The sequence below is a fragment of the Lolium perenne genome, chromosome 3 (genome assembly GCF_019359855.2).
Source record: "Lolium perenne isolate Kyuss_39 chromosome 3, Kyuss_2.0, whole genome shotgun sequence".
In the NCBI taxonomy this organism is placed as follows: domain Eukaryota; kingdom Viridiplantae; phylum Streptophyta; class Magnoliopsida; order Poales; family Poaceae; genus Lolium; species Lolium perenne.
The window spans coordinates 175,840,272-175,912,360 of NC_067246.2; the positions used below are offsets into that span (position 1 = coordinate 175,840,272).

Here is a 72,089-nt window from a genome sequence, read left to right on the forward strand (position 1 = left end):
GCACATCAAGGATGGGAACTCCCCAGTTCTGGGGATTCCACCGCCGGAGGCGGCTACCGTGTCACGTCGACACGGTAGTTCCTGGACGCCGAGGAGGATGGCGATGTCCTCCTCCTCGGGATCCAGATCTGCCTCTCGGTCCAGCGGATCGGCCCCGCGCTACCCCGTCAAGCAGGAGCCGGCGACCCCGCGCTACCCCGTCAAGCAGGAGCCGGCGTCTTCGACGCCGACACGAGGGCGCAGCAGCGGGGCCCTCGCCATCCGCGACCAGCCGGCGCCGGCTTCTCCATCGTGTGGGCGAAAGAGGAAGACCGCGAAGAAGGAGGCCGCCGCCACCTCCGCCGCCAACCAGCTGGCCGAGGAGGAGGCAAAGCGCGCGGAGGACGCCGCGATGGAGGAGGCGATCGCCAGGTCGCTGCAGGACCTGGTGCCCGCCGACAACACCCTGCCCATCGACGCCGCGCTGGAGTGGTCCAGGCGGGACTGGGAACGCCAGGAGGCGAAGCAGCAATGGCGGCTGCTGGACCTAGCCGCCGCGCGGCGACTCGCCGCCTCGGCAAGGAACGTCGTGCCCAGGAACGCGCCGCTGATAAAACTGGAGGACAGCAGCGACGATGACTTGTACCGGCCGACGCCGCCACGCGCCGGCGACCCTGGCGAGGGTTCCAGCCGATGGCACGAGGCGCCGCCGCCTGAGGAGGCCTCGAAGTCCAGTGATGACGACGGCGGCGGTGACTACACGGCCTTCTACCGCCATTTGGGCATGTAGAAGGCCGCTTTTAGTTTAAGTTTTAGTTTGCCTAACACCGAACGTGCGGAGCCCAACGGCTGGGATGCTCTTAGCCTCGGCACCAGAGATGACATGGAACCTTCACCTTTCCACGACACGGATCAATCTTTTCAGTTAACGCTGTTAAGATTAAACAGACGCCTCTACGGAACCGATTTGAAGCAAACCGTCATTAGCAACTGTCATTAGTTTAGGCATGTGTTAATTATGTCCAAAGCGTCGTACGGACGCCTGTGTCCGTACGGACGCCTTCTCGTATGCCAAGAGGCATCTCTTTGTAACAGGCGCCTGTACAAGGCGTCCCAAACTCCTGTATAAATAGGGCTTTGCCCACAAGCAATAGATCACAAGTTTTACTCTCAATCTTTGAGTTCTAACACGTTATCAGCCACGCTAGATTCTACCAAGAGCAATCACCGGAGATATATCGCCGGAGAAGAAAGGAAAGAATAGAAGGTAAAAATGGCAAGAAACCTGCCCGCGATTGCATCCGCCTTCGTTCTTTTCCTCCAGATGGAGACTCGTCGCCGCCCCAGGTTTGTACGACGCCGGCAGACGGGATTCCATCGCCACGGCCGCGGGACTGGTTTCCGCCGCCACAGCCGCGGGACTGGTTTCCGCCGCCACATCCACGGCCGTGGCCTCCGCCACCGCTCCGGACTTGGTCGTCGTCGTCGCCCCTTCCACTGGAACCGCAGTCGTCATGGCGGTCGTCGCCACGGCAACCGCCGCCAGGCGCCTCGCACTGGACGCTGTGCCCAGGCAGTGAGCGCCCAAGGCACTCAAGCTGCCCAAGCGGCACCACCCAGCCCACCTGCTCCTCTGCAATCGGCGTTCCACATACCGCCGATGGAGTGGCTCCTCGGCGGTCCTGCTGCTCCGTTCCTTGGGGAAGAGGACGACTTCGGCGCTGCCCGCGCACCACCACTGTTCCCAGGGAACTTCCCTGGCGCGGTCTTCAACCCGCCGTCTCCAACACCGTCCATCGATCTCCCCGAGTACGACTTCTCGCCGGGGTACGGTCCCGAGCCGGACACATACCTGGACCTCCCGACGCCGACGCTGGCGCTAAGCGATGAAAACCTTGAGTACTTCATGCCGCCGGGATATGGCCCAGTCCCTGGACTGGAACCGCTGCCACAAGAAGAGGAGACCAGCGCTCCCGTCGCTGCCGCGCCGTTGGCCTTCGACCTCAACGTCGAGCCCGAGGACGAGGAGACCAGCGCTCCCGTCGCTGCCGCGCCGTTGGCCTTCGACCTCAACGTCGAGCCCGAGGACGAGGAGACCTGCGCTCCCGTCGCTGCTGCGCCATTCGCCTTGGACCTCAAAGCTGAAGTCGGGCCCAAGGACGAGGAGGCCGGCGCTCAGGCACCGCGGCCGGCTGGGCCAGCAACGCCGCCACCCGAAGCTCGCCGCCTCCTGCGCCGATTCGCCGTGGCCATGGCCTCCCGCCAGCCCGGCTTCCGTGCTGGGTCATGGAACCCCGCCTTGCTTGGTTTCTCCAACGAGCCAGAGCGCGGCGAGAGCTCCGCTGGACGCCGCCCGGCCGAGCATCGATGAGGCTTTTCCTCTGTATTGGTGGGGATTGGGGATGAGACATTGCTGGGTCGCTCCTGCTTGTTCTCTCCTTATCCGAACGATATTTCTAGACGGTCCTTTCTAGGCTGGTCCGGCTTATGGATACCAGACAATATATTTGGGTTTGTTTAATAGCTGTATGCATTAGCACTAGCAAAGTGATTGACTAACACTAGTACTAGTACTTCTCATGTTTTAGACTTTATGTAAATGTACCCAGTCAATGTGTATAGCGATGTTTAGACAAATATTGTGTCTACATATCATTATATGTTCAATTTATTGCATCTTGCAATTCCTATAACATATATGTATGGTACAATAATATTATTTTGCAAGTGAGATTAATTTTCTTGCAAAATTAACTATTAATGCATCATCGATTAAGTCCATATATGCTTAAATATAGCATCAAATTGACTTAAATCAAATAGAATTAATATGCAAAATTAAAGTGACTACCTCAAATTTATATATGGGATCATAAGGTAATGTGGTATCTACTGCGATAATAAGCAGATTATCCACAATTATTGTGAGGTCTACATTTTGTCAAAATTGACATTATGACTACCTTCAACGTGCTCTCCCATATATTTAAATCAAATCATAATATAAGGTACTAAGATCAAAGGCATCTACTGATTTTGGTCAGATTATGCTTCTTAGTACTGAGAGATGTACTCCATGAAAATGGTGATTATCTACAACGTGTTATGAAAGATAATTTGGGGTCCACACTAAAACTCAAGGATTCACTTGAGTTCAGCAATTTTGCAAATTTTATTACAACATAACCATGATGATTTTAATTTACATACAAGTAAATTTACAAATCACTGGTTCTCATTCATGTAGGACAAAATGACCGTCAAAGAATTTGAAGAGCTCGCGCTCGACGGAAATAATTATCCTACATGGGCTATGGATGTTAAAATTAGTCTTTCATCCCGTGGAATTGCAGCTGCACTCATACCACCTGAGGATCCCCTTCCGCAGGGAGTTGAACAATTAACTGAGCCACAAAAATATGGTGCTTTATACATTATAAGAAACCATATTCACCCAGATTTGAAATCTGAATATTTAACGGAGGAATCTCCAAGCAATATGTGGCAATCACTCAAAACTAGATATGAACAGCAGAGGGCAGTTATACTACCTGAAGCTAGTCATGAGTGGACCCAGTTAAGACTCCAGGATTTCAAATCTGTCGGAGCTTATAACCATGAGGTTCATAAGATTTGTTCGAAGTTACGGTTTTGCGAGAAGGAACCTTCAGAAGAGGAGAAGATAGAAAAGACTCTATCAACTATGCTCCCAGCTGATAGGATCCTACAGCAACAATATCGTGCAAGGAATTACCAAGTTTATTCTGAACTTATACATGTTCTCCTCCAGGCAGAAAAACATGATGAACTTCTTTTAAAGAATAGTCATCAACGCCCAGTTGGGGCTGCCCCTCTACCTGAGGTACATGCAAATTTTCAGAAAAACAATAAGTTCAATGGCTCTTTCAAATGTCGTAAGAAGAACTTTAAGGGTAATTACAACCGCAACCGCAACAACAAGAACAAGCCACATAATTCAGACAAGGGAAAGGGCATTGCAAAGAACAAGTTTGATAAAACTAATCTTTGCCAGAAATGTGGATGCTACAAGCATGTCACCAAAAAATGCCGCACCCCAAAACATCTGGTAAACCTCTACCTGCAATCCATGGGACGTAACAGACCTGCCCAAGGAGCAAGATATGAAGCACACTTCAATCTTCAGCCCGAAAACAACATGGAAGTTGGATGTTCGCGAGATGTTCAAAGAGCACCAAGCAACACCGAGGAATTACATGTACCACGGGACTCCACGGACAAGGAGAATATGATGATCGAATACGCCTCCAACGACGTGTTCGGAGACTTTGACTAGTCAATCAACTTCATTATATAGAATATTTGTTTACATCCATTTGATTGTTGTAATAAGAACATAGTATTATTGTTGTTGTTGTCACCCTATATTGTAAAGCACAATATAAATATTGTATCAGCACTTTGATATCAATAAAGTTGTATATATTCTATATATCCAATAAGTCTTTTCATTGATGAAAATTCTACATTTCAATATATAGATTTCTACGGGAGTCAATCCAAATGGAGGAGGAAATGTGCCTTGTGGATAGTGGTACCACAAACTCTATACTTAGGGAAATAAAGTATTTCCAAACTCTTACAAAGATGAATGGAGATATCTTAACAATCGCTGGACGCGATGCGGTAATTGTTGGCACAGGGCGCGCCATATTTACCCTCCCTATGGGTACACAAATTATAATTGAGGATGCTTTATTGTATCCCGATTCAACTCGTACCCTCATAGGATATAGAGATATCCGTAAAAATGGTTTTCACATTGAAACCCATGAAGACAACAAGGAGGAGTATCTCCTCTTTACCAAAGATAACGGATATGGCAAACAAATATTTGAGAAAATTCCCTCTTTATCATCAGGATTGTACTACACATACATAAAACACGTAGCACACGTTGCGTACAAGGTAATTTTTCAGAATGTCAATGCATTCCAAACTTGGCATGATCGCCTTGGTCATCCCGGTATCGGGGTGATGAGGAAAATTATCGGCAATTCCCATGGTCATGACTTAAATGAAGCCAAATTCCCACAATCTTCAGATTTTGTGTGCACTGCATGTGCTACCGGGAAACTCATTTTACGACCCTCTTATCTTAAAATTCAAGCAGAACCACTCCAATTCCTTGAACGAATTCAAGGTGATATTTGTGGTCCTATCCAACCATTATCTGGACCTTTTAGGTATTTCATGGTTCTAATTGATGCATCTACACGATGGTCTCATGTGTGTCTATTATCCACACGAAACCATGCATTTGCCAAAATAATGAGACAAATTATTAAATTACAAGCTCATTATCCTGAGAATCGAATTAAATCAATTCGAATGGACAACGCTGCTGAATTTTCCTCGCGTGCCTTCAATGATTATTGCATGGCACTAGGAATTGAGGTTCAACACTCGGTCCCATATGTCCACACACAAAATGGATTGGCTGAATCCCTAATTAAGAGAATTAAGCTCATTGCACGGCCATTATTAATGAATTACAAATTACCAACTTCATGTTGGGGTCACGCAGTTTTACACGCTGCTGACTTGATTCAATTGCGAATTAACCGCATATCACAGCACTTCCCCTCTGCAATTAGTACGTGGAAATCTACCAAATATTTCCCATCTGCGTAAATTCGGATGCGCCACATATGTGCCGATCTCACCACCGCAGCGTACATCCATGGGCCCACATAGGAAATTGGGGATCTATGTGGGGTACAAATCACCGTCAATAATCAAGTACCTTGAACCCCTCACAGGGGATTTATTCACAGCCCGTCACGCTGATTGCATCTTCAATGAGGACCATTTCCCGGCATTAGGGGGAGACATCAAGTACCAAAAAGAATGCCCGGAAATCGATTGGAATGCCCAAGGCATTTCCTCCTCTGATCCACGTACTCAAGAAACTGAACTTCAAGTTCGGAAAATAATTGATTTGCAACACATTGCAAATAACCTGCCAGATTCATTTACTGACTATAAAGGTGTTACAAAATCCTATAATCCTGCCAGAAATGCGCCCGAAAGAGTGGAGGTACCAACAAAAACCACTCAACTCCCTGTTCAAAGGAAGAGGGGGAGAAGTACGGCCACCGAACATGATTCAGCTTCTCGCAAGCAACAAAGGAAACAGAGGAAGAAACCCTCTGAACCAGTAAATGTAAATCAACCTAGCGTTGATAATCATCTAATGGGTAATGAACACCCGGTGGAAGAACGACCTCCACAACCCAGCTCGGTTGTGCACTCAATGACTGGGACATCGGAAAACCCCGACTCAATCGTATTGGGAAATCTCGACCGATCAACAAGGGTAAATGAAATTTCCACAAACTATATTGATTACGGAGAATCTTACAATCGTAAGTCTACAATTGTCGACATATATTTCTCAACTACAGCTTGCAAACAACCTTCTAAATGATCATGATCCAAAGACCATGGCAGAGTGTGAGAAACGCTCCGATCGGCCTAAATGGAAGGATGCAATCCAAGTTGAATTAGCCTCGCTCAATAAAAGAAAGGTATTCAGTGAAGCAATACCTACACCTCCCAGAGTTTTCCCTGTGGGATTCAAATGGGTTTTCGTCCGTAAGAGGAACGAGAACAATGAGGTGGTGAGATATAAAGCAAGGCTTGTAGCCCAAGGTTTCACGCAGAGACCAGGCATTGATTTCAATGAAACATATTCTCCAGTAATGAGTGGTATTACTTTCCGATATCTTATTTCAATGGCGGTACAAAATCGTCTATCTATGCGCTTGATGGACGTGGTGACCGCTTACCTTTACGGCTCACTTGATTCGGACATATACATGAAAGTTCCCGATGGAGTTCCACCCGAATCCGAATGCAAAACGCAACGTATATTGTGTAAAACTAAATAAGTCTTTGTACGGCTTAAAACAGTCGGGACGCATGTGGTACAACCGACTTAGTGAGTTCCTTTTGAAAAGGGGATACTCCAATAATGATGATTGTCCATGTGTTTTCATCAAAAAGTCCGAGACCGGATTTTGCATTATTTCGGTGTATGTCGATGACTTAAACATCATTGGTAACACACAAGATATTGATGAAGCACGCAATCACCTAAAGACGGAATTTGAAATGAAGGATTTGGGTAAAACCAAATTTTGCTTGGGATTACAACTCGAGCACCTTCCCTCAGGTATTTTGGTTCACCAAACCGCCTATATCCGTAAAAATATTGGAGAAATTCAATATGGACAAATCCTATCCATCCAAAACTCCCATGGTTGTTCGATCTCTAGACGTAGAGAAAGATCAATTTAGACCAAGGGATGAAGGAGAAGAGATATTGGGATCGAAGTCCCATATCTCAAAGGTCGTTGGAGCGCTCATGTATCTCGCAAATTGCACCAGGCCTGACATTGCATTTGCCGTAAATTTACTAGCTAGACATAGCGCAGCTCCCACCAAACGCCATTGGACGGGAGTCAAGAATATCTTTCGATATCTCCAAGGCACAAAGGATCTTGGCCTATTCTTTCAATTTCGTAAAAATCTGGACATTGAGATGATTGGGTATACCGATGTCGGCTACTTATCCGACCCCCATAATGCCAGATCACAAACCGGTTTTGTGTTCCTACATGGTGGGACAGCCATCTCATGGAAGTCTTCTAAACAGACCCTAGTGGCTACATCCACCAATCATTCTGAAATAATCGCATTATATGAAGCATCACGTGAATGTGTGTGGCTTCGCAGAATGATAAACCACATACAACAATCATGTGGTAAAGGTTCTATCGAATCTCCAACCATTATCTACGAAGATAATGCTGCTTGTGTTGCTCAGATGCAAACGGGTTACATAAAGAGCAATATCACTAAACATATTGCACCTAAATTGTTTTATCCTCATGAATTACAAAAGAGTGGGGATATAAACATCTTGCAAGTTAAATCATGCGACAATCTCGCTGACCTATTCACAAAGTCTCTACCAGCCTCAACATTTGAAAAATATGTTCGTGGAATTGGCATGCGACGACTTCGTGATTTGCAAGGATCAGGGGGAGTATCTCTCTGAATTATAACCCATTCAAACATCATATTACACTCTTTTTCCCTTTATGAGTTTACTCTCATGGTTCTCATCAAGGTTTTTAATGAGGTAATATCAACACAAGAATATATGTCATATATCCTATTTTCCCCACCGGGGTTTTTAATGGATGTATACAAAACATATTAATTGTCATCTAAACTTAACAGTGAGTTTTATCCTTTTAAGGTTTTCTCATATAAGTTATCAAAGAGACAATGATCATTATATGTTGTATCATTTTCTCCTTATTTTTCCCACCGGGTTTTAAAGGAGTTTTCACAACATATCAAATACTATTCTCCTCATATTTTTCCCACAGGGTTTTTGGGGGAGTTATTCAAGAAAACATATGCTTGTGATCAAGACCAATATTTTCAAGACTATACAAGGAATAAAGACATACGAGAAGCAGCTTTGTACAAGGGGGAGTGTTAAGATTAAACAGACGCCTCTACGGAACCGATTTGAAGCAAACCGTCATTAGCAACTGTCATTAGTTTAGGCATGTGTTAATTATGTCCAAAGCGTCGTACGGACGCCTGTGTCCGTACGGACGCCTTCTCGTATGCCAAGAGGCATCTCTTTGTAACAGGCGCCTGTACAAGGCGTCCCAAACTCCTGTATAAATAGGGCTTTGCCCACAAGCAATAGATCACAAGTTTTACTCTCAATCTTTGAGTTCTAACAAACGCCTTGTCTTTATATAGTACCTTTTTAAAAAACGCCTGTCTTTAGAAACGATTTTTTTTTTGTTCATGCCTTATCGGGCGGGCCGGGACGTGCACGGACCAATCAGATCGCGCGGACCACGTCACGCACCGAACAGAGCGGAGGGCATACATACCGGACCGGGGCCACGAAGGGCACGGGAGTAGGCATTCCGAACTCGGATTTACGGCACCTGGTTTCCAGACGGGAGCAGGGATCTGCGAGGGCGAATTCTTCAGGTACGCGCAAAATCCTCCTCCTCCGTATCTCATCGTTTCTCCGAGGGGACCCGTGCTGGATCGTGCGCCTTGTTTGTTCAGAGAGAACGGAGGCTCTGCTTCTGTTTTCCGTTAGATTGCCTAGGCTGAGTTCATGTCCTTGTCGTTTAGGATTCAGATCTGGTGCCGTCATGATTCGTTTTAGGATCATTCTTAGATGTTTGATCTGGTGGCCGCACGGTTCCGTTGCGGAATTCTGGCGGCGATTCGTCTTTGCGTGGATGATTGCGTGTGCGTCCGTAGATTCTAGGTTGGGTTGATCTGCTGGGAGAAATCTCTGTCGTGAACCTCGCGGCTCGTCTGTATAGGCTTAGGTCTTTACTGAATTGTCTTCTGATTGAATTCATCGTGCCCTTATGATCTGCCTGTGTAACATCTTATCTGTTAATCTGTGCGTGTAAGATTTTGTTCTGCACATTCGTCTTGGTGGTTTTTTTACCTACAGTTTCACTTAGGCAGCATAGCAGGACAGGGCCTGTTTGGCCATGCCCCTCAGCGCAATTTTTTTGATTGCAAGTTTGCCCGTGGCTGCCAGTTTAGCTCTGACAATGATGAACTGTTCTTTAACTTTTTTTTTACAACTTACTTCAGTATATATATATAGATTATAGAATCTGGATATGAGCGTTGGTAAGTAATATTGTATGGTGTGGCATAAGCAGAGCACTAATATTAGCTTTTGATGGTTTCGCAGTGGAATGCTTAACTGTGAAAACTCAACTTGCAATTCTACTTTTGGGACCCTGCCTTTTGGTTTCATGCCATTTGATCATCAGATCATTATGTATGTTTTGGTCTATGATACTAGTGCTACAAGCCTTCTTCTGATCTGAACTCCTACTTCCGTGCAGGGAGATAAAACAAGATGGTGGCCAATGGTGATGCACCCGCGAGAGGGAGCGCGGCAGCTGCTGCAAGCCTGCGCAGGCGTCGTCCCGCAGGTGGTGCAGGTGGTGCTGCTGGAGGTGGTGGTGGTGGCGCCAGTACGATGCTTCAGTTCTACACTGATGAGACTGCTGGGCGCAAGATGTCCCCGAACGCTGTTCTGATCATGAGCATTGGGTTTATTGCTGTCGTTGCTGTGCTGCATGTTTTCGGCAAGCTGTACCGCACCCCCAACTAGGTTCCATCTGCAAGCAAGAGTCCATGAACAGAGGAACCCCTAGAGTGGTCTAAATGCATAGCGAATGACTGTCAGCTCCTGAAAAGATTTTGTTATTATCATAGAATTTTATATACACCTTATAATGCTGAGATGTTATGGTTAATCCTTGCAAATATAGTTTGGTCAAGTGCTTGCGGTTGATCTACCTATTGTTAAGTCTCTGTAATTGTGCTGTGCTTATTTTCTGCTGTCCTTGTCTGCCTTGGCTTATTGCCTACTTGGCTTGTTTGTTCCTCGCTTACCTTTGCAGGAGTTGTACTTCGATGATACATGATGCTTCTGCATGTGTGTGCTTTGGCTTGTTTTGATCCTAGTTGGCATAGTGTTCACAGAGATTTATCGTTTCTTCGTTGTACCATTCATGGATATTGCATGCATTGTGATTTACCAGGTGTTCATTGATAAACTGGTGTAATGAATGTATGTGGACAGCTGATAGCTGAATGCCTAGTTTGACTGAGCTATGCATTGTATGTAAGGAATTCGATTTTGGGCTTATTGCCTACTTGGCTTGTTTGTTCCTCGCTTACCTTTCGCAGGAGTTGTACTTCGATGATGCATGTGGCGGAGAAAATGCTGCACGCATGCTTCTGTGTCTGTGCTTTGGCTTGTTTTGATCCTTGTTGGCATAGCGTTGAGTCCATTATGTAAATGAGTCTTCCAATCTACATCACAGAGATTTATCGTTTCTTTGTTGTACCATTCATATATTTTTGTGATTTACCAGGTGTTCATTGATAAACTGGTGTAATCAATGTATGTGGACAGCTGATAGCTTAATGCCTAGTTTGACTGCACTATGGATTGTCTTTAAGTAATGGAGAAGGAATTGGATTTTGGGCATCAGTGAACTTGTATCTGCTGCCGGGGTGTTAGGAAAACTGATAGCTGCTGGTTATTCGAATTCCTCCTCAAAAGATATATCTGTGACTGGCCGACTGCCAATACTGTAGAGAGTAGATTCTTGTGAGTGATTACACATACATGTCTTGGTAGCATATATGTACGCTGTAGTATTGAGCTCTTTTGGGATATTGAATAGAAGGTCAGTGCATCCCTGGGGGCGGATCATCAAGTGGGCAGAATCGTAATTTCTTATCTGTGAGGTAGTTGACGTCATGCAGACTTGGCACGAGTGTGATCTTTGCTGCTAGGAGTAGGCCATAAACGTCAGCTTGAATAGCAAAAGCAGCCTGCAGGGGATAAAGCTTAATCACGACTGCCAGTTGAGAATCATTGTTTGGTTTCTGTTGGCACCTGGGGGACGAAGATCATCTAGCAGGGTCTTTCCAGGGTCGAGGCCACACCAAAGTAGATTCTACCATATATATAACAAATGAGAGACTTTATTTTGGACTTTGTAGATATGATGTCATTGTTAAAAACTTTGTTGATATGATTACGCTGTAGAAAGTTATGTTCGTTGCTTACTTTCAAATCAGTAGTTTTTATTTGTTATGTTTGCCAGTCTACATTTATTCATTTTCTGACCTGTTTTTTTAAACCCTTCTTTTTGCAGTTGAATGAGGATAAGAGTCCTTTTCAGCATATAATTTTCAGTCAGGTGAGCTAAATTATGTTATCCTCGATCTGATTTTTATGTTTATCACACATGTTGGATGGACTAGTTCGATTCTATGCAAGTAGAAAGTCATGGATGTTATTGTGCTGCGAAGCCCACACTTCTTTTTCGTATCCAAAGTCCTTTGTATATCATGGCTATGCAGTACTGAGATATCACCTTTGTAGAGTTCATGGACATGAAAGATGATTATTTTCTCAAAATTTAAGAATCCAGCAGACATATTGTATCTTGTTGATGAACATTTTGTAGGCTGTTTTCTTGCTTCTTAGAATTTTGGAGTAACAAAGATGCAGTAAAAAAAAGGATTCGAACACTAACTTGCTTAGCTAGTAATGCATTTGAAAGATTATTATCAGTGGATAAGTTTGCTGACTTTAAGTAACGTTTTGGGGAAGGAGGCATATGATAGTTCAATACTAGTATAGGAGTGTACTTTTGGAGTATTTCAGTACTAGTATATGTTGTTCAGCAACTCTTTTATGTACGTTCATATTGATAAGCCTCGATCCCACTGCAGGCAAAGTGGTGTGTGTAGAAATGTGACGGAAGCTAAAGTTTTTCAGTGATCAGATCAACAAGGCAGGTGTTAGATCTTCTGTCCGGCCCGCACTACAACCTGAGATTGATTTGGAGGAGCTAGAGGTATATTCCTTGCACGCAGGAGCTTAACCGAAGACATATAGAGGAACTTGCTTTATGCAAGACTTGTGCGGAGAAGGAGACCATATTCCATGCACTTTTTGAGTGTACTAGGGCACGTATTTTTTTTTTGGCAAGAACTCAAGAAAGTTTTACATTGTGTATGGTTTGGTCCTTTATGATACTAGTGCTACAAAGCCTTCTGATCTAAACTCCTACTTCCATGCAGGGAGATAAAACAAGATTGTGGCCAATGGTGATGCACGGCAAGAGGGAGTGCAGCAGCTGCTGCAAGCTTGCACAGACATCGACCCGCCGGCTGTGCTACTGTTGCTGGAGGTGGTGGTGGCGCCACTACATGACTACAATGCTTTAGTTCTACACCGATAAGACTGCAGGGCGCCAGATGTCGTCATGTCAGCATTGGGTTTATTGCTGCTGTTGCCGTGCTGCATTTTTCAGCAAGCTGTACGACACCCCCAACTAGGTTCGATGTGCTAGCAGTCTATGAACAGAGGAACCCGTTAGTTTGATCTAAATGCATAGAAAATGACTGTCAAATCGTGATAAGATTTTGTTACCATCATAGAATTTTATACACCATATAATATTGAGATGTTTTAAGGTAAATCTTTGCAAGCCTAGTTTGGTCACTGCTTACCGTATCTGCCATTGCGCTGTGCACCGTTGTCCTCGTCTACCTTTGGCTTATTGCCTACTTGGCCAGTTTGTTTCTCGGCTTACATTAAAGCTAGGAACCAGAGTTCTTGTGAAATGTGCTTGATATTTATCTGGGAGAGAATTGGGTTACTGTCTGCCTTTGGCGATGCTCCCTTTTAGGACCAATTTCCACAATACCACAAGTAGCAGAATGCAGGCTACTGGAGTTCTCAAACTTTGTTCCCTGATCTTATTTTAGTGTGTGCTACCATTTCGACAGTATTGTCCTCTAATGAATAATAATCAGACCCTAACAAAGAGCATGTGATCCAACGTTTAAATTAAACTGGTGTCATGGTTCCAAACGTTCCTAAGAACAAAAGCTGTCTCCAGTTTCTCCAGTATGACCCTGAAAGAGTCTTTTTCAAGCTTACAAACTAATACTATGACTTGAAACCTGCTAGAATTCGAAGATTACGAAAGGATCTACTGTTCTTGGTTGTTCTGTACTTGTAATCTTTTGACTTTCACGGGCTTCAAAGAGGAATAGTTAGTCAGCAGAGCTCAAAGCCTTAATGTAAGTACTCCGTACGTACTTGGCTGGGTATCTTTATTGGGTATAATTCTCTTTGACCGGGAAATGGGTATACTTTCTGTTGGCTGTGTTCCTGCAGTTCACCTGAGCCCAGTTATTGAATGCGATCACAGACTAACACAATCATCGTCGTCTTGGCCAACTCGCCAGCCAGTGTCCTTCAAATATATCTGAGGTTTCTTAATTCTACTTCCAGTTCAGCCTTTGTCATTATCAAGAACTTATTGGATCAATTAAGTAAAGTGTGTCAAGTGTAAACCCTCATCTGGCTGATAAAAACAGCCAAGGGCCAACTCGCATCTTCCAAAAAATTTGAGTAAATTGCAAAGTAAATCCGAACACGCCATACTATGGAACGCAGATAAACTAACCAGCTAAGTATCACCAAAAGCAAACCATCACACTACTACTCCACTGAACAACTCAACGCAGTATCGGCATAGAACAAGCTGAACCCAAACAGGTGTGACCAATTTCAGATCGTGTCTACCAGGATCTAACTGCCGTCAGCAAAATGCACAATCAGAGTTTTGCATTGCACAGATACACCCGATCACACTTTTAAATAAATTTTCTCAACAATACTTCAGATCATGGCATGCATCAGAACAGGAAATTAGACAGAACCACGACATGCATCCATCAACTAGTAGTACCACAATTTCCAGGTGTCCCAGTGTATGTCCAGAACATCAACTAAATATAGTACAGTACTACTATCATATACTTAATTAGCTTCATGCCGAGCCTTACGACAAACATAACAGAGAAGCTACACACAGAAAAACACAAACGTAGCTACATACTGCAAGACCACATCTAGCCATCTAGGTAACACATGAGCGCTTGATACCATTAATTAATCTGAATATCTGATCATATGGAACAAGGAAGACAATGCATGGACATTGCCTACCAAATCTAGTACTTTATGCTAATAGTATCAATACTGAAATCACAATCCCACGAGTTAAACTAAAATTGGTACTTATCAGGATTTAGGAGTGGCAAATGTATGTTTCCTTTCATGATAATCCTGAAGAAACCACGGATCAATTGTGAGCATACATGGACACAATCAATAAAACTAACTCAGTGGAACTCTCTGTTCGACACGGGTTGATTTAACAGTAAAAGGAAATGGGTCTGGCAGCTAGCTCTGAATGAGATTGAATCATAGGAAATGACCAAGTGAGACAAAAGCACTCCATATATTTGCAAGACATTTAAACATATATTGAAGCGATGACTAGCCACATATCAGATCAAACTGCATCTGGATCCATTTCAATCAAGTATCACCAACAGCATTCCATCACTGGTGTACCAATGTACCATATACCGGCCATAAGAAGAAGAAACAGTACCAATTGTCTAATGGAATACAATCAACTGAATTCCCTGACGGATTCAATCCAAGCAATGAAACCAAACAGTTGTCGCCAAGTTCGACCGTGCGTTTCCGCAAAAAAAAGAAGTTCAGACCGTGCCGACAAGTAGCTAAACAGAAAAAAAAAATTAAGGATGATTATGCATGTACATTGCCTACCAAATCTAATACTTAAGAGTAACACATGAACACTTGATAGTTGATACCATTCATTAATCTGAGTATCTGATCATATGGAACAAGGATTCAAGGAAGACTATGCATGTACATTACCAACCGAACCTAGTACTTAATGCTAATGGTATCAATACTAAAAGCACAATTCCACCGAGTTAAACTAAAATTGATATTAGTCAGGACTCAGGAGTGGCAAATGCATGTCTCCTTTCATGATAATCCTGAAGAAATCACGAATCAAACGTTACTTATCATACATGGACACAATCAGGTTGATTTTCAGTAAAAGGAAACGGATCAGGGAGCTCCTGCATGGGTACATGGCCAATGCAAGTGAGACTAGGCAACATCACTCCATATGTTTGCAACAGAGATATCCATATATCAAAGCGAAGACTAGCCACATATATATCAGATCAAACTGCATCCATTTCAATCAAGTATCACCAACAGCATTCCATGACAGGTATACCAATGTACCATACCGGCCATAAGAAGAAGAAGAAACAGTACTAGTAATTGTCTAATGGAATACTACAAGAGCAACTGAGTGTATAGCATGAACCGGCACACGGATTCAACCCAAGCATTGAAACCAAACAGTTGTCGGCAAGTTCAGATCGTGCCAACGAGTAGCTAGGCGAGATGTATGTAGATCATCGAGTTACCGGCATGTCGATCGCGAGAGGGACGGCATGCAATTGCAGGTTGCGGCTTGGAACGTACGATCTCAGGCAACGGGCTCGCCGATCTTCGGGAGGCAGTGGGCGGCGATGTCGAAGCAGAGGTAGGCGTCGCGCGTGGCGTACATACAGTGCTCGTTCTCCAGCTGGTCGAGGCGGCCCCAGTCCAAGTCGGCCAGCTTCGCGGGCCACGGCGCGAGCCGCATGTCCTTGCCCAGCGCCTCCCGCGCCATGTACTCCATGCTGAGCACCTCGATCACCTTGGGGATCCACCTCCCCGGCTTGCTCTTCTCCTCGTACAGCTGCTGCTCCACCTCGGCATGCGCCCGCGCCCTCTTGGCCCCCTCGACGCTCATCCAGGAGTAGCTCCACTCAGGCGGCTTCGTCGGCTTCCCCGGCAGCACCTCGGGCTCCACGCCGGCCCCCTTCCCGTAGGCGTGCGCGAACAGATCCGTCAGCTCCCTTGGCCGCGCCACGTGCAGCCCCCACTCCTCCGCCAGCTTCTTCGCCACCTTCGCCGCGCCGACGCAGGCCACGACGACGCGCTTGTCGCCCAGGAACTCGCGGAGGCGCTTCATCCTGTTGTCGTCCCTGAAGGGGAGCAGGCCGCCGGTGTGGTTGAGGTAGCGGCACTCGGGCTGGTAGAGGAGCGCGTGGGACCCGCCTACGCAGAGCGCGATGCAGCGGATGGGGTTGCCGCGGTGCTGCGGGTGGCCTTTGCGGTTCCAGTACGACTCGCTGGGCGGGCGGCCGCGGAGCGCGACGAGGCCGACGACGAGGGGCGCGCGGAGGCGGTGGCCGCGGAGGAGGGAGGCGATCTCGCTCAGCCACGCGGCGGTGACGTAGTCGCGCTGGGAGAAGGTGGTCTCGACGGCGGCGAGGCTGCGGCCTGTCCAGGGGTCGATGCGGACCAGGGCGACGTCGCCGTCTTCCAGGTCGGCGTCGTCCCAGCACCAGCCAGGCCACCTGCAGCGGTGGGGTGAGAGTGTGGCGACCTTGTCCAGGGTGACACCGAGGGGTGCCTTCTCCTTCTCCTTCTTCGCCTTGCCCCTCCTCATCGCGGCCGGCGGTGGCGGCCGCGGTGGCGCCGGCGCGCTGGGGTGGGGTGGGGTTTGGGGTTTTGGTTGTGGCTGTGGCTTGGGGAGGGAGTTGGTGGTGGTTCTGGAAAAAAAGTGAGGGGAGATCGAAGCTACAAGTGGGAGGGGGAGGAGGTTTTATAACAGAAATGGATGAGGTTAATCACGGTGACACACACCGACTTTTGCTGAAACTGCGTTTTTTTAGGGGATCTGTGTGTGGTGTCCTTAAATGGGTTGGCAACGGGCCGGTTTAATGGATCTCCCCATTTCTGTCATAGACTGATCGTTGGGCCCATTTCGAGATGCCAGTATGCCACTATTGAGAAAGAAACTGAACAGTTCACTTGCGTAGGGAAACCAGCGCACCGAGGCTAATCGAGTGGTATGCTTGATAGTAACCACAACCAACAAACCTCTCACAAAATCAACTCATAGAAATCAACTCATAGAGACTACGTTACGTACAAGAATAGCCGCAAATTTCTGCGCACCAATTGCAACTCATAGAAAAATATTCTCATATGCTTAGAGCAACTTTAGCAGACTCGGTAAAATCAGAACTGTGAGTTTAAAGTGGTTTGTGGTCTTAAAATTCATCTCTTGGTAGATCTTGACCATTAACAATAACTTGAGTTTGGTTTTGAGGTCTACAAAAGTCTTGTTCTCCTTCTTGATCTTTCTCGTGGTTGAGGGTTTGGTGCTTGCTCTTCGGTATGTGGCTCCCTCTTGAGTGATTGACTCCTCTTGTGACGCACTTGATGGTTCAACTTGGGTAGAGCTAGGCTCCACTTAAGTTGAGCTTGAGTCTTCTCCATCATTTGTTTGGTCAACAATTTCTTGGGTCTCTAGGGGCAAGATATGCCCAATGCCCATACCCTTGATGACTTGAGAAGAATCTCCATCACCTGAGTCACTTGGAACAACTTGCTCTGGTTGGGATCCATTATTCTCGAAGAACTCCACATCAAAATATACTTCAACATTACCATTGGTTTTGTTGTAGTATCTATACGCATGAGAGTTATCCACATAACCAAGAAAGATACCCTCTATAGATCTAGTTCCAAATTTACCGATTTTTCCTTCTTGTTCTTAACCATACACTTGCATCCAAAGACGCATAAGTACATGACATTGGGCTTGTTTCTCGTGATAATCTCGTATGAGGTCTTGTTATGCAATGGACGAAGGAAGAGCCGGTTCGAGTAATGAACCGCGGTAGAGATGGCTTCTTCCTAAAAGTTTTAGGGAGACTTCAACTCATCCAACATCGTTCTTGCCATCTCAATGAGAGTCTCGTTATTTATTTCAACAAACACCATTTCGTTGAAGGGTATAAGGTGTGGAGAACTTGTGCTTGATCCATTTCAACTTATTATTCTCCTCAATGAGAAGTGCTTGATCAATGGTAGAGTTAGGAGCACAAGCAACATTATCAACAATTATGGGATCTTTCAATGTGCCAAGAGCTTCTTCATAAGTGGCTTCAAGTAGGTCATGCTTCTCTCTAAGTCTCATGAGCTCACCCTTAACAAGCTTGTTAGCAAGCTCTATATGGTTGATGAATCAAGCTCTTGAGACATTAAAAGAGTCCTATCAACTGTATTTATGTCCTTAACTTATCAAGTTCAAAGGTTTCAATTTTTTCTTAAGAATAAAAGTATTATTCTTCTCATCGCTTAGCTCTTGCTTTAGGAGATTGAATCTCAGCTTATCATTTTCAATATGAGATGTCAATTCATCAACGATTTAGTCACGTGAAGCAACGCTCTCCATTAAGAAATCAAACTTAGCAAGAGCATCACCACGAAGAGGACACTTTACTTTAAACAATCTGGTGATAACATCATCTTCTTCAACATCATCATTCTCATCCAAGATGCTAGAGAGAGAGAGGGAGGATCTATCACCTTATCACCTCTTGCCATGAGGAAAATGTCAAAGTTCTTGGGAATGAAGAAAAGTTCGAGGTCGTTCTCCATAGCTCCTCTTGCCATGAGACAACTGCCGGACTTCTTGGGAATGTCGAAGTTGTCGGGGTAATCCTTGGTGTAGTCGTAGGTGAAGATTGACCCGAGTTCGGCAAGAGCCAAACTAGCCGCACCTACCACCTTCTCCTCATCATCGCTATCTTCATCGGAAGTGTACTCGACACCAACTAGAGCTTTGACTTATCTTATCTTGTTCTTCTTGTATCTTTTCATTGCACACCTTTCATAATTTTGCTTATCTTCTATATTCTTATAAAGACACTTGTCGGTGAACTGGTTTCCTTCAACACAATAGTAACACATCCTGTTCTTCTGACCAGGATAGCTCAAACCTTTCTTCCCGGAATTCTTATTCCACTTCTTGGCAAATATGGCAAGATCCACATGGATATCACTAGTTGAGGGACAATTGTGTGCTACCGTACGCGATTATTGAGAAAAACTTTGACTTGATAGTCTCATCATTGACATCAAACTCATCTTGATACTTGTCACGACCAAGTCTCGTGATCCTCACGCGGAGAGCATCAAGACTTGCATAGGCATCAACAAGACTTTCGCCATCCTTGATCATGAACAAGGTCATCTCGGACTTGGTCTCCTCATAATTGCAACTTTTGGATGAGGGGCGTTACCTTGTGAAGAACAACAACTCGATCCCAAAGCTCCTTGGTGGACTCAAGGTCACTAACTTGATTGTGAAGAGCTCGATGAAGTGCACTTCGGATCTTATCACGGGCGGTGGCACTGGGTTGACGATCATAGAACAATCATGGAGTCATGTTGTCTGGATCATTAGGCTTGAATCCACGTACCACCACACATCCCAAAGCTCCTCACTATAACTTCGAAGATGAGACTCCATAGAGGTTTTCCAAAAGGAAAAATGAGTTCCATCATAATGGAGAGCGGGTTCTAAATAGTTAATATGAGGCATGAGGGGATTAGACTTTGGATATGCAAAATTAAATTGACTATAAGGCTCTGAAGGCTTTTTGGCACCACTCGTTTGAGCGAAATCCACGTCGCCTTCTTCACCCGGTTCCAATGGTTTCACTTGGGAGTTAACCGAGGGATCACAGAGTGGATCTGTAAGGGTATTTTACCCTTATCCATTATTTTGGTTGCAATGACATCGTAGCTAGAGTAATCGGACTAATACATGCCTACAAGATTATTCTCAGGTATTAGTCAAACATGCTTAATGGTATATCAATGGAACAACAAGGTGAAGGGAGACCCCCCCACTTCGAAGAAAAGAAGGGAAGCTTAGGCCGGCGTATGGCCCGGCGGCACGGGTGCCGCACCGGCTAGTCCGGCGTAGACCGGCCCTGGCACCGGTGCACACCGGGCACATTCCAGGGTGCCTGGCCCGATCGCCCGGTGCCTGCCGGATGGCCCGTCGCCCTGCCCGGCGCCACCGGCTCCTGCACCGGCCGACCCGCTGTAGGCCGACCCATATGCCGGTGACTACCGGATGAGATGTACTGCCAGCCCAGAAGAGCGTCCGGCACTCACCCGGCGCCTGGTCCAGTGGATGCTGGCCAGTCCAGCATGTGGTCCAGCGGCACCGGGTGTGGCACCGGCCAGCCCGGTGGCAGGCCCGGCACACCGGCCCCTTCGACAAAATGCTGAGCTGGACAAGTTGTCAATGGTCTGCAATGGTTGGATTTCAAGTGGACCTATATATACCCCTTCTCCTACCTTAGATTAGTTTAGGCACTACACTAAAAACTGTTCTTGAGCTCTCTCTCTCTCTCTCTCATACTCCATTGATAGAAACACCAAAAGCCTCAGATCTCCGTCCTCCTCCACTAAAACTCAAATCCCTCCGGGAAAAATCTAGAGGAGGTCTTGATCCATAGTTCCACCAAGCCAAATCTTTTTCCCCCTTGTATTCATCAAGATACATGCTCTCTAGGGTTTTTCGAAACCCTAGGAGGGCAAAAGCATCCGGTTGTGGATTTGCTCCTGACAAGTTTGTGAAGGTCTGGAGGCTGCCTCAAAGTCTACCACAAGTGAAAAGAGCTATTCCTTCGTGGGATAGGCTCAGGATAAGAAGGTGAGCCTTCGTGGCGTTGGGGAATCCTTCGTGGGACCCCCACCTCTCCAAACGTTGCAAAGGAAGGGAACACGGGAATAAACCTTCGTCTTCACGTGCTATCGGTTATCTCTAACCGAACTCTTTACTTGTGATATATCTGCCTGTGAGAGCCTTCCTGCTAGAGTTACTTGTATCAACATATAGGGTGCCTCACCTAGTTTGCATTAGGTTCACCTTTATATTCCACAAAGCCTAACTGTCGTTGCCTATTCGACGGTACTCCAGAGGAGGGATCCTCTTGGAGGGAAGAAGAAGTAGGGGCCATTGGGCGGAGAGTCCTCGGGATGGTGGTACGCGATTTACCCAGCTTCAGAACACCTGCTCGAAGACAGTGCCTACTGCTGCTTGTCTAGAATTATCTGGGCGCTTTCGCGTTGTTACAATGAGTTGTGGTTGTGCCTCTAGGGCTCCCAGGATCCGGCTTATAAAGGGTGCTCGGATCTAGGGTTTACACGGAGAGTCCTAGCCGGAATACAAGTTTCCTAACTACGGAATATTACATTGCCGTGCACGTCAAGGATCCACCTTTCCTTACTTGCCGTAGTGGATCCGGATACTTCATGGGCCTTCACGGATCCGACTTCTGCATAGGTTGGTTGAGATCTGGCTCCTGTTCCTTGGCTGGACTTCATCCATCTTTTATCAATAGCAACTGGTCCGCCCGATGGGCCATATGCCACCATCACCATCTGTGGGCCACCCGGGCTTGCCAGATCTAGACCACGTCGTTGATGTACCCATAAAGTATACCCACAACAGTAGCCCCCGAAGTTCTCCGAGATTCCTCATTCCTCTGCCTAGCTTGTCCGGATCCGAAGAGAATCTTGAAGAGCTTCCAAAACTTCCTCGTTTCCGATTTTAATCAACCGGAAATCATTCATTCTTCTGTAACGGTAACTTAGCAGATTTTTCGCCCATGTCGTGCACAGCTTCCGTCTCTCCCGCGCTGATTTTTCGGAGATGCGAATCTTCAGCCGGAAATTTCGGTGGTGCGCAGTTAGGTCACCACTGCATCGTTTTACCGCTTTGACCTAAGACACGTGGCGGCTATCCAACGGTGCGACCGTTCTGTTCCCACCGTTGGATCCGGCTCACGAATCGCCACGCGGGACCTATAAATACCCCTCGCGTCCGGTAAGTTTCATTCTTTTCACCGCTTTCACACTTCATATTCTACCTCGAGACAACGCCGCCCCGTAGATCTCATCTCCGGCGAGCTTCTCCGCAAAGAGCTTCATCCGTCGCTGCTCTAGAGCCGTTTTTGACCCGATCTACGCACGGTTGATCGGGAAACTTCATCCGCCGCCGATTCGTGGTCAGCCGGAGCTCTGCGCGTCAAGTCTGATGACTGCTTGTGACGGTAAAGCACACGTCCGTTGGGAACCCCAAGAGGAAGGTATGATGAGCACAGCAGCGAGATTTCCCTCAGTAAGAAACCAAGGTTATCGAACCAGTAGGAGATGAAGATCACGTGAAGGTTGTTGGTGAAGGAGTGTAGTGCGGCGCAACACCAGGGATTCCGGTGCCAACGTGGAACCTGCACAACACAATCAAACTACTTTGCCCCAACTTAACAGTGAGGTTGTCAATCTCACCGGCTTGCTGAAAACAAAGGATTAAACGTATGGTGTGGAAAATGATGTTTGCTTGCAGAAAACAAAAGAGAACAATGATTGCAGTAGGTTGTATTTCAGATGTAAAAGAATGGACCGGGGTCCACAGTTCACTAGTGGTGTCTCTCCAATAAGATAAATAACATGTTGGGTAAACAAATTACAGTTGGGCAATTGACAAATAGAGAGGGCATAACAATGCACATACATATCATGATGACTACTATGAGATTTACTTAGGGCATTACGACAAAGAACACAGACCGCCATCCAACATGCATCTATGCCTAAAAAGTCCACCTTCGGGTTAGCATCCGCACCCCTTCCAGTATTAAGTTGCAAACAACAGACAATTGCATTAAGTACTGTGCGTAATGTAAACAATACAAATATCCTTAGACAAAGCATTGATGTTTTATCCCTAGTGGCAACAGCACATCCACAACCTTAGGGGTTGCTGTCACTCCCCCAGATTCAATGGAGACATGAACCCACTATCTAGCATAAATACTCCCTCTTGGAGTTACAAGTATCAACTTGGCCAGAGCCTCTACTAGCAACGGAGAGCATGCAAGATCATAAATAACACATATATGATAGATCAATAATCAACTTGACATAGTATTCCATATTCATCGGATCCCAACAAACACAACATGTAGCATTACAAATAGATGATCTTGATCAAGATAGGCAGCTCACAAGATCTAAACATGATGGCACAATAGGAGAAGACAACCATCTAGCTACTGCTATGGACCCGTAGTCCAAGGATGAACTACTCACGCATCAGTCCGGAGGCGGGCATGGTGATGTAGAGCCCTTCGGTGATGATTACCCTCTCCGGCAGGGTGCCGGAGGAGATCTTCTGAACACCCCGAGATAGGGTTGACGGCGGCGGCGTCCCTCGAATTGTTCTGGTATTTTGGCTCTCCGTGTTACGGTTTTCGGGGACGAAGGAATAAATAGGCGAAGGGGCAGCGTCGGGGGAGCCAGGGGCTCCCTCCCCATATGTCGGCGCGGGGGGCCCCAAAGCCGCGCCGCCCTATGGTGTGGGCCCCCTGCTGGCCTTCCTCGACTCTTCTTCGGTCTTCTGGAACACTCCATGGAAAATAGGGCCGTGGGCTTTTGTTTCGTCCAATTCCGAGAATATTTGTGAACTAGCTTTTCTGAAATCAAAAACAGCAAAAAACAGGAACTGGCACTGTGGCATCTTGTTAATAGGTTAGTCCCAGAAAATGCATAAAAACATTATAAAGTGTGAATAAAACATGTAGGTTTTGTCATAAAACTAGCATGGAACATAAGAAATTATAGATACGTTGGAGACGTATCAAGCATCCCCAAGCTTAGTTCCTACTCGCCCTCGAGTAGGTAAACGATAAAGAGAATAATTTCTGAAGTGACATGATACCAACATAATCTTGATCAATACTATTGTAAAGCATATGAGATGAATGAAGTGACTCAAAGCAATGGTCTATAGTTTGCTAACAAAAAGATAATGACTAAACAACTGAATCATATAGCAAAAACTTTTCATGAATAGTACTTTCAAGACAAGCATCAAAAAGTCTTGCATAAGAGTTAACTCATAAAGCAATAGATTCTTAATAAGAGGTTTTGAAGCAACACAAAGGAAGATTTAAGTTTCAGCAATTGCTTTCAAATTTCAACATGCATATCTCGTGGATAATTGTCAACACAAAGTAATATAATAAGTGCAATAAGTAAGCATGTAAGAATCAGTGCACACAGTTGACACAAATGTTTGCTTCTAAGATAGAAAGAAGTAGGTAAACTGACTCAACATATAGTAAAAGAAAGGCCATTCGCAGAGGGAAGCAGGGATTAAATCATGTGCTAGAGCTTTTCAAGTTTTGAAATCATAAAGAGAGCATAAAAATAAAGTTTTGAGAGGTGTTTGTTGTTGTCAACGAATGGTAGTGGGCACTCTAACCCCCTTGTCAAACAGACTTTCAAAGAGCGGCTCCCATGAAGGACGTTATCTCTACCAGCAAGGTAGATCATCCTTCTTCTCTTTTGTTTACACATGTATTTTAGTTTTATTTATAGATGACACTCCTCCCAACCTTTTGCTTTCACAAACCATGGCTAACCGAATCCTCGGGTGCCTTCCAACATTTCTCAAACCATGGAGGAGTGTCTATTGCAAAATTAAGTTGCTTACTAATAAATCAGGGCAAAACATGTGAAGAGAATTATTAATGAAAGTTAATTAATTGGGGCTGGGCACCCCGTTGCCAGCTCTTTTTGCAAAATTATTGGATAAGCGGATGTATATGCCACTAGTCCATTGGTGAAAGTATGCCTAACAAGATTGAAAGATAAAACACCACATACTTCCTCATGAGCTATAAAACATTGACACAAATAAGGAGTAATAAAGTTTTCAATTGTTTAAAGGTAGCACATGAAGTATTTACTTGGAATGGCAGAAAAATACCACATAGTAGTTAGTTATGGTGGACACAAATGGCATAGGTTTTGGCTCAAGGTTTTGGATGCACGAGAAGCATTCCCTCTCAGTACAAGGCTTTGGCTAGCAAGGTTGTTTGAAGCAAACAAAAGTATAAACCGGTACAACAAAACTTACATAAGAATATATTGCAAGCATTATAAGACTCTACACTGTCTTCCTTGTTGCTCAAACACTTTTACCAGAAAATATCTAGACCTTAGAGAGACCAATCATGCAAACCAAATTTCAACAAGCTCTACGGTAGTTCTCCACTAATAGGTTTAAACTACATGATGCAAGAGCTTAAACATGATCTACTTGAGAGCTCAAAACAATTGCCAAGTATCAAATTATTCAAGACAATATACCAATTACCACATGAAGCATTTTCTATTTCCAACCAAATAACAATAAGTGCTGCGGCTTTCAGCTTTCGCCATGAACATGAAAAATAAAGGGATTTCTATTTTCGTGCCCTCGGTTCCTTAGTTGTGCTCAGTGATGCGTGTAGTTGACACGTCCGTTGGGAACCCCAAGAGGAAGGTGTGATGCGCACAGCAGCAAGTTTCCCTCAGTAAGAAACCAAGGTTTATCGAACCAGTAGGAGCCAAGAAGCACGTTGAAGGTTGTTGGTGGCGGACTGTAGTGCGGCGCAACACCAGGGATTCCGGCGCCAACGTGGAACCTGCACAACACAATCACAGTACTTTGCCCCAACGTAACAGTGAGGTTGCCAATCTCACTGGCTTGCTGTAACAAAGGATTAGATGTATAGTGTGGATGATGATGATTGTTTGCGAAGAACAGTAAAGAACAATTGCAGTAGATTGTATTTCAGATGTAAAGAATAGGACCGGGGTCCACAGTTCACTAGTGGTGTCTCTCCCATAAGATAAACAGATGTTGGGTGAACAAATTACAGTTGGGCAATTGACAAATAAAGAAGGCATAACAATGCACATACATATATCATGATGAGTACTATGAGATTCAATCAGGGCATTACGACAAAGTACATAGACCGCTATCCAGCATGCATCTATGCCTAAAAAGTCCACTTTCAGGTTATCATCCGAACCCCTTCCGGTATTAAGTTGTAAACAACAGACAATTGCATTAAGTATGGTGCGTAATGTAATCAACATAAATACCCTTAGACAAAGCATCGATGTTTTATCCCTAGTGGCAACAGCACATCCACAACCTTAGAACATTCTCACATCCTTGTCCTGCATTTAATGGAGGCATGAACCCACTATCGAGCATAAATACTCCCTCTTGGAGTCACAAGTATCAACTTGGCCAAAGCCTCTACTAGCAACGGAGAGCATGCAAGAACATAAATAACATATATGATAGATTGATAATCAACTTGACATAGTATTCAATATTCATCGGATCCCAACAAACACAACATGTAGCATTACAAATAGATGATCTTGATCATGATAGGCAGCTCACAAGATCTAACATGATAGCACAATGAGGAGAAGACAACCATCTAGCTACTGCTATGGACCCATAGTCCAGGGGTGGACTACTCACACATCGATCCGGAGGCGATCATGGCGATGAAGAGACCTCCGGGAGATGATTCCCCTCTCCGGCAGGGTGCCGGAGGCGATCTCCTGAATCCCCCGAGATGGGATTGGCGGCGGCGGCGCCTCTGTAAGGTTTTCCGTATCGTGGTTCTCGGTACTGGGGTATTCGCGACGAAGGCTTTAAGTAGGCGGAAGGGAAGGTCAGGGGGCCACACGAGGGATCCACACAACAGGGCCGCGCGGCCAGGGCCCAGGCCGCGCCGCCCTGGCGTGTCGTCGCCTCGTGGCCCCACTTCTTGATCCTTTCGGTCTTCTGGAAGCTTCGTGGAAAAATAGGACCCTGGGCGTTGATTTCGTCCAATTCCGAGAATATTTCCTTACTAGGATTTCTGAAACCAAAAACAACAGAAAAAAGCAACTGGCTCTTCGGCATCTCGTCAATAGGTTAGTGCCGAAAAATGCATAATAATGACATAAAGTGTGTATAAAACATGTGAGTATCATCATAAAAGTAGCATGGAACATAAGAAATTATAGATACGTTTGGGACGTATCAAGCATCCCCAAGCTTAGTTCCTACTCGCCCTCGAGTAGGTAAACGATAACAAAGATAATTTCTGAAGTGACATGCTATCATAATTTTGATCAATACTATTGTAAGCATATGAGATGAATGCAGCGATTCGAAGCAATGATGAAGATAATGAGTAAACAAATGAATCATATAGCAAAGACTTTTCATGAATAATACTTTCAAGACAAGCATCAATAAGACTTGCATAAGAGTTACTCATAAAGCAATAGGTAAACATGTAAGAATCAATGTAAGTTTCAGCGGTTGCTTTCAACTTCAACATATTTATCTCATGGATAATTGTCAACACAAAGTAATATAACAAGTGCAATAGGTAAACATGTAAGAATCAATGCACACAGTTGATACAAGTGTTTGCTTCTAAGATAGAAGGAATAGGTAAACTGACTCAACAATAAAGTAAAAGAAAGGCCCTTCGCAGAGGGAAGCATGGATTACTATTTTTGTGCTAGAGCTTTTCATTTTGAAAACAAGAAACAATTTTGTCAATGGTAGTAATAAAGCATATGTGTTATGTATAAAATATCCTATAAGTTGCAAGCCTCATGCATAGTATACTAATAGTGCTCGTACCTTGTCCTAATTAGCTTGGATTAACACGGATTATCATTGCATAGCATATGTTTCAACCAAGTTTCACAAAGGGGTACCTCTATGCCGCCTGTACAAAGGTATAAGGAGAAAGTTCGCATTGGATTTCTCGCTTTTGATTATTCTCAACTTAGACATCCATACCGGGACAACATAGACAACAGATAATGGACTCCTCTTTTAATGCTTAAGCATTCAACAACAGGTAATATTCTCATAAGAGATTGAGGTTTTGTGTCCAAACTGAAACTTCCACCATGAATCATGGCTTTAGTTAGCGGCCCAATGTTCTTCTCTAACAGTATGCATACTCAAACCATTTGATCATGAAAATCGCCCTTACTTCAGACAAGACAAACATGCATAGCAACTCACATGATATTCAACAAAGGTAAAAGTTGATGGCGTCCCCAGAAACATGGTTACCGCTCAACAAGCAACTTATTAAGAAATAAGACACATAAGTACATATTCTTCACCACAATAGTTTTTAAGGCTATTTGTCCCATGAGCTATATATTGTAAAGGCAAAGAATAGAAATTTAAAGGTAGCACTCAAGTAATGTACTTTGGAATGGCGGGGAAATACATGTGGTAGGTAGGTATGGTGGACACAAATGGCATAGTATTTGGCTCAAGGATTTGGATGCACGAGAAGAATTCCTCTCAATACAAGGCTAGGCTAGCAAGGTTGTTTGAAGCAAACTCAAGTATAAAAGGTGCAGCAAAGCTCACATATGAACATATTGTAAGCATTATAAGACTTAACATTGTCTCCTTGTTGTTCAAACACCTTAACTAGAAAATATCTAGACTCTAGAGATCAATCATGCAAACCAAATTTTAACAAGCTCTATGTACTTATTCATTAATGAGTACAAGGTACATGATGCAAGAGCTTAAAAATGATCTATATGAGCACAACAATTGCCAAGTATCACATTATTCAAGACATTATACCATTTACCACATGCGGCATTTTCCGTTTCCAACCATATAACAATGAATGAAATAGTCCAACTTTCGCAATGAACATTAAAGATAAAGCTAAGAACACATGTGTTCATACGAAACAGCGGAGCGTGTCTCTCTCCGAAACAAAGAATGCTAGGATCCGATCTTATTCAAACAAAAACAAAAACAAAAACAAACAGACGCTCCAAGTAAAGCACATAAGATGTGACGGAATAAAAATATAGTTTCACTAGAGGTGATCTGATAAGTTGTCGATGAAGAAGGGATGCCTTGGGCATCCCCAAGCTTAGACGCTTGGGTCTTCTTAAAATATGCAGGGATGAACCACGGGGGCATCCCCAAGCTTTGACTTTTCACTCTTCTTGATCATATTGTATCATCCTCCTCTCTTGACCCTTGAAAACTTCCTCCACACCAAACTCAAAACAAACTCATTAGAGGGTCAGTGCATAATTCATATATTCAGAGGTGACATAATCATTCTTAACACTTCTGGACATTGCACAAAGCTACTGAAAGTTAATGGAACAAAGAAATCCATCAAACATAGCAAAACAGGCAATGCGAAATAAAAGGCAGAATCTGTCAAAACAGAACAGTCCGTAAAGACAAATTTTTAAGAGGCACCAGACTTGCTCAGATGAAAATGCCCAAATTGAATGAAAGTTGCGTACATATCTGAGGATCACGCACGTAAATTGGCAGATTTTTCTGAGTTACCTACAGAGAGGCATATCGAAATTCGTGACAGCAAGAAATCTGTTTCTGCGCAGTAATCCAAATCTAGTATTGACTTTACTATCAAAGACTTTACTTGGCACAACAATGCAATAAAATAAAGATAAGGAGAGGTTGCTACAGTAGTAACAACTTCCAAGACTCAAATATAAAACAAACTGCAGAAGTAAAATAATGGGTTGTCTCCCATAAGCGCTTTTCTTTAACGCCTTTCAGCTAGGCGCAGAAAGTGTGTATCAAGTATTATCAAGAGATGAAGCATCAACATTACCTCGGGCTTTATGCATACCCTTCTTATTCTTTTTCTTACTCTTGGGTTTAGGGAATACATGTCTACCTCCCGGCGTAGAGGTGAATTTTAGGGTGCCTTCTCCCACATTTATGACTGCTCCCAATAGTTTCAGCAGGGATCTTCCAAGTGTGATTTGTCCTGTTCCTACACATTCAATAACAAGATAATCAGTGGATACTGTTCTTCCAAGAATGGTTGTATGCACACCCTCGGCTATTCCCTTAGGAATTATAACAGAGTTATCAGTAAGAGTTATTCCTTCTCCCCCTTCAACGAGTCCCCAAAGTGTCAAAGATTCATAAATACTCTTAGGCATAAGGCAAAATTCAGACATAATATCACAACGGGCATGAAAAGTTTCACCACCAATAACAACTTTAATAGTAGGGTCCCATTTTGATGGTTCAGAGTTCACTAAAACTTGATCAAGACGGTTACGAACATAACTATAATTTTCTTTCAAGTAAGATGCACTTGTCTCAAGAGTGTTTAATCTATTATAAATGCTAATAAGAGCTGAATCAAAGTTATTAGCTGAACTATGTGATGCAACCAATTTCTTTATGGCATTAAAAGCTTGATCCCCATTGCAATGAAGGAAATCTCCCCCCACTACAGCATCTAAGGCATATCTATAGCGAATCATAAGCCCAAAATAAAAATTACTAAGGAGCAGGCTTAGAGTCATTTGCGGTTCAGCTTTACGATAAGAATAAAAAATTCTAGACCAAGCATCTTTAAAACTCTCCTCATCCCCTTGTTTAAAAGTAAAGATTAATTCATGAGGTGAAGAAGTAATAGGTTCAGAGCTAGACATGATAACAAATAAACTAAATGCAAGTAACTAATTTTTTTGTGTTTTTGATATAGAGAGCAAGACAGTAAATAAACTAAGGCTAGCAACTAATTTTTTTTGTGTTTTTGATATAAAGAGCAAACAAAGTAGTAAATAAAGTAAAGCAAGACAAAAACAAAGTAAAGAGATTGGAAGCGGAGACTCCCCTTGCAGCGTGTCTTGATCTCCCCGGCAACGGCGCCAGAAATTTTGCTTGATGCGTGTAGTTGACACGTCCGTTGGAAACCCCAAGAGGAAGGTGTGATGCGCACAGCAGCAAGTTTCCCTCAGTAAGAAACCAAGGTTTATCGAACCAGTAGGAGCCAAGAAGCACGTTGAAGGTTGTTGGTGGCGGACTGTAGTGCGGTGCAACACCAGGGATTCCGGCGCCAACGTGGAACCTGCACAACACAATCACAGTACTTTGCCCCAACGTAACAGTGAGGTTGTCAATCTCACCGGCTTGCTGTAACAAAGGATTAGATGTATAGTGTGGATGATGATGATTGTTTGCGAAGAACAGTAAAGAACAATTGCAGTAGATTGTATTTCAGATGTAAAGAATAGGACCGGGGTCCACAGTTCACTAGTGGTGTCTCTCCCATAAGATAAACAGATGTTGGGTGAACAAATTACAGTTGGGCAATTGACAAATAAAGAAGGCATAACAATGCACATACATATATCATGATGAGTACTATGAGATTCAATCAGGGCATTACGACAAAGTACATAGACCGCTATCCAGCATGCATCTATGCCTAAAAAGTCCACTTTCAGGTTATCATCCGAACCCCTTCCGGTATTAAGTTGTAAACAACAGACAATTGCATTAAGTATGGTGCGTAATGTAATCAACACAAATATCCTTAGACAAAGCATCGATGTTTTATCCCTAGTGGCAACAGCACATCCACAACCTTAGAACTTTCTGTCACTGTCCCAGATTTAATGGAGGCATGAACCCACTATCGAGCATAAATACTCCCTCTTGGAGTCACAAGTATCAACTTGGCCAGAGCCTCTACTAGCAACGGAGAGCATGCAAGAACATAAATAACATATATGATAGATTGATAATCAACTTGACATAGTATTCAATATTCATCGGATCCCAACAAACACAACATGTAGCATTACAAATAGATGATCTTGATCATGATAGGCAGCTCACAAGATCTAACATGATAGCACAATGAGGAGAAGACAACCATCTAGCTACTGCTATGGACCCATAGTCCAGGGGTGGACTACTCACACATCGATCCGGAGGCGATCATGGCGATGAAGAGACCTCCGGGAGATGATTCCCCTCTCCGGCAGGGTGCCGGAGGCGATCTCCTGAATCCCCCGAGATGGGATTGGCGGCGGCGGCGCCTCTGTAAGGTTTTCCGTATCGTGGCTCTCGGTACTGGGGTATTCGCGACGAAGGCTTTAAGTAGGCGGAAGGGCAGGTCAGGGGGCCACACGAGGGACCCACACAACAGGGCCGCGCGGCCAGGGCCCAGGCCGCGCCGCCCTGGCGTGTCGTCGCCTCGTGGCCCCACTTCTTGATCCTTTCGGTCTTCTAGAAGCTTCGTGGAAAAATAGGACCTTGGGCGTTGATTTCGTCCAATTCCGAGAATATTTCCTTACTAGGATTTCTGAAACCAAAAACAGCAGAAAACATCAACTGGCTCTTCGGCATCTCGTCAATAGGTTAGTGCCGGAAAATGCATAATAATGACATAAAGTGTGTATAAAACATGTGAGTATCATCATAAAAGTAGCATGGAACATAAGAAATTATAGATACGTTTGGGACGTATCACTCAGTTTTGCCCATCCCCTTAGTTTTTCCTCAGTTTTCCCCAAGCCTTTGTTTGAAACCCGCAGAAAGAGCTCAGACGGAAGGAATCCGTTTATTTGAACGTTCTGTGCTGACGTGTGGGGCCGCGTTGTCTGTGGGGCCACGTCGTGTGGGGTTGGTAGGAAGGGACCGTGTGGGACAGCACGAGACCGTGTTTGGTTGTACGTGAGAGCTGGGTTTTGTCTCTCTCGGCCCAAATTGGCATTTTTAACAGCACCTTTTCCCCTCTTTCTCTCTCTGTCTTTTTCACCAAATTAGTATCAAATCTAGAGAAGCTTCTATTTCTGTCTTTCTTCAATTATTTATGCCTTTTGGCCCTCGTTTTTTGCCCAATATGGCAGCAAATCTAGTAGCAAATCTAGAAGCTATTATATGATAAATTCACAGCAGCATAATCAGAAAACTAAGTATAATACATAGGTAAACTGCATACAATAGCCAAAAGCAGCCAATAACATTGTTAATGTTCACGACAAACTAAGCTGAAAAAAAATACAAGACGCACGCAATGTATGGCCAACAAGAACATTAGGATACCCAGGATGAATGAATTTGTTATTCAATCCTCATATATTTCTGCGTCGCTCCATTCGTGCATTATCCCAAGGAAATATTCATTGAACTCCCACCGTCTGCAGTGTGCGGCCAATACATCCTCCAAACGGTATGGCATGTGTTCATTTCTCGGACCGTAGCTTCCTAATCTATGCACATATTGTGGCGACTCATCCCAGGAATTTGTATCATGAAAGTACTCTCTGGTATAACCCAAATCCGCGTAGTAGATGCAGCCAGGTCGAAGAGTCGGGTACACTCTGGTGTCGACGGAGATACACCGAATATAATGCACGAAGAAGGCATGAATGCCAATGTTACTGACCGGATGGAGAGAGCGGCTCTGAGTGTCCACATGGTACACCACAGGCGTGTTGTGCATCAACACAAGCAGCAGATCACCATCCGACTTCACAAGGTAGAACTTGTCACGTCCAAGTTCTAGAAATGAAATTAGTGTCTCCATATTGACAGTGCTCGCGCGCTGCTGCTTCTGTACATTGGTGCACACTATTCTTCCGGACTCAAAATTGTCCACAGCTATTGCATACAGTTCACCATTGAACGGGGTAATGCAACGCATACTATGGTTCTTGATCGAAAATCTTCCTTCTCCCCAATCTTCATATATATCCTTAGTTGGAGTGCTCTCATCGACCCAACCAAGTTCCTCCGGGTAATGTCCGCAAGTGAAGACCATAGTCGGGGAGTTGATTGCAGCGACTGAATCCAGAAAAACAGTTGGCATCTGCGCCTCAAACATAGTGTTCGATGTCTTTGTGAGTGGGTTCAGAAGCCGTATCTTGTGCGGCGGGTTCTTCTGGGCAAGCACGATGACGCCACGGGAAAAGCCGACGAAGTAGAATCTAAAATATATTGATGAAGATAACATTCAGCACTAAGATTGAAAATAAGAATAGATTAACCCTATAGATATGGAGGAATTTGAACCTTGCACGAACTGCAGATAGATCTATGGTGACGTAGCGGGATGTGCCGAGATGGAGGAAGGTGAACTCAGCGGCGCGTGGAAGGGCGTGGTCTAGCATGATCCATTCGTGCAGGTGCACGTTGGGATCAGGTAAACCTGAGCGCCAATTTCTACAGACTTGCCTCATAGTAGAGTAGGTGTCCACATACTCCTCATTCGCCAATAAGCATTCGCCGATCTTGTGAAGTGGTCCGTCAGCCGTGAGACAGGCCCAGTTCACGGAGGCGCCGCGCTTGGATGCGCCGCCCTCGGAGGCGACGGGCTCGGCGGTGACGGGCTCGGCGGCGACGGGCTCGGAGGCGACGGGCTCGGGGGCGATGGCCGCCGGCGCATTCTTCTTCTCCATCGCCGGCAGGGGAGCGCTCGTACGGCGGTTGGGGATTTTTGGAGAAGTTGATGGGACGTGAGAGGGGTGGTTTCGTGCGTGAGCGAGATTGAGACGTACTGTGTGTAGAGGGAGGGAGACAGGGGCTTACGCGTCCTAAATGCGACCCGCTTCCTACGCGTCCACTATTGCACGTCTGCACCGCGACACGCGTCAACAATGGCACGTCTTCCACTTCTGTACCGCAACACGCATCCTCGAGTCTAACCCTGGAAATTTAGATATACTCAGGTATACCCTCGAGTCATATACTAGCATTTTTTGTGTGCTCAGTTTTCTCCTTGAGTGCTAATACTGGCTAGTGCAATATACTCAGTTTTACCCTCAAGTGGCTGGTCAACAGAGAGTCAACAAATGAGATTAACTAGTTAAATGAGTTATTTAATGTGCAAAAAATTCCGAAAAAGAGTGGCACTTACTCATGGAGTCTTTAGCACAAATTGCCACTTCTCAAATCATAGATAAATCATAGATAAATCAAGTTTTACCACAAATTGCCACTTCTCAAATCACATAGTAGCTATGAAGGTGCATGGTTTTCCACAATAAGCCCTACCCAAAACAGCTTTCCCCAAAACATACTGTGTCTGAATGAGGCCATAATTTTCACACTCATGTATATTTGTATTGCAAATAGTTTGAGGTAGGCCAAGATGGGTTTCATTGTACCAAACACGCATTTTCCATTTTTAAAATCTCATATTTGAATCCCTTAGTCTGTTTACTACTCACTTGCCCTTGGTTTCTTGATACTACTCAGTTTTGCCCTCTCCCTTCACAAATTCTCACAGACGCCCAACATTGCCCTGATTGGTCTAGCCGATGTCACGCGGATCGTGCCCGCCGACCGTTGATCGTAGGATTTAACGGGCAGGATAACCCATATCTCTCTCTCTGGTCGGGGCCACCACCCTCTCTCTCTGTCGGCGGTTAGCTTCCACACTCTATGTATGCTTAAGGGCGGTTACCCAGTACGCTAAAGTTTGGTTTTCTGCATTATTTTTCACGAGCTAAATTATAAACTCTTTTAGGCATTATTTTTCACGCAAAAATGATACACCATCACCAATTTGTTGTAGCCATTACTTTTCATGCAAAAAATGATACACCATCACCAATTTGTTGTAGCCATTACTTTTCACGCAAAAAAATGATACACCATCACCAATTTGTTTAGTCATTATTTTTCACGCAAAAAAATGATACACCATCACCAATTTGTTGTAGCCATTACTTTTCACGCAAAAAATGATACACCATCACCAATTTGTTTAGCCATTACTTTTCACGCAAAAAATGATACACCATCACCAATTTGCTTAGCCATTACTTTTCACGCAAAAAATGATACACCGTCACCAATTTGTTTAGCCATTACTTTTCACACAAAAAAATGATACACCATCACCCATTTCTTGTAGCCATTATTTTTCACGCAAAAAATGATACACCATCACCCATTTCTTGTAGCCATTATTTTTCACGCAAAAAAGGATACACCATCACCCATTTCTTGTAGCCATTACTTTCCACGCAAAAAATGATAAACCATCACCGATTTGTTGTAGCCATTACTTTTCACGCAAAAAAATGATGAACAATCACCGATTTCTTGTAGCCATTACGGTAAAATGATAAACTATCACGAATTACCATTTATTTTAGGCATTACTTTTCACGGTAAAATGATAAACTAAATCACGAAGTTCCATTTCCGTCAAGATAGTCCGCATTACTTTTTTGTTGAGATATATACCCCCACAACGGTCATCTCCTCCTTAAATTATTGTGCAAACCCCCACAACGGTCACCTCCTCCTTAATTTATTGTGTAAACCCCTACAACGGTCATCTCTCCCTTATAAACACCCACAACAGCCATCCCTTGTGTCAATAGGTTCTGCCTCTCTCTTCTTCGTTCACATACACTTGATCATCCATTGCCATGGCTTCCACGTCTCGGACGCGGACCGGAAGGGGAAGGGGAAGGGGAAGGGGAAGGGGAAGGGGAAGGGGCGGCCGGGGTGGTGGATCATCATCATTGCCACCACCACCGTCGTCAACACTGCCAATGATCATAGAGGAGTTCTTCATCGTCATCTATGAAGAATCTTTGGTCAAGAAGGTACGTACGCGTTCCCACATATATGATGCATGTGATTAATTATGGGCATGTTCTAAAAAACCTTTAATTTCAAACGATCGGCGCTCGATCTCTTTGCAGGCACTCCCAAAAAAGTTTGCGGACTATCTTGACGGCTAGGAGCTAGCTAAGGTGTATCTGCGAGCAGCTGACTGCGGTCCTCGTCTCTGGACCGTGGAGGTCCTATTTGACGGACAAGGCCGGATGTATCTCGACAAGGGCTGGGAGAATTTCGCCATCGCGCACGGTGTGGATTTCGGCTGCTACGTACACTTCAAATATGAAGGCGATGATGTGCTCACAGTGAAGGTGTTCGACGGAACAATGTGCAGGAAGTACTATTACTCAGACGACGAAGATACTAACGATGAAAGTGACGACGACGTGAAGCCATGCATCCATCCCCTTTAGAGATCTAGCTATTTTCTATATATTTAGAGATCTAGCTATTTTCTATATATTATGCACAATGTTTAGCACAAGAGTCACTTTAGATTAAGCTACGAAAATAGTCACCTGCCATGGGCTGAGGCGGCCCCACAGAGTGGCTCTATATTATATTCTCTAAATAAATAGACAACCCCAGCGGTCATTGGCTGCGGAGGCCCCATAGAGCGGCAATATATGATTTTCTATAAATAAATAGACGACCCCACTGGTCATTGGCTGCGGCAGCCCCACAGAGCGGCAAATATATGTCTTTTCCTGAAAAATAGACGACCCCACTGGTCATTGGCTGCGGCAGCCCCTCACAGCGGCAATATATGACTTTTCCTGAAAAATAGATGACCCCACTGGTCATTGGCTGCGGCAGCCCTATAGAGCGGCCCCATTTGTCAGCACGAGACGGGTCAGAGAGGAACTGCCCTCTGTGCAGCCCCACCCATCAGATTAACGGTAACGGTAAGGCCTCTGACCTGACGACAACCCTCCCGTCCGAGCGTCTGCGAGGGGTTTCAAACTAGAGGGAGGGGAAAACTGAGGAAAAACTAACGAGCTGGGGAAAACTGAGCACAACTAAGGACCCGAGGGCACGAAAATAGAAATCCCAAAAATAAAACGAAGAACACAAGTGTTCAAATGAAAAAGCGGAGCGTGTCTCTCTCCCACACAAGCATGTTAGGATCCGATTTATTAAGAAAACTTAAAATAACAAACAAGAATAAAAGCACACGGACGCTCCAAGTAAAGCACATAAGATGTGACGGAATTAAAATTTAGTTTCACTAGAGGTGACCTGATAAGTTGTTGATGAAGAAGGGGATGCCTTGGGCATCCCCAAGATTAGACGCTTGAGTCTTCTTGAAATATGCAGGGATGAACCACGGGGGCATCCCCAAGCTTAAACTTTTCACTCTTCTTGATCATATTATATCATCCTCCTCTCTTGATCCTTGAAAACTTCCTTTCTTAAGAGGGAATTGATATTTAATATTTCCTTCTTTCATATCAATAATAGCTCCAACGGTTCGAAGAAAGGGTCTTCCCAAAACAATAGGACAAGATGCATTGCATTCAGTATCCAAAACAACAAAATCAACGGGGACAAGGTTATTGTTAACCGTAATATGAACATTGTCAATTCTCCCCAAAGGTTTCTTTATAGAATTATCAGCAAGATTAACATCCAAATAACAACATTCCAAAGGTGGCAAGTCAAGCATATCATAAAGTTTCTTAGGCATAACAGAAATACTTGCACCAAGATCACATAAAGCATTACAATCAAAATCATTGACCTTCATTTTAATGATGGGTTCCCAACCATCTTCCAACTTCCTAGGAATAGAAGCTTCAAGTTTTAGTTCCTCTTCCATAGCTTTAATGAGAGCATTTGTAATATGTTTGGTAAAGGCCAAGTTTATAGCACTAGCATTAGGACTTCTAGCAAGTTTTTGCAAGAACTTAATAACTTCAGAAATATGACAATTATCAAAATCAAAACCATTATGATCTAAAGCAATGGGACCATTGTCCCCAACACTTTGAAAAATTTCAGCACTTTTATCACAAACAGTTTCAGCAGTTTTGCATGCTTTGTAGTAGAAGTAGAAACATTGCCAACACCAATTATTTTACCATTGATAGTAGGAGATTTAGCAACATGTGAGGCATCAACATTACTAGTGGTGGTAATAGTCCAAACTCTAGCTATATTATTCTCTTTAGCAAGTTTTTCTTCTCTTTCCCACCTAGCATGCAATTCAGCCATCATTCTAATATTGTCATTAATTCGAACTTGGATAGCATTTGCTGTAGGAAATGACTTAGTATCTTTAACTTCATTAGGCATAACTTTCAGTTTCAAAAGATCAACATCAAGAGCAAGACTATCAACCAAAGAAGCAAGAACATCAATTTTACCAAACTTTTCCTCAACAGATTTGTTAAAAGCAGTTTGTGTACTAATAAATTCTTTAAGCATGACTTCAAGATCAGAGGGTACACTCCTACTATTGTTGTAAGAATTACCATAAGAATTACCATAACCATTACCACTATTAGAAGGATATGGCCTATAGTTGTTGTTACCAAAATTATTCCTATAAGCATTGTTGTTGAAATTATTATTTTTAATGAAGTTCACATCAACATGCTCTTCTTGAGCAACCAATGAAGCTAAAGGAACATTATTAGGATCAACATGAGATTTACCATTAATAAGCATAGACATAATAACATCAATCTTATCACTCAAGGAAGAGGTTTCTTCAACAGAATTTACCTTCTTACCTTGAGGAGTTCTTTCAGTGTGCCATTCGGAGTAGTTTATCATCATATCATCAAGAAGCTTTGTTGCAACACCCAAAGTGATGGACATAAAAGTACCTCCAGCAGCTGAATCCAATAGGTTCCTTGAAGAAAAATTTAATCCTGCATAAAAGGTTTGGATGATCATCCAAGTAGTTAGTCCATGGGTAGGGCAATTCTTTACCAAAGATTTCATTCTCTCCCATGCTTGGGCAACATGTTCATTATCCAATAGCTTAAAATTCATAATGCTACTTCTCAAAGATATAATTTTAGCAGGAGGATAATATTTTTTCCAATGAAAGCATCTTTACATTTAGTCCATGAACTAATACTATTTTTAGGCAAAGATAGCAACCAATCTTTAGCTCTTCCTCTCAAGGAGAAAGGGAACAATTTCAGTTTTATAATATCATCCTTATACTTTTGCATTTCACAAAGTTCAACAAAATTATTAAGATGGGCAGCAGCATCATCAGTACTAACACCAGAAAATTGCTCTCTCATAACAAGATTTAGTAAAGCAGATTTAATTTCATAAAATTCTGCTGTAGAAGCAGGTGGAGCAATAGGAGTGCATATGAAATCATTATTATTTGTGCTAGTGAAGTCACACAACTTAGTGTTCTCAGGAGTACTCATTTTAGCAATAATAAAGCAAAACCGAATTAAATAAAGTAAAGCAAGTAACTAATTTTTTTGTGTTTTTGATATAAAGAAAGCAAACAAGACAGAAAATAAAATAAAGCAAGACAATAAACAAAGTAAAGATATTGGATGTGAGAGACTCCCCTTGCAGCGCGTCTTGATCTCCCCAGCAACGGCGCCAGAAAAGTAGCTGCTTGTGATGGTAAAGCACACGTCCGTTGGGAACCCCAAGAGGAAGGTATGATGAGTACAGCAGCGAGTTTTCCCTCGGTAAGAAACCAAGGTTATCGAACCAGTAGGAGATGAAGATCACATGAAGGTTGTTGGTGAAGGAGTGTAGTGCGGCGCAACACCAGGGATTCCGGTGCCAACGTGGAACCTGCACAACACAATCAAACTACTTTGCCCCAACTTAACAGTGAGGTTGTCAATCTCATCGGCTTGCTGAAAACAAAGGATTAAACGTATGGTGTGGAAAATGATGTTTGCTTGCAGAAACCAAAAGAGAACAATGATTGCAGTAAGTTGTATTTCAGATGTAAAATAATGGACCGGGGTCCACAGTTCACTAGTGGTGTCTCTCCAATAAGATAAATAACATGTTGGGTAAACAAATTACAGTTGGGCAATTGACAAATAGAGAGGGCATAACAATGCACATACATATCATGATGACTACTATGAGATTTACTTAGGGCATTACGACAAAGAACACAGACCGCCATCCAGCATGCATCTATGCCTAAAAAGTGCACCTTCGGGTTAGCATCTGCACCCCTTCTAGTATTAAGTTGCAAACAACAGACAATTGCATTAAGTACTGTGCGTAATGTAAACAATTCAAATATCCTTAGACAAAGCATTGATGTTTTATCCCTAGTGGCAACAGCACATCCACAACCTTAGGGGTTGATGTCACTCCCCCAGATTCAATGGAGACATGAACCCACTATCTAGCATAAATACTCCCTCTTGGAGTTACAAGTATCAACTTGGCCAGAGCCTCTACTAGCAACGGAGAGCATGCAAGATCATAAATAACACATATATGATAGATCAATAATCAACTTGACATAGTATTCCATATTCATCGGATCCCAACAAACACAACATGTAGCATTACAAATAGATGATCTTGATCATGATAGGCAGCTCACAAGATCTAAACATGATGGCACAATAGGAGAAGACAACCATCTAGCTACTGCTATGGACCCGTCGTCCAAGGATGAACTACTCACGCATCAGTCCGGAGGTGGGCATGGTGATGTAGAGCCCTCCGGTGATGATTCCCCTCTCCGGCAGGGTGCCGGAGGAGATCTTCTGAACCCCCTGAGATAGGGTTGACGGCGGCGGCGTCCCTGGAACTGTTCTAGTATTTTGTCTCTCCGTGTTAGGGTTTTCGGGGACGAAGGAATAAATAGGCGAAGGGGCAGCGTCGGGGGAGCCAGGGGGCTCCTCCCCATATGTCGGCGCGGGGGCCCCACAGCCGCGCCGCCCTATGGTGTGGGCCCCCTGCTGGCCTTCCTCGACTCTTCTTCGGTCTTCTGGAACACTCCGTGGAAAATAGGGCCGTGGGCTTTTGTTTCGTCCAATTCCGAGAATATTTGTAAACTAGCTTTTCTGAAATCAAAAACAGCAGAAAAAAGGAACTGGCACTGTGGCATCTTGTTAATAGGTTAGTCCCAGAAAATGCATAAAAACATTATAAAGTGTGAATAAAACATGTAGGTTTTGTCATAAAACCAGCATGGAACATAAGAAATTATAGATACGTTGGAGACGTATCAATGACCTCGACCTCACCGGCGCAACGAGGAACCGCCACGCCATTGCCGGTAAGTCCACCGGACCCGTAGAAGAAGACCTAGCTTAGCTAGTTTAGTTCCGGCTACTCAAACTATTTCACCATATGCATGCAGCCGAAAATATGTCCATTAATTCACCTAAGTGTACTGGTGGTTCTCCGAGTAATCCAGAACCAAGCTCACCGGAACCAAGTTTTCCGGAACCTTTAGCTTTCCTGCCACCGCACATTTCCGATACTAGGCTAGCTCAACCTTTCTCCGCCTCTTCCAGCAACGCCTTAGGCCGGATCCCAACCCTTCAGGAAATCCAAGAAGAGTTTAAAGGACAAGCAAGGATGGCTGCAAAAGTGCTGGAAGCGGAACAAAAGAAGGGATCCAAAGCCCGGAATCGTGAGGGTGAAAAGGGTCAATGGTGGCCGTGTGAAGTAACATATTTGGAGCTCAGGGCTTTCCAGAAGGAGGGCCTGATTGCTCCGGACTGGAGCTTAATGAAGGACTCCATCACCCCCAAGCCGGAACCCGACGAACGCGTCCTCACAAGGCTTGGGTGGAGCGCGGCCTATCTCTTCCCTGCTCCGATTTCTTCCTCTCCGCCCTCAACACGTATGGCCTCCAGCCACATAACATCTTATCTCCTCCGCTCAAACTCCGTGACGCTATGCGAAGGGCATCTCGGAATCCGCCCCGACATCCGTCTATGGCAGTTCTTCTTCCGCGTCAAGAAGGATACAGAGGATAAAGTGATGGTGAACTGCGGAAGCATGACCTTCATGCTCCGCCCTCAGAGAATGTATCTGCCTCATTCATCGCACTAGTCCGTCCGGTACTGGAGTGCCGGATGGTTCTACATAAAGAACATCCAGGTTCCGGACGTTCATGAGGGGCTTCCCAAGTTCGTCAACAAGACCCCGGAGGATCTAGCAAGCTAGAGCTTCATCCCCACCCTCGCCCAGTTCCCGGAATTGGACAAAGCAGCGCGGAGGATTTCCTGGTTAGTCCACGACGGTCTAACCGGAATGGATTTAACCCTCAGCTGGTTTACTCGCCGGATCTAGCCGCTCAAGTACAACAAGCGGCTAATCTGCGAGTACTCCGGGGTCGAAGACTAGCTCCAAGTCACCCGCGACAACTTGCCGACGGATTCTCTGAACAAGAGGATCAAGACGCTTGTGAAGATTACCCGGGGCCAGGAGGTCCCAGAAATGTACAAAGACATTTTTACCGACAACAAGTGTCCTTCGGTACATGTTCGTACTTTAGCCATTTTAACTTATCACTTTTGCATTGTTCTAACTTTTCCATGTTTTCTTCTTTAGCTCAATACTTTGGCGAAGGAAAATCTTAGGACTATGATCCGAGTACCCACCAGCGCCGAATGGGCGGAGGAGGATCCGGAGGATGATGACGAGGAGGAGGAGCAAGTGCTATAGAAGGTGGCTCCTCCAACCGCCAAGCGTCCCCGCGCCAAGGTTTCCGGCTCCGAAGCCGGAGCCAGTGGCGAGGCCTCCGCCAAAAAGGCCAAGACAAAGCCACCGCCACCCCTCAACTCCAAGAGGGTGGAGCGTGAGCGCCTCAAACTGTTAGACACAACAGGGAAAGGTGCACGCCCGCAGATCCCCAGCGCCATGTAAGTATCCAGAAGCACATGTCACTAACTACATTATCTTGTCACTTATCTTTTTCCTTCGCTTGTTGTAGGAGACAGAAAGTCCCGGCTTCACGGGTTAACACCCATAAGCAAATAACAAAGTATTTGAGGATGTCTCCGATCGTGCCTCCGATCACGCCAACATCACCAAGCACCTCCAACCCTGCTCCCCACTCGCCTCCGCCTGAAGCCCAACACTCCCCCGACCCAGCTGCCCAAGCTCAACCGGAGATTATTCCTGTGAGCAGCGAGAAGGGAGGCGGAAGCTGCTCCGCTATGAAGCGAGCGGCTCCGGAGGGACCTCAGGACAAGATCCCGGAGGAGGCGGAAGTGACCTCCAACGACAAGGCTGAAGCTTCGGCTAAGGATGCCGTCGGTTTTCTGGCCAACTTCGGGGACTCATCAAACCTGACTCCACTCTGAAAGCTTATTCACATAAGTTCTTCCACAAGCTTACGGAGGCAGAAAAGTGGGAGCTGGAGCAGGACCTGCTGAACTCCATGATGAGCAACGCATGGGGTACGGCTAAAGTTGATTCTTCCAAGATTCAACTCCATAAGAAGGAAATCGGCGACTTCTTCGACCAGCTGCTCGTCAAGCGCAAGGTAAACCAATATTCCCAGTAGCCCCCAAGTATCTAGGCGGAAACTAGCAATAGTTAGCACCTTGAAACTTTGAGTAAACTAAACTAAAAAAGTGTCGTGGTAGCCCCGAAGCGTCATGGTGGAAATTTTCCGGCAATGATGCTTTGAAAGAGTCTACACATAAAACTTATATGCATTCGAAAACTTATCCATGCTCTGTCTTTTACAGGAACAACAGGCGCTGCATTATGAACTGTACAAGAACATCTCCCTGCAGCGCCGCGTCACCTTGAGCCAGGCGGATGATATCCAAGCGCACAAAGAAAAAATTGCGGATCTAGAAAAGCAGCTGGCGGAAGCCCAAGGTATGTCTCCGACCTAGCTTACCATTAGTCCAAATTTCCGACTATCGAAATAATTTTTAACTTAACTTTAACAGGTGCATCTTCCTCCCTTGCCACTGCGTCCTCCGAGCTTGAGATCCTGCGCTCCTCTCATAAGGATTTAGAGACAAAGCTCATGGAGGCGGATCAGAAGCGAGAATCTACAGAGAAACAGCTGGCTGAAAAGAACTCTGAGTTCCTCAAGAAGGAGGCTGATTTTGTGATCAAGCAAAAAGTTGACAGCGACACACTGAAGGAACTTCAAAAAGAAGTCCATGGGGTCCGGAACTACATGAGTATAGTGGAGAAAGGCTGGGACCTTCTCAACATAGATGTCATGGGTAAGTATCCGGAACTCCAGAATCAAACTATTTCCCTGAACTCAAACTGATGCTCAGCTCCGACCATTTTGTGCAGAGCCGCTTGGGTACAATGAAGACCACCGTAACCAGTTCCCGCGCGATGATCTGATCCGGCTCACCGAGAAGATTGCAGCGATCTGATCTTCGCGTGTCGGAAAATCTGCCACAACTTGGAAATTAAGGAGAGCAGACTTGCAATGTCCGGGATCTTATCAAGAGAATGGACGCTCTCCCGGAATTGGCTGTGGATCTTCAGGCCTCGTCTGCCAGGGGTGCCGCCTAGATGTGTTTGACCATGTGCTTAGCGCGTGCTCCGGATCTGGACATTGATATTACCACTGCCGGAGTGCCTCCGGATGCAAATGTAGACACACTACTATATGTGTGCAGTGGTTATGATACTCGGATTGCGCGCCGCATTAGCCACAACGAATTCTTCGACAAGGTGGTGCTTCCCGCTGACGAAGCCCTTGAAGCGGAATATGACAAGGAGCGAGAAGCGGAGGCACGCCCTATCGAATCTGGCGACGAAGACCAGTTTACCCGGACTAGTTCCAAGGACAAGTCCAAGGGTGGCGCCACTTCTCCGACAGAGGAAGCTGCAGATGATGATGATGAAGATGTTGTCTCTTCTCTGGCTAAGGAAGCAGAAGATGAGCAAGCACAAGCCGAAGATGAAGTGCGCTCTTCTTCGACCAAGGAGAAGTAAAAAACTTAGTCCTGCGGAAAAAACAATGCATCATTTTGGCCCCATCGAGGGTTTGTAATATATAACTTAAACATTCTTAAGTAGCTAGGACGAAACAATTGAATGGGCGGAAAAAACTTATCCTGCTATCCGTTCAATATTATATATGCATGTTTCGTTTGTTGAAAAATCAAGTGCTAGTTTCTAAGTTTTCCGACTTGCTTATTTGACCTTCCGCGAGCCGGAAGACCTTTAGCCGGAAATGCTCGCCGGCGGCGACGAAGCCCAATGGCGATCCGCCAATAACCGCAGAAACAAGCCCCCAGCCAAGGTGCCGGAAGTCGCTACCAGGAATCCATAAGTTCGCAACAAAAAACGCATCCACCAGAAAACTTAAGCTTACGTCCTAAAGGACGATTTTGAAAATCACAACTTTAATACACGCCTAGGCGGAAACATCCAGCTCTGCGGTTTTAGTCGGAAAACATACACGATCCAAAAATGAAAAACTGAAGGAGGTAAAAGACTCAAAGAGTGAACCATATGCTTTATTTCATTGATCATGTATCATAGATATTACAAGATATGTAATGCGGAAATTGCTAAGTGTGGAAAGGACGTAGTTATGCTATATTCCAGGGACGATCGGTTTCATCGTATATGTCATCCGGATCCTCCCGTTTGCGTTTCCGGTACCGATTGGTGGGTCTATCCTTTAACTCCCAGAAATCAACAAGGTAGTAAGATCCGTTGTGAAGCACTTTGCTGATGACGAAAGGTCCTTCCCATGGAGATTGCAACTTATGGTCTTTCACCTGTCGAAGGCGGACAACCAAGTCTCCTGTCATAAACGAGTGGTTCCGAACTCGACCACTGTTGTAGCGTCGGAGCTTCTGCTGGTAAATGGCGGAACGTTGATCGGCTAAGTTCCGAGCTTCTTCGATTAGGTCCACAGATAGCCGTTGAGCCTTGTCAGCAGTTTCTTCACTGTAGGTCGAAACTCGCGGTGAATCGTGGATGATGTCGGAGGGGAGCACAACTTCGGATCCGTATACTAGGAAAACGGAGTAAATCCAGTTGATCTGTTGGGGGTAGTTCGTAAACTCCACATAACGTAATCTAACTCCTCAGCCCAAGCTCCGGCTGCACGTCGCAGCGGTTCTTCGAGGCGAGGTTTGATTCCGGCTAGTATAAGGCCGTTGGCTCGTTCGACCTGACCATTAGATTGTGGATGAGCCACAGATGCAAGGTCAAGCTAGATCCCTACGTCATTGCAATTATCCTTTAGTTCTCCCTATGCAAATTTCGTGCCATTATTTTTGATTATGTTGTGTGGGATGTCGAATCTCGTCACGAGGCTGCAAACAAATTTCAGTGCCGTAGAACCATCGGCTTTTCTCACTGGCTTTGCCTCGATCCATTTACTGAACTTGTCAATAGCGACCAAGAGGTATTCAAAACCACTAGGAGATGATTTCTTTAATTTTTCGACCATATCAAGCCTCCAGAACGCAAATGGTCTTCAGCTCCTGAGCCGGAGCGTTTGGTTTAGTAGCGTAGTACTGACAACCTCGGCATGTTTTCACAAGTTTCTCAGCATCTTATTTAGCTGTTAGCCAGTAAAAACCTTGTCGGAAAGCTTTTGCAACGAGGGACCTGGGAGCGGCGTGATGCCCGCAATCCCCTGCATGGATCTCTCTGAGGATTTCAATGCCATCTTGATTTGAGACGCATTTCAGAAACACCCCATTTGCACTTCTTTTGTAGAGTTGTTCATCAACAATTGTGTAGGATCTTGCTCTCCTGATGATCTGACGTGCGAGGACTTCGTCCTCCGGCAACTTCCGATCTGTAAGGTACTTCTGGAAAGGCTGTGTCCAGGCCGGAATGGTAGCCATTACCTCCTTAGATGGAGACATTGCCACATCTGGATTTTCCGGGTTAGCGCCCTTTACCAAGGGTATTTGTAGGTGCTCAAGGAAGATTCCAGGCGGAATTGGTTTTCTGCCGGATACGAGCTTGGACAGCATATTAGCCGCTGTGTTATTGTCTCTCCTGACATACTTGACTTCATATCCGAGGAAGCACTTGGCGATCTCGTCAACTTTGTCTCTGTAAGCCGCCATAACGGAGTTTCTGGCGTTCCAGGTTCCAGCTACTTGTTGTGCCACCAGGTCGGAGTCTCCGCAGCATATTATGTGCTTGATCCCGATTTCCTTAGCGATGCGCAATGCGTGTAGTAGAGGCTCATATTCCGCCATGTTGTTTGTAGTTTCGAAGTGAATCTGCATGACGTACTGCAGTTCTTCTCCGGTTGGTGATTTCAGGGTAACTCCAGCCCCCGAGCCTTGATGCTGCTTGGATCCGTCAAAGTGCATGATCCAAGGTTCAGGTTCCGGCACAGGTGTGCCCTCCAGCGCTTCAGTCCAATCAGCGAAAAAGTCCGCCAAAGCTTGGGATTTGATCGCGGTTCTGGCTTGGTAGTTGATATCGAAGGCAGATAATTCAATGCCCCATTTTGCTACACACCCTGTTGCGTCGGAATTGTTGATGATGGTTGACAATGGAGCTTTGCTCACCACTGTCATAGGATGCTCCTGGAAGTAGTGTCTCAGCTTCCGACTGCCTAGGAAAACTCCGTAGACTAGCTTCTGAAAGTGAGGTATCTTTGCTTGGATTCCGTCAAGACCTCGCTTATGTAGTAAAGTGGCCTCTGGACTCTGTATTTGTAGCCTTCTTCCTTTCGCTCCACCACGACAACGAGACTGATGACTTTGTTGGAGGCTGCCAGGTAGAGGAACATAGGTTTTGAATCAGCTGGGGCCGCCAAAATAGGTGGGGAAGAGAGTATATATTTTAACCCCTGAAGTGCTGCATCTGTTGCGTCTTCCCAGACAAACTTGTCTGTTTTCTTCAGCAGCTTGTATAGAGGTAGTGCCTTCTCGCCAAGACGGCTAACAAATCTACTGATTACGGCGACGCAACCAGTTAATCATTGCACGTCTTTGAAACAAGTTGGCCTTTTAATGTTCAGGATAGCCTTGATTTTATCCGGGTTAACCTCAATGCCTCTATGAGAAACAATGAAGCCAAGGAGTTTTTTGGCTGGCACGCCAAAGACGCACTTCAGTGGATTCAACATCATCTTGTACCGTCGGAGATTTTCAAAGGTTTCTGTGAGGTCGCTGATCAAGTCGGATCCTTTCCGGATCATGACCGCGATATCGTCGATGTAGGCATGCACGTTCTGGCCAATTTGGTCCTTCAGGCATCGCTGCATCGTACGTTGGTACGTGGAACTTGCGTTTTTCAAGCCAAAAGGCACAGTAACATAGCAGTAAGTGCCAAAGGGAGTGATGAACGAGGTCGCCTTTTGGTCAGACTTCTCCATCCGGATCTGGTGATACCCGAAATATGCGTCAAGAAAACATAGAAGTTCCGCCCCTGCCGTCGAATCAATGACTTGGTCAATGCGCGGCAAAGGGAACGGATCCTTCGGACAATGCTTATTCAAGCCGGAGTAATCGATGCACATTCTTAGTATTTCAGAATTCTTTTTGGGTACAAGGACGGGGTTTGCGACCCAATCAGTGTGGATAACTTCTACTACAAACCCTACCTCTAGTAACTTTGCTAATTCAATCCCTATGGCGCGGCACTTCTTGTCTCCAAAGCATCGCATAGCTTGCTTCACCGGTTTTGCACCCGCATTTATGTTGAGGTAGTGCTCGGCGAGTTCCCTTGGTACTCCAGACATGTCAGAAGGTTGCCATGCAAAGATATCCATTTTCGCTCGGAGGAACTCGACGAGCGCGATTTACTATTTGGGGTCCATGTCGGCTCCGACTGACACCTGCTTGGAGTTGTCGCCTACATTGAGGTCGACCTTCTTGGTGTCTATCGCGGCCTTGAACGAGGTCTTCTGTTCGGAGATCTGCTTCTTGGTTGTATGCATCTCACTCGGATCCACCGTGGATATGTAGCCTTGCAGCTCCTCTCTATATATCACCGATTCTGCAAAGGCGGCTTTGCCCTCCTCGCAGTCTCGAGCTTTCTTGTAGTCTCCGGATATGGTGATCATACCATTAGGACCCGAAATCTTGAGCTTATTGTAGATGTAGCATGCCCTTGCGTGAAACTTGTGGTAGGTGGGCCTGCCAAAGATTACATGGTAGGAGCTTTTGAAAGGCACAACTTCGAACGTGATCATCTCTTCGCGAAAATTATTAACATCACCGAAGGCCACGGGAAGTTTGATGCTGCCAAGGGAGTTCGCCTTTTTACCCGGAACTACACCATGAAACTCAGTGGTGTTGTGCTTGAGCTGTTCCTTGGTAAGGTTCATCCTCTCCAGAGTCTCCAGGTACATGATGTTCAAGCTAGCTCCGCCATCCATAAGGCACTTGGAGAAGTCATACCCGTCTATGCGGGGACTCACAACCAGGGCGTAGCACTCTCTTGGGATGATGGTAGGGTGATCCGCCCTGTCAAAAGTACAGGGGTTTCCCGACCACTTGACGTACTGTGGTACTGCCGGAACCATCGCATTGAGGATCCGGAGGGCCGATTTTTTGGCCCGGACCTTTGGGGTTCCGAGGAAGGTGTGGTATGCACCAGCACTTTTCTTTCCAAATGGGTTGGATTTATTAGCCGGGGAAGCCTCTTTGGGATCCGGCAAAGCGTCATCCTCATCCATCGCTTCGGAACTGTCCTCGTCCTTTTCCTTGTTCTTGCCCTTGCCTCCTTTGTCGGGAGGGCGGTGCTTCTGGGTGTGCTTGTATCCTGCTTCCGGGTCATTCTTAAGGTCATTGACCCACTTGCAGTTGCGATTGGTGTGAGAGATTTGCCGGTAGCCAGATCAATATGGGCTAAACATGGCATATCCCTGTATTCCTCGTAGGTTTGGGGAGCGCGGGTTCCGGCAACGGTGACCTCGTCAGCACGTTGCTGGCCCCTGCCAGCTCCACCTCCATGTCCGCGGCCTCTTCCGCCTCCTTGACCTCCGCGTTGTAACGCCATGGCAACCATGTCGTATCCACCGCTTTTCTGGTCATCCGGGGGATTTTTCCGCTTGTTGTTGTTGCTGCTGCCGCCATTTTCGCAGTTTTTCTTTTGCTGGTGCAGGGGTATGGTTGTGGCAGTGAGTTCTCCACCTGCGTCATCATCGGCGGCGGTGTGAGTACTTGCAATGCCGATCATGTCATCCAATGTCAATTTGTTTTCATTAATCAAGCAAGTAAGCTTATGCCGAAGCAGTCCTCCCCTCTGCAGGCCACCTATGAAGGCGTGCATAGTTGTGCGATTATCCACGTTCTCGCATTCGTTCCTGGTTGCTGACCATCGTGTGAGGAAACTCCGTGATGTTTTGCCTTTTTCTGAATACATGCTTGCAGGTCGCTTACGGTAGCAGGTCTCTTGTAGGTACCCCTGAAGTGATTTTCGAAGGCGATCTTCATGTCAAACCAACAAAAGATGGAGTTCTCCGGGAGGTCGCCGAGCCAAGTACGGGCTGGACCAATAAGGTACAACTGAAGCATGCGGCAGACTATTCTCTGGTTCTCTCCAACGAAGTTTACTGCATTGAAATAATCTTCGATCCAGGTATCAGGCCTTTCGCTGCCATCATAGTGCTTCAGATTTCCGGTTAGCTTAAGGTTCAAGCCTTTTGGATAGGGCTCCTTGCGGATCATCCTGCCAAAGCATTTTGGACCAATGTAGTCAGATCTATACTCGTTGAGACGTTCTCTTGCATCGCGCGGGCCGTTGCGGGGAGACTTTGAGTGAGAGCGAGATCTCCGGCCTCCGCCTCCACCTCCGCCACTAGGTGGTGGGGAGGGAGATCTGCGAGGGGTCGGTTGGACCTTTTGCTTCCACCTTCGGATTCTCCGCGTCCTTCTTGCTGCTGACTCCGGCTCCGGTGTCTGCCTTCGCCATGGTGGCGGTCGCCTCCGTCGTTCCGGCTTCTGCGAGGCTCCGGCTCGCGTTCTTTGTTCCGGCTCCGGCGTACGCTCCGTGTTCCGGTTCCTCTGAGGTACCACGTTGTCGCGGATGTTGATTCCACCGGGCCTGTGAGGTCTGGTGTTTCCGACTGGACTTCAGCGGCGAGGTGGTGGAGGAGGATGCTGGATTCGAGGCGGAGGTGACGGGTTCCGGTATTTCTCCCTTCCAGTGTACATCGGATCCTTTCCCTTATTTGGGTCTGACGGAGGTGTCTTTGAGGGTACGGGGATTGGATTCAGATGTTCTCTGGTTCTCCTTCTGCGCTCTGTAGATCCGGTGCGTGATTCGTCGTCATGATGCTGGCCTCCGGAGGTGTCCTTCTGCGCAGTGGATATGCATAATTCCGGGTTGGATTCCAACTTGCGCGAAGTGTCTGCCTTACTCTGCTGGTTCATTCCTGAAGCAACGAGTGTGCGGAGGTGGTTGATATCGACTTCTTCGTCTTTTTTAGCCAGCAGTTCCGCAACCTTCTTCATGTTCTCCTTTGTAGTTGTGAGCGGTTGCTGATCGGTGGGGGTTGCAAAGTTGATCTTGCGAGGGGTGATAGCTTCCCGCCGGATCCTATCTGCTTCCTTGTGGGCATCACCCATCATGGACTCCCACTGTTCTCGGAGTTGCTTAGCTTTCTGCAAGGAGTCTACAGCTTCGCGCTCTCTCTTGAGGAAGTTCTGCATCACCTTTTTTGCCTCTTGTCTCTCCTCCAACATTGCCGTTGCGGTGTTAGCAACTTTCCTGGCGGTGCCTAGCATCTCCATCCTTGCAGCCTCTAGAGCTTCCGGATCTACGGCATCGTCAGGGGTTATTGGCTTGTTGAGGATTTCCGAGTGTGCGATGGCACCTATGCCAGCTTGCTCGACGAGCTCTTCTGCGGAAAGATTTTCGTCGCTCCCTGGGATGCGTCCTTCTCCGGAGTCCTGCACGATGCAAAATCGCACCCGTTGCGGAGTCTCGTAGTCAGATGTACCAGCTTCCATGGGGTCAGATGGGGTTGTTTCTTCGTCAGCTCCTTGCTCCAGCCCAGTTATGGTTGCGAAAACCTCCTTAGGCGGGGCGGATTCCGCCTTAGCTTGTTCCTCATCTTCCAACTCTTTCATGGAGCGGTTGTACTCCTCTGTATCCATAGTGGAAGCATCGCCATAAATTGGGCTTAGGTTACCAAGGATTGATTCTTCTTTGTCTCCAGCATCCCCTTGCTGGTCCAGAGTTTCGCCGTAGCCGACAGCTTCTAGCTGATCCAGGGCGTCGCTTTCTCCGGTGGCCTCAACCTGCATGTATCCGGCTCCATCCTGAGGAGGGGCAGTTCCTGTGGTATGTGCGAGGAAGTGCACGAAGTGGCACCTTTGCTTCTCTAACACCTGGGAGACCCAGGCGGATCTGCATTGGTCTTCCACCATTTTTTCCTGCTCAGGGGCGGATTGGGTGGGTTTTGAAATTTTCAGATCTAAGGCGGAATCTTCCATAGGAAGCTCCTGCATCTCAGATCGGATCTTCACGACTGCGTCTCGCTCAGCGGCGGTCGCGTCAGCGTGACTTACCAGGGCGTTTCCGTCGGAATTGACGGTCTCACCGATGAAGATGTGTATCCCGCCGATCGGGATGATGGAGAGCTTGACGGGGTCTGTCCTAGCCGGAATCCAGCACTCGTCCTGAGGGACGATCGGAAAGTTTCCGGTGTACAAGACGTGTCCCACGGCGATGGTGTCACCGATGCCTCCAAAGGTAGAACCCTCCCGATTCCGGCCTCCAGACGCCGCTGGCCCCACGGTGGGCGCCAACTGTCGTTGCCTATTCGACGGTACTCTAGAGGAGGGGTCCTCTTGGAGGGAAGAAGAAGTAGGGGCCATTGCGCGGAGAGTCCTCAGGATGGTGGTACGCGATTTACCCAGCTTCGGAACACCTGCTCGAAGACAGGGCCTACTGCTGCTTGTCTGGAATTATCTGGGTGCTTTCGCGTTGTTACAATGAGTTGTGGTTGTGCTTCTAGGGCTCCCAGGATCCGGCTTATAAAGGTGCTCGGATCTAGGGTTTACACAGAGAGTCCTAGCCGGAATACAAGTTTCCTAACTACGGAATATTACATTGCCATGCACGTCAAGGATCCACCTTTCCTTACTTGCCGTAGTGGATCCGGATATTTCATGGGCCTTCACGGATCCGACTTCTGCATAGGTCGGTTGAGATCCGGCTCCTGTTCTTGGGCTAGACTTCATCCATCTTTTATCAACAGCAACTGGGCTGCCCGATGGGCCATATGCAACCATCACCATCTGTGGGCCACCTGGGCTTGCCGGATCTATAGCACATCGTTGATATACCCATAAAGTATACCCACAACACTAACATTGCAAAGAAAGAATTAAAACTTGTAGAACCTATTCACCCCCCTCTAGGTTTACCATCTCTGAACTTTCAATTGGTATCAGATCTTGGACTCTTTTTAAGGGCCTTACAGCCTTAAGAGTGAGATGGATAAACTATTCGAGGGTATGGATGAAGATTCTAACCTTTCAGTTAAGGAGATGAAATCCATATTCTTAGCATATTAGGCTGAGAAAAAGAAAAAGGAGGATGAAGTCCAAAGCCAAATGACACAAATGAGTGCCATTCTTAAAAACCTAACGAGTGGGACTTCTAGTGGGGCTTCGGTCCCCCCGGAAACCTTCCATGAGGTCAATCAAGACTATCCCAAAAACACTTCACCCATGCCTCATATAAACCATAGTGGGAATGTTCCCCATTTTGATGGAACTCACTTTTCCTTTTGGAAATCCTCTATGGAGTCTCATATTCGCAGCTGCAGTGTGGAGATGTGGGAGATCATCGTTGATGGATACCGGAAGCTACAAGATCCCATTAGGTTGACCTCTACCGAGTTCTACAACCGTCAACTTAATGCCTCTGCATGTGACAAGATTAGAAGTGGCATCAATCGCAAGCTCCTCGATCAAGTCAATGATATTGACTCTGCAAAAGAGCTTTGGGATCGGATTATAGTACTCCAAGAGGGAACTAATCTGGTTCAAAACGCTCTCTACGAGTCAGAAAAGACAGAGGCAACTCTGTTTATGATTAGAGAAGGAGAATCCATGGCTGATGCTTATGGAAGGCTTGGTGCTCTTCGAGTAAAGGTCAAGGGCCTTGGATGTGAAAACTATATATAATGATGGTTTTGAAATGAATGAAGAGTTCATAAAGTCCAAGGTCATTGCCATGATTGCTGTCAAGCAGAAGGACACCAACCTTGCCCTCAACTTGCAAATCCTCACCAAGCAAGCAGACCTGACCGCAGATGATCTAGTCACCTATGTGGCTGCCAATGATAACATGGCCAAGGTGGGAGAGAAGCTCATGGCGATGAACCGTGTCGATGGATCCTCACACAACCTTGCTTTGAAGGCTAGAGCTGACCAAGAAAGAGAAAAGCCTATGATATCGAAGAAGATGAGATGACATCAAATAGTGACATGCAAACAGATGTTGCTTTCTTTGTCAAGAAGTACGTGAAGAAGTTCCCAATCTCCACCAAAGAGAAGAAGAGAACATGCTACAACTGCGATGAAGACAATCACTTTGCAAATGAGTGCCCTTATGAGAAAAGGGTATACAAGCCAAAGTTTGTCAAAGGTGTCAAGCCAAGATTGAAGCCAAATCCAATCAATGAACAATACAAGAAGAACAAATGAAGAGCTTTTGTTGGGGCTGAGTACATTACCGATGAAGAGGGAGACGATGAGGAGAAGGAGGCTGGAGTGGCCGGTTTGTCTTTCTCCAAACCCGGGTCACTCTTTGACATGGGTATACCCTTCGGGTACCCATTATTAGTATACCTGGCTTGGCTAGGCCCAATATGGAGAAGGCCCAACAAGGCAACCCGAAGAAGTAGTTGACTAGGACTCTTGTAAAACTCTAGCCTGGTTGCATATATAAAGCTAGCCAGGGCACCCGATAGAGGGGAGGGCGGGTAGACAACATAGCTCCGCCTACGGTGGCACCCTGTAAAGATACTTATGATCATATACTAGATTGCTAGCAGCACGTAGGGATCCTCCACCGAGGGAACCCGAAGCTGGGTATGTCGTGTGCCTAATCTCACTCCCGGAATCTCCATCGTCGCTCTCTCCCGAAACCCTAGTCTACAATATGTAGGCATTGGCGAAGTGATCCCTCGTCAATTGGCGTCATCCGTGCGGATCACCGCGATTGGATTTTGTTATCTGGATGGGATCCGTCAAATTCATGATCAACATCATCGGCAAGATTGAAGTCACGATCGTGGAGTTGTTCTGACGGATCGCGGAGTTCATGAACTTCATGGCGGTGGCCGACCCAGCGAACTCGGCAAAGTCTGCGCTCGAGTCACGACATGATTTCAGGCAGTCGATTTCACACAGCGCGAGTACGGATTCCCGGATTGTGCATCTGCCAGCTCCTTCCGCTTGTCTTCGTCACGAATCCATGCGATGATGCATCCTGACGAAGTAATCAACAGCTAGCACGATGTATCAAGTCGAGAGGAGAAGGACCTGGAATTGAAAGCAGAGACAATCGGCTCTTTCCTGCGTTACAACCGAATAACCAGGTTCTTCTATTCTAGTTTCTTTCAGCTACTCATTAAACTATTTGCTACGTAGGTTAATTGAACTATCTAATCGCACAATGCCTGTTGCATCTACTCCACGATGGAGGCTATCTCCTTTAAACGGTACAAGATACATATGTTTGCTTTTCCTTAGACTAAGTAATAAGACATGGATACTTATATCTGGCTGTATTTATTCTAGGTATGAGAACTTGACAAAAACCACGTCGGGATTAATGGCGGTACTCAACCACGAGTCTGCACACCTTCTGCGACGCTAATTATCGGAACAACACGACTCGCCGCCGTGTATGTTTCTCCCGGTCAAACGACGCTCAACTTCACCGTCGCGTACGCATTATCCGACACAAGAAATATCAGGCGTCGCACGACTACATCAACCATGCCTGCCAGGCGCTGCGCGACTATATCGACTACTCCCAGCCAGACGCCGCACGCCTACATCGATTGTGTCCGTTGCACGACCTGCTTCAGCGACGACTCTGTCGCACCCGATAAAAAAGCTAAGTGTTCCTCTTCCGAGAGTCAATTATTATTTACTTTCGCCACAGCCGTATACTCGTGGGTTGTGCCATTACAATATTACAGCAAATACACCCGACAGTCTGTTGCGCCATTACAATATTACATAAAATAACCCCAACACTCGGGGTTGTGTCATTACATCGTTACCGCAAATATATTAGATTACTCGGTGAATTTATCTTCTTCGGCTCAGTGGATATATCTTCCCCGGCTCAGTGGATTTATTTTCTTCAGCTTACTGGATTTATCTTCTTCGGCTCTGGATACATCTTCCTCAGCTCAGTGGATTTACTTTCTTCACCTCTGGAATCATCTTCTTAGGCTCAGTGGATTTATTTTCTTAAACATAGTGGATTTATCTTCTTCGCTCAGTGGATTTATTTTCTTCAACTTAGTGAAATTATCTTCTTCGACTCAGTGGAATTATCTTCTCCGGCACAGTTGAATTATTTTCTTTGGCTCAGTGTATTTATTTTGTTCGGCTTAGTGAAATTATCTTCTTTGGCTCAGTGGATTCATCTTCTTCGGCTTACTGGATTTTGTCTTCGTCGGATTCATCTTATAAGTGGATTCATCTTCTGCGTTTATTACTGGATTTATTTTCTTTGGGTCAATGGATTCATCCTCTATGATATTACCGGATTCATCTTCAATATATGCTTCATATTTAATGGCGTAATCTTCAATATGGATTCATCTCAAATATTTCATCTTGGATTCATCTACAATAATTTTATCTCTCATGACGTAATCTGCAATGGCTTAATATTCATTTGGCTTCAGCTTGAATGGGATCGACAATTTCATCGGATTCTCTAGTGGAAGTCAAAAACAGGTTACATATCCATGGATCCAACACTCGGGGGGGCTCGACAACAACTTCGCCCATGAGCATAGCTATAACATAATATTCCAGGCGACCACTACTTCGACGCAACATTTTCAGCTACACTCGGCGGCTCGACAATGACTTTGCCGCGGGTCACAATTGCTATACGGCGCCCAAGCAACAATCATAACGTCACCCCAGCAGCGCTCGGGGGCTCGGCTATTTCTTCATCAAATAATTTGGCGGCATCTATTATCACTATTTGGTGGTTTCTACTTCGGCTCGACTTCTTGTATGCAGTCGAAGACTTTATTGCACGTTGACTCTGTCGTATCTAATAAGCTAAGTGTTTCCTTTTAATTTACATAAAGTTGATTATCATTTACTTTTGCCGCACACGACACTCGGGGGCTGTGCAACATAAATTTACTTTACATATCATCGAATCCGAGCATCTGACACCACATGCGAAAAAGAGAGTCAAGGAAAAGATAGAAAAAGTTTGTTTATTTGTGCAGGAGAAAGCAAAATTCAAAGTATACAAGTTCTTGAGCCTATGTCCGGATGCGCGCACCCGATCATAGCCTCGGGGGCTACTCCCATCGGGAGCGCTGGCCGCGCACCCGACGAAATTTTCCTCAAGAAGGAACCCGACGAAATTCTCTTCAAAAGAGAACCCAACGAAATCTTCTTCAGGGAGGAACCTGACGAAATTGTCTTCAAAAGAGAACCCGACGAAATCTTCTTCAGGGAGGAACCCGACGAAATCTTGAGAGAACCTGACGAAATTGTCTTCAAAAAGAGAACCCGAAGAAATTTTCTTCAAGGAGGAGCTTGACGAAATTTTCATCAGGGAGAACCCGAAGAATTTTCCTCAAGGAGGACCCAAAGAATTGTCCTCAGGGAGGACCCGAAGAATTGTCCTCAAGGAGGACCCGAAGAAATTTTCTTCAAGGAGGAACTTGACGAAATTTTCATCAAGGAGGACCCGAAGAATTGTCCTCAGGGAGGACCTGAAGAATTGTCCTCAGGGAGGACCCAAAGAATTGTCCTCAAGGAGGACCCGAAGAAATTTTCTTTAAGGAGGAACTTGACGAAATTTTCATCAAGGAGGAAGCCCAAAAAAAAGGTGGAAAAATCTTCGGGTTCATTAAATCGTTATTTATTCCGAACAAAAGCATCGGCGAGTTACCTGACGACAATATAGAAGAACCCAATATATTCGGCTATCCCATCACGCCGCGAAAAATATAGAGGAGCTCGAAAAATGGGTCATTACATCAACCGAACAAGGCACTAGACAATATATTCTCAGAGCGTGTCCGCCGCGGTAAAACTCCGAATGCCGTGACTCGTAAAAAGGTCACGAAGGTAAGACCCCAGGATCCGTCCTGTGTGGCGTGGCATCGCACCCGAATGCGCTCTGCCACTTTTTCCACATCAACAGATGTGAAGGAAAATCCCGGCGGAAGCGCTGTGGACCCAATACTTTTGCTGGAATTCAGTTTCGGTAAGTCCTAAAGCGGTACGTTCTGAATTACGCCAGTATCCCGAATTCGTGTCCAGGGACGCGAGTTTGAAGTAGGTTTATCCGGATTTGCCACTAGAGCAATTAACTGGTACCTGATCAATCAGATGAACCAGCCGCATTTACCAATATCCGTGTACAATATATTTGACGAAGAAAATATAGTGTCTCTTTGGTCTCGAAGAATTTGAAAAAGAGAAAAAAACATGGAAATTTCATTCGATTATGTACATATATAAATGTTTGTAGACTCAACTCGACTCTGCGACTCGAGTAGAGCCTACTCCCATCGGGAGCACATGTATTTCATTAAGTCCTCCAACAGGAGTCGATAAAAAGAGGGGCTGCACCCAGAAATATAGTCAAGTTCTTCATTGAGTAGTACAAATTGAGTCTATGCCCAAGTGCAAGCACTTGCCCATAGACTCGGGGGCTACTCCCATCGAGAGCGCTGGCCGCGCACCCGATAGAAAAATAATTTCGAGACATCATCTACGCTACACATGATCTATGACATGGACCTCGCCTTGTATTTCTTCGACTTCGGAGATGATTATGCTTGGAGTCTCTACGCAAGTCTTCGACTTCCCTAGACACTTGGGGGCTACTGACATGGGTATACCCTTCAGGTACCCATTATTAGTATACCTGGCTTGGCTCGGCCAATATGGAGAAGGCCCAACAAGGCAACCCGAAGAAGTAGTCGACTAGGACTCTTGTAAAACCCTAGGTTGGTTGCATATATAAAGCTATCCAGGGCACCTGATGGAGGGGAGGACGGGTAGACAACATAGCTCCACCTACGGCGGCTCCCTGTAAAGATACTTATGATCATATACTAGATTTCTAGCAGCACGTAGGGATCCTCCACCGAGGGGACCCGAAGCTGGGTACGTCGTGTGCCTAATCTCGCTCCCGGAATCTCCATCGTCGCTCTCTCCCGAAACCCTAGTCTACAATATGTAGGCATTGGCGAGGTGATCCCTCGTCACTCTTCACATATGATTACTCCAAGGACTACTCCACGGAGTCTTCAACGCCAAATGATATTGGTTCTTCCTTCATGGAAAGAACAACATATGATGATGACTCCGATGACATTTCTCTCTCTACAATCGTCGGCTCTTGTCTAATGGCAAGGGAAGCAAAGGTAATGGAATACCCACCTTCTTTATCTAGTATTCTTGATGATGAAAATGATAATCAAGATGAAGTGGCTATGCTTAAGGAACTTTACAAAGTTAGATGCACTCTTCGTGGTGATTCTCTTGTCAAGTTTGATTTCTTGATGGACTCCCTCAAACAAAGGGACAATTCCATTGAGGAATTAGAATATCATATGAATGATGACAAACAGAGATTCAATCTCCTAAGACAAGAGCTGGAAAACGAAAGGTGCATATCTCAAGGCCTAAAGCAACTAGTTGAAACTTTTGAACTAGATAAATCTAAGGACCATGAAACTATTGAAAGGGCTCAATTAATGGCCCAAGAGAACATGCTTCAAAGAAGGAGCTTGAAGGTTCTCATGCTTCTCTCACTAAGGATCTTAACCACCTTGAAAAGGCTAACAATCTTGTTAAGGATGAGCTCAAGAAACTTGGAGAGAACCATGACCTACTCCAAGACACCTATAAGAAATCTCTTGGATCATTGAATGATCCCATTGTTGCTAAAAATGCTGCAAGTCCCTCTACTTCATTTACTTGTGAGCATGCTAAACTTGTTGAGGAACATGTTCGTTTGAAAGAAGAGCTTTCTCTATATCACTACAAGAAAAGTTGCCATGGCCGACGAAGTTGAAGTCGCGCCGTGGTTGCTGGTGTACCATGGCCGATGATTTTTGGTCCCTCCGTGGTGCATGTCAAAACTTTTTTTTTCTCGTTTTTGAGGCCACCTAGCCCGACGAAAGCGGCCAAAACGTCGCGTATGGTGGCCCGGGACGTGGTGCATCTCGAAATCTCGGGTTCGCCGGCCGAGTCAACGCAAATCCGCACCGCCGAGGGATGTAGGGCCCAGATGGCAGCCTCTCTAGCATTGTTTTTTTTCTCGATCGCGCCATCTCGTTCAACGTTCTCCGATCGAGCCGTTTACAATGCAGGATCATGGGTCCCGCATGTCATCCTCTATGAACCAAAATTCTTTCTATTCTTGGATTTTTTTTGACCGCCTGATTTCTGGCTACTTCCTTTTTCTTTTGATCCCTTGCCGCCTTGGAAACGTTGAGACCGCTGCTGCTAAATGGGACCCGCATGTCATCCTCTATGTGCAATCAACTTTCTTTTCTTGGAGTTTTTTTTGGCACCTCAAATTTGGTCACTTGCCTTTTTATTTCGATCCCCTGCCGCCTCTCGAACGGTGATACCGCTGCTGCTAACTGGGACCCGCATGTCATCCTCTATGTACTATAAAACTTTCTTTTCTTGAATTATTTTTGGCACCTCATATTTGGTCACTTACCTTTTTCTTTCGATCCCCTGCCGCCTCTCAAACGGTGATACCGCTGCTGCTAAATGGGACCCGCATGTCATCCTCTATGTACTATAAAACTTTCTTTTCTTGAATTATTTTTGGCTCCTCATATTTTTTCACTTGCCTTTTTCTTTCGATCCCCTGCCGCCTCTCAAACGGTGATACCGCTGCTGCTAAATGGGACCAGCATGTCATCCTCTATGTACTATAAAACTTTCTTTTCTTGAATTATTTTTGGCTCCTGATATTTTTTCACTTGCCTTTTTCTTTCGATCTCATGCCACGTTTGAAACGTTGAGGAACCTGCAGGCTCATGGGACCCGCATGTCATCCTCTATGTACTATAAAAGTTTATTTTCTTGGTTTTTTTTCACCCTCAGATTTTTGGCAATTTCTTTTTTCTTTTGATCCCCTGCCGCCTCTCAAACGGTGATACCGCTGCCGCTAAATGGGACCCGCATGTCATCCTCTATGTACTATAAAACTTTCTTTTCTTGAATTATTTTTGGCTCCTCATATTTGGTCACTTGCCTTTTTCTTTCGATCTCATGCCACGTTTGAAACGTTGAGGAACCTGCTGGCTCATGGGACCCGCATGTCATCCTCTATGTGCTATAAAAGTTTAGTTTCTTTATTAATTTTCACCCTCTGATTTTTGGCTATTTCGTTTTTCTTTTGATCCCCTGCCGCCTTGGAAACGTTGGGTAAGCTGTGACTCATGGGACCCGCATGTCATCCTCTATCTACCATCAACTTCCTATCTCTTTCGATCTCATGCCTCTTTTGAAACGTTGAGTAAGCTGCTGGATAATGGGACCCGCATGTCATCCTCTACGTACAATAAAGTTTCTTTTCTTGGATTATCTTTGGCTCCTGATATTTTGTCACTTGCCTTTTTCTTTCGATCTCATGCCGCCTTTGAAACGTTGAGTAAGCTGCTGGCTCATGGGTCCAGCATGTCATCCTCTACGAACAATAAAAGTTTCCTTTCTTGGAGTTATTTTTTACCCCTAATTTCTGGCTATTTGCCTTTTTCTTTTGATCTCCTGCCCCCTCTGAAACGATGAGGACGCTGTTGGCAGGTCGGTCCCACATGTCATCCTCTATGAACAATAAAAGTTTCCCTTGATGGATTTATTTTGAACCCCTAATTAATTTCTGGATATTTCCCCTGCCGCCTTGGAATCGTTGAGGATGCTGCTACCTCATGGGTCCCGCATGTCATCCTCTCAGAACGGTAAATGTTTATTTTCTTGGATTTTGTTGACCAAACAATTTTTGGCTTATTTTTTCTTTCGATCACGTGCAGCCTTTAAAACGTTGAGGACGCTGCTGGCTCACGGGTCCCACATGTCAACCTCTATGAACAATAAACGCTGAGGATGCTGCTGCCTCATGGGTCCCGCATGTCATCCTCTCAGAACGAAAATGTTTCTTTTCTTGGATTTTTTACCAACAGATTTATGGTTTATTTTTTCTTTCCATCCCCTGCCGCCTTTAAAACGTTGACGACGTTGTTGGCTCATGGGTCCCCGATGTCAGCCTCCCCGTACAAGAAACATATGATATCTTGATTATTTTGCAGACAACAAACAATGTATTGTGCTCTGAGCTATTTCAAATGGATAATTAAATTTTTATTTTTACATAAACAAACTTATATGTTGAATCTCCTTGTTTTTTTGTCTTTGCGAAGCATAGGACTTTCCTGTTTTTTTAGAAAATTCGGAACTTTCCTGTTTTGGAGTGGGCTGAAATTGTACGAGTCAAAAGGCCAAGCAGGATAGTTCGAAGGCCCAGAGGACCAGCTGCAGCCCAATTGAAATCTTTCTTCTTGGATTTTTTTCACCCCCGATTTACGGCTACTTCATTTTTCTTTTGGTTCTGTGCCGCCTTGGAAACGTTGAGACCGCTGCTGCAAAATGGGACCCGCATGTCATCCTCTACGTACAATAAAATTTCTTTTCTTGGATTATTTTTGGCTCCTGATATTTGGTCACTTGCCTTTTTCTTTCGATCCCGTGCAGCCTCTCAAACGGTGATACTGCTGCCGCTAATTGGGACCCGCATGTCATCCTCTATGTACAATCAAGTTTCTTTTCTTGAATTATTTTTGGCTCCTGATATTTGGTCACTTGCCTTTTTCTTTCGATCTCATGCCACGTTTGAAACGTTGAGGAACCTGCTGGCTCATGGGACCCGCATGTCATCCTCTATGTACTATAAAAGTTCATTTTCTTTGTTTTTTTTCACCCTCTGATTTTTGGCTATTTCCTTTTTCTTTTGATCCCCTGCCACCTTGGAAACGTTGAGTAAGCTGCTAGCTCATGGGACCCGCATGTCATCCTCTATGTCCATCAACTTTATTTTCTTGGATTTTTTTTGACCCCCTAATTTCTGGCTACTTTCTTTTTCTTTTGATCTCAAGCCGCATTTGAAACGTTGGGACCGCTGCTGCAAAATGGGACTCGCATGTCATCCTCTATGTAAATAAAGTTTCTTTTCTTGGATTATCTTGGGCTCCTGATATTTTGTCACTTGCCTTTTTCTTTCGATCTCATGCCGCCTTTGAAACGTTAAGTAAGCTGCTGGCTCATGGGTCCCGCATGTCATCCTCTACGAACAATAAAAGTTTCCTTTCTTGGAGTTATTTTTTACCCCTAATTTCTGGCTATTTGCCTTTTTCTTTTGATCTCCTGCCCCCTTTGAAACGATGAGGACGCTGTTGGCAGGTTGGTCCCACATGTCATCCTCTATGAACAATAAAACTTTCCTTTGATGGATTTATTTTGAACCCCTAATTAATTTCTGGCTATTTCCTTTTTTTCTTTGATCCCCTGCCGCCTTGGAAACGTTGAGGATGTTGCTGCCTCATCGGTCCCGCTTGTCATCCTCTCAGAACGATAAATGTTTTCTTTTCTTGGATTTTTTTACCAACTGATATTTGGTTTATTTTTATTTTCGATCCCCTGCCGCCTTTGAAACGTTGACGACGCTGCTGGCTCATGGGTCCCTGATGTCAGCCTCCCCGTACAAGAAACATGTGATATCTTGATTATTTTGCAGACAATAAACAGTGTATTTCGCTCTGAGCTATTGCAAACGGATAAATTAAATTTTATTTTTACAACTTATATCTTGAATCTCCTTGTTTTTTGTTTTGGCGAAGCATAGGACTTTCCTGTTTTTTTTTTGAGAAAAATCCGAACTTTCATGTTCTGGAGTGGGCTGAAATTGTACGAGTCAAAAGGCCCAGAAGGATAGTTCGAAGGCCCAGATGTCCAGATGCAGCCCAATTGAAATCTTTCTTTTCTTGGATTTTTTCACCCCACGATTTACGGCTACTTCATTTTTCTTTTGGTCCTGTGCCGCCTTGGAAACGTTGAGACCGCTGCTGCAAAATGGGACCCGCATGTCATCCTCTATGTACAATAAAGTTTCTTTTCTTGGATTATTTTTGGCTCCTGATATTTGGTCACTTGCCTTTTTCTTTCGATCTCATGCCACGTTTGAAACGTTGAGGAATCTCGACTCATGGGACCCGCATGTCATCCTCTATGTACAATAAAAGTTTGATTTCTTGGATTTTTTTCACCCTCTGATTTTTGGCTATTTCCTTTTTCTTTTGATCCCCTGCCGCCTTTGAAACGTTTAGTAAGCTGCTAGCTCATAGGTCCCACATGTCAGCCTGTATGAACGATAAAGCTTTCCTTTCTTGGAGTTTTTTTTTGACCCCCTAATTTTTGGCTACTTTCATTTTCTTTTGATCTCAAGCCGCATTTGAAACGTTGGGACCACTGCCACACAATGGGACCCGCATGTCATCCTCTATGTACAATCAAGTTTCTTTTCTTGGATTATTTTTGGCTCCTGATATTTGGTCACTTGCCTTTTTCTTTCGATCTCATGCCACGTTTGAAACGTTGAGGAACCTGCTGGCTCATGGGACCCGCATGTCATCCTCTATGTACTACAAAAGTTTATTTTCTAGGGGTTTTTTTTCACTCTCTGATTTTTGGCTATTTCCTTTTTCTTTTGATCCCCTGCCGCCTTGGAAACGTTGAGTAAGCTGCTAACTCGTGGGACCCGCATGTCATCCTCTATGTACAATCAATTTTCTTTTCTTGGAGTTTTTTTTTACCCCTAATTTCTGGCTACTTTCTTTTTCTTTTGATCTCAAGCCGCATTTGAAACGTTGGGACAGCATGTCATCCTCTATGTACAATAAAAGTTTCTTTTCTTGGATTATTTTTCACCCTCTGATTTTTGGTCACTTGCCTTTTTCTTTCGATCTCATGCCGCCCTTGAAAACGTTGAGGAACCTGCTGGCCCATGGGACCCGCATGTCATCCTCTATGTACTACAAAAGTTTCTTTTCTTGGATTTTTTTCACCCTCTGATCTTTGGCTATTTCCATTTTCTTTTGATCCCCTGCCGCCTTGGAAACGTTGAGTAAGCTGCTGACTGATGGGACCCGCATGTCATCCTCTATGTACAATCAAGTCTCTTTTCTTGGATTTTTTTACCCTCTTATTTTTGGTCACTTGCCTTTTTCTTTCGATCTCATGCAGCCTCTGAAACGTTGAGGAAGCTGCTGGCTCATGGGACCCACATGTCATCCTCTATACTATAAAAGTTTCTTTTCTTGGATTTTTTTTCACCCTCTTATTTTTGGCTATTTCCTTTTTCTTTTGATCCCCTGCCGCCTTGGAAACGTTGATTAAGCTGCTGACACAAGGGCCCCGCATGTCATCCTCTATGTACAATCAACTTGCAAGATCTTGGAGCGAAAGAGCTTGTATAAGTGGGACCCATATGTCATCCTCTATGTACAATAAAAGTTTCTTTTCTTGGATTATTTTTTGCTCCTGATATTTGGTCAGTTTCCTTTTTCTTTTGATCTCATGCCGCCTCTGAAACGTTGAGTAAGGTGCTGGCTCATTGGACCCGCATGTCATCCTCTATGTACAATAAAGTTTCTTTTCTTAGATTTTTTACCCCCGATTTTTGCTAACTTGCCTTTTTCTTTTCGATCATATGCCGCCTTTGAAATTGAGGTCGCCGCTGGCTCATGGGTCCCACATGTCAGCCTCTATGAACAATAAACCTTTCCTTTGTTGGATTTATTTTTTACCCCTAATTTTTGGCTATTTGCCTTTTTCTTTTGATCCTCGCGGCCTTTGAAACGATGAGGACGCGCTTGGCAGGTCGGTCCCACATGTCATCCTCTATGAAGAATAAAAGTTTCCTTTTTGGATTTATTTTTGACCCCTAATTTCTGGCTATTTGCCTTTTTCTTCTGATCCCTGCCGACTTCGAAATGATGAGGATGCAGCTGGCAGATCGGTCCCACATGTCAGCCTCTATGAACTATAAATGTTTCCTTTGTAGGATTTATTTTTTACCCCTATTTTCGGGCTACTTGCCTTTTTCTTTGAAACGTTGAGGACGCTACTGTCTCATGGGTCCCACATGGCATCCTCTCTGAACGATAAACCTTCATTTCTTGTTAACGACAGGTTTATCAGTATTATTTTCGCAGACTAATACAAGCTCTTTCGCTCCAAGATCTTGCAAGTTAATAGAATAAATCATGGAATTATTAGGATATGTTTTAAATTTCAAATCCACTTTATGAATTTTTGAAAATACCGTGATCTATGTGGGTATGGAGCAATCAAGGATTTTCATATTGGCCATGAGCAGTTTCAAAAATTGCAACCCAATAATTCAAAATAAATACAAACAACTTTTATGTAGAATCTCCGTGTTTTTTTTTTTTTTGCCAATCATAGGATCTGTGGTTCTTTAGAAAAGGGCCAACATTGCATGAGCAGAAAGGCCCATTTGTAGTTATTGGGCTTCGACAGCCGGAGCAAGTAGGCCTATAGCAAATACCTTGTAGATGGCCGTTGGAACCCAAAAGTATTTGTTGCCTAGACTTAGATGCCAAACTCAGCCTTATTGACATGAACCTTGCTATGCACACGACAATTTCAGTCCGATCCGTGTACGAAACACAAGATCCAACCCTTCGTGTGAGGAAGCAGGTGGCAGCACACCTCCAGATGCTCAATCGTACATACGCATATCATATAGGAGTTGTCGTATGTACATCAGTTCCGTATTGACATGTTTTTTTCTTTGGTTCACATGTGGGGTCCGCACAGTCACCTAGGTCGCACATCTACTTCCTTGCTCGTAGTTGATGCATGTTCGGTTTGGGGATGGGGTGGAACCGAACACACCCCCGTGCCAGTGGATGTACTTTACCCTTTAGCGGCGAAAAAAATAGGAATGGTCCTCTCATGAGTATGATCAACAAGAGGTGGCTATATTATAAAGGACGTACACACATTGTAATTATAGTGCTGAAATAAAGTCAATCCTAAAACAGCCGTGCATGGGTTATAATATGAAGGGAACACGAAATACAAAAGCAGGGCAGTGTTCAAATAAACTGATTCAAACTAGTACATACTAAAAACAGTGTACTACTTCTCAACACTTCAAGCATAATAAAAAAGTGTCACTGTTTTTTTAAAGGTAACACCGAACGGGCAATGTTTAAAGCAGGCTTAAACCACATAGCCGCTTATCGGACACTATCCCAACCATCCTTGGGAAGGCTGATAACTCCCACAGTCTCACCTTCATCTGGCTGGAGGTTGCAGCGCAAAATTTTAGGGTATTGATTATAACGAATATTCCGGTATGCTGTGTAGATGCAGTTTTTCCTCATGAATGGAACCAATGTGCCATTAGGAGCTTTGGATTCACGCTTCTTCAGGTTGGCAATGATTGGGTAATTGAGTCCGAGGAACAGAGAGTGGTCGCTGAGGCTGTTAACCTGCCTCCAAAGAAAGTCCCCTGCACGTGCAGTAGATAAGGGATCCAGCTCAAAGACGTAGGTGGCAACAGGAGGATACTGCCGTAGCTGAAGCCCATTAGCAGCATAGGGAATGTCAGGAGGTACTTCAGCATTGGCAATCCCAATCTTGTTTACTGTAAGGATGATCATCAATCGCTTGCCATCAGCAGATGGAGCGAGGAACCACGCGTACTGCTGATAATCCACCACCGGTGGCGGGATTACAAACGGGAGCATCAGGTTTTCTGCAATATTAGAAATGGAGACGAATAGGGTGTTACTGGCAACCATATTCAAACAGCAGCATTGTTCATCGTTCATGCTCATAGTATAAGTACGACTATGTAAGCTAAGGACATTGGTCATTCATGTGTTCAAATCGAGTGTCCAATATATCAGTTATACTGCATCCATCCCACGAAACTAGTCTAAACTTCGCCAAAACTAGACACTAGTTAGTGTATACACAGTTATATACTACCTCTGTCCCACCGAAAGTGTATGAGATTTGTCCAAATTCAGATGTATCTAGACAGTGAAAGCATATAGATACATTCAAATTTTGACAAATATATATCATCTTAAGTTTAAGTCCTGTGCTGTAGTTAATTCCCTTTGTCTTAAGTGATCTATTAGAGAGCTTCCCTGTGACCACCCGAAGGGTAAGAAATGTTTAACTGTATAAGTGGATTGCCTAGACCTTTCCATCAGTTCGGACTTTTGGTTGCGTTGGCTAGTCCATGAAGCTTGACATGGTGTCAGAGCCAGGGTCTCGAGTTCGAGTCCTGGCTTTCGCAATTTATCCTAAAATTGTTGTTGCCCCCTCGGAGTCCACGTATATGCCTCTTGAGCTATACCTCTGAGTCTTTCCACATGTTGACTTGTCTCCCATCACACGTGAGGGGGGGTGTTGAATTGTATAAGTGGATTGCCGCCCTTGCGATCAGTTCGGACTTTTGGCTGTGTTGGTAGTGCATGAAGCTTGACAAGAAAGAAATGCTCTTTGTAGCTAACCCCAAGTCTGGTAACATTTGCAAAATAGGTATCAGATGCAGCTATCCATTCAGTAGAAGAATTTGCATTTTAGAGTTGAAGGTTCATAATCTCTTCTCTACTATTGATAGTAAAGGGTACACATGGTATTTGTTTACCTCATTTTCGCGTTCTAAAAAAGGTACGCTATATGGTTGTGCTAAGTTAAACTGATTTAAGTCTGTTCAAGTTTATCGAAAATTATACTACCAACATCTAAAACATCAATATAGGTTCATATATTACAAAAGATATTTAGATTTTCTTTTCTCGAACACATGCCTAGTCGTGCATCATTATATATTAGAGCATACAGGGTTGTAGCAAGGCTACGAAAAACTGAGAAAGCAAAAAGAAAGAACTATACAGGGGACTAGAGGCAGCTAACTTTGTTAGGCCTGCAGGTGCTAAATCTTATATATATATGAGGTTGTAGATATTAATCGTAAACTTACTCAAACTTAAATATCATTGAATTAGGAAAAAGATAACCTGAGTTATTTTGAATGAGGGGACGTCACAATCACTAATGAAAGATAATTGTGGGAAACTGAAATCTATTCAAGAAAATGGGAGAAAAAATGTATCAAAAACAAAATTAATTATACCATTCTGCAGATTGTTCACCGATATAAACAAAGAACTGTTTGATCTGCATGTAGGTACATCCGATCAAGGCTTTTTCCCCGATCTCTAGAAAATATAAGCTGCGCATGTAATTACAAACGATTTTCTTCTATTTTTCTGTTTCTACGTTAACATTTGAGATACTTGTTAATTACATCCATATTCTGCAGTTGCATAGAGTTACTAATTCAGGAATGCATTCACATACGGAGTATACTATGTTTGCTGATGACTGACTAGTACTAATTCATTGCAAGCAACGGTTCATTCATATTCAGATAAAGGATGTGATCGTTAAGTCATATACTTATGAAAGTCCTTATGCATCTCTCTGATGCAGATGGCGGGGGTCTCTCGTCCTCCTTTTGGAGGCAAAATCAATTAGTTATATATGAAACAATGGGTGTAAAAGGTTATCAAAAAGGGTGCCTTCATAGTGCCACGTTATCTTTTGAGATACTGGTTAATTACACCCATATTCTGATGGCGTAGAGTTACTAATTCAGGAATGCAATCACATACTGAGCATACTATGTTTGTTGGTGACTAATTAGTACTACTAATTCATTGCAAGCAACGGTTCATTCATATTCAGCAAAAGGGGGTGTGATCATTAAGTCATATAAGAAAGGTAAAATATAAACAAGGTAGTTCATGAATAACTTCATTGGTTAAGGCAGTGTATCATGCAATGCAACATAAGGACTGAAAAAATACCATTTGCGGTGTCCCAGAAGTACGTGGAGCCGTCAGTTTCGTCCACCGCAAAAACGTGGCCACGGAGTTCAATGGCATCACAGTAATTTGGATAATCAGGTGCAGGTGTAAGGGCCTCCAGCATTCTCCAGTCGCCACCCCCTTCAAGGTAGAAAATCGTTTTGTCGAACAAGGCGATGAGCTTGTAATCTGCGTACCTCCCACCTTTTGTGGGCACTTGGCAGATTACAATCTTCAACAAATAAATTGCTGGACCCCAGTTAAAAGAGTATGCAGGTCGATATGAAACAATACTATGATGAATCTTCGAATCAGGTAGGGATGGAAGGGGGATATGTCGCTCGGTGTAGACGTTCACGAGGCACCACTCATGATGATCGGCGGCGGCGATCCAGTCGCCGTTCGCGCCAAGCCATTTTCTGTCGTGCATGAATGGCAGGGCGACAGAACGGCGAGGATGGTCGAGGGGCACCAGGTCGTACACGGTATCATGCAGACGAGATGCTCTCGCTAGGTCCCAGTGTTCACCGAACCAATAAGCAGGCGGAGGCATCAGCAGGCAGGGTTCATCCCAATGGTGCATCTTACCTTCATCCTTGCTGATCATATCGTAGAGCTCCCTGGAACATGCAACAAGTCGGACGGTGTAGGTAACGTCCAGATGCGCAGCGATGAGGTCGATGTTGTCGCCGGTGAGAGCCTCCAAGTGGCCGTCCCCGCCGCCCCGGCAAAGCCTAGAATAATCCATCACGTGAAGATGGATTTAGGTGGATGGCGGATGCAACTGCGCTTGGGGTTTTCGGAGGAGAGGGCGAGCGCTATGGAAGGAACGATGCGGCGCGCGGCCGGCCGGGGTAAGGAGAGAAAGGTATACGGAGTAGTACTAGTGATGCGGCGTGGTGGGGATCGAGATCCTGCGCGTGCGCGTGATTCTGGGAGGGTGAAGAAGAAGATTTTTTATTTTTTTTGTAACGGGGTGAAGAAGAAGATGATAGACATGCAAGGGGCAAAAAAGGTAGTACTCTAGGCTGCTGCTGCGACTGGGCGCCGATTTGACTGTTGGTAGACTAGCACGCCACCCATCTATAAATTTGCGACGACGTTTGGTGCAGTGATGTCTCGTCACATCAGGTTGACCAGAGAGGGCTTTTTTTACAGTTTCCATTTCGATATATTTTTCGCCAATAATCGTAGTTCTCTACATGCCAGAGACACGTACCTTAACACGTGGGCAGCATGCAACCGCGCGAGCACCAAAATGGAATGAGAAATGTTTT

General features: G+C 45.0%; 2 protein-coding genes and 1 pseudogene across 2 annotated transcripts; 2 read left to right on the plus strand and 1 right to left on the minus strand.

The window, feature by feature from the left end:
• The first annotated feature begins 8,890 nt into the window (after nucleotides 1–8,890).
• On the plus strand, nucleotides 8,891–10,393 carry LOC127342675 (uncharacterized). The gene is made up of 2 exons (XM_051368665.2): nucleotides 8,891–9,048; nucleotides 9,939–10,393. Exon 2 carries the CDS (start codon nucleotides 9,953–9,955, stop codon nucleotides 10,208–10,210), a length of 258 nt encoding a protein of 85 aa, XP_051224625.1. The 5' UTR covers nucleotides 8,891–9,048; nucleotides 9,939–9,952; the 3' UTR covers nucleotides 10,211–10,393.
• A 302-nt stretch (nucleotides 10,394–10,695) lies between these two features.
• LOC139838039 (uncharacterized) lies at nucleotides 10,696–13,021 on the plus strand (annotated as a pseudogene).
• Nucleotides 13,022–15,680: 2,659 nt separating this feature from the next.
• LOC127342676 (uncharacterized) lies at nucleotides 15,681–17,165 on the minus strand. The gene has a single exon (XM_051368666.2). The coding sequence runs from the start codon at nucleotides 17,037–17,039 to the stop codon at nucleotides 16,029–16,031; it is 1,011 nt and encodes a 336-aa protein (XP_051224626.1). The 5' UTR covers nucleotides 17,040–17,165; the 3' UTR covers nucleotides 15,681–16,028.
• Nucleotides 17,166–72,089: the final 54,924 nt, after the last annotated feature.

Excerpts from the sequence above, each read along its gene's own strand:
- LOC127342675 (XM_051368665.2), top strand. The coding sequence starts at position 9,953 with ATGGTGGCCAATGGTGATGCACCCGCGAGAGGGAGCGCGGCAGCTGCT.
- LOC127342676 (XM_051368666.2), bottom strand. The coding sequence starts at position 17,039 with ATGAGGAGGGGCAAGGCGAAGAAGGAGAAGGAGAAGGCACCCCTCGGT.